The sequence below is a fragment of the Pinus tabuliformis genome, chromosome 9, assembly GCF_031772625.1.
Source record: "Pinus tabuliformis cultivar Carrire ecotype Pingquan chromosome 9, CPIR1, whole genome shotgun sequence".
In the NCBI taxonomy this organism is placed as follows: domain Eukaryota; kingdom Viridiplantae; phylum Streptophyta; class Pinopsida; order Pinales; family Pinaceae; genus Pinus; species Pinus tabuliformis.
The window spans coordinates 1,207,414,995-1,207,487,083 of NC_142307.1; the positions used below are offsets into that span (position 1 = coordinate 1,207,414,995).

Genomic DNA, 72,089 nt, shown 5'->3' on the forward strand with positions numbered 1-72,089 from the left:
AAGCTCCTATCTCGTTATTGGGCTCAAGAAGGGGTGGTGAGACTGTCAAATATTATATTTATACACACTATCGATCTTGTTACCAACCAACAAAAGATGGGAATATATAGATTAAGGATGTGGTCCAAATGCCTCTTAGGAAAATCCTTTTCATCATATCTAGCTTGTTTGGTAGTGCTACTCTGCATTTAGCTAATAGGTCCAAAATGAAATATGCATTAGAATGCATAGAACCAACTGTGTTCAATTAGAGTGAGGGGGTGTTAGCGAACTTGAAGGAACAATTCAATAGAGAAAAAGATGGGAAATTGAAGAATTTTGGATATAGTTCCATCTTGATATCATTTTCCCTAGAGAGGATTCCACTACTTCATCCTCAACATATTGCACTTGAGCTTCTGGATCCCAGGGCTCCATGGATGAGGTGATTGGTAGACCTCATGTCTCGTCATGTAGGTCCTTCTTCCATGAGTTTCACACCTGCTTTCTTTCGATGGTTGCGAATGCAGTTCATCATGATTGATGACTACCTATATGTTGGAGTGGACTTTCAAGGAGACCCAGAGCTCATTTTACCTGAAGGTGAGAAATGGGGTGACATAGGTAAAACAAAATCATTTTGAAAGTCTTTCTATTTTTGGATTTTATGATCTTCTTGTTGTCTTTAATGCATCAAAGAATAACTATTAATTCCACATGCATATATTGGACCTGTTCGACTAGTGGGCGCATCCTATCTTCAATGATGAGGAGAGATGCTACTTGCACAAATTGGAGCATAGGTAGTTGTAGGAGAAACAAAGGAGATGCAATATCTCAATGTAAATGAGACTCTTGTGGAGTTTGAGCATCACATTGAGGGATTGACCCATAGCATACCAGATACCAGGGTCAATCCGATCTCGATGAGAATGCAACGCTACACCATTGGAGTGTCAGACCGTATTAGTCAGTTGTTATGCAAGGTTTCCCACATGGTTGTTTGTTACCATGATCACCATCGGGACTATTCTACTAGTAGGCCTTAGAGCCATATTTTGACTACATATATTTTTTGATGTGATAGGTCATGTGGCCATTTGTGTCTCGGACACAAGATTTTTTAAAACCAAACTTTATATACAGTTATCTATCTATCAATGTTTCTTATTTTCTCTATTATCTTGTTCAATATGTGATGTGGATTGAATTTTATTTACATGTGTCATAAATTTTTGTCTAAAACATGATTCACTAATGCATTAGTTAATGTGTTTAAACTTCTAGGAATGTGTTGATATTGGATGTAATCAAAATGTCTTTCCAGAAGGAAAACCCTTAAAAAGATATGTATCATAGTTGGACTTTGTACTAAATAGATGTTTTTTAAGTGCAGTACTACAAGTTGTGAGTCAAACCTGATTACTATATGGTGGATGTCATGAACAATGGCATTAGACTAAAGTTCGATCATTTTGCTATATTCAGTTATACTATTGGTTGAGCAACTGATACAGATCCCTTGTAAACTCACTAACTGGCCATTAGGATTATAAATATCCCTTACCGCGGAGGAAATATTCTGAGTACTATGACTAGCACCATCATCATAACCAATATATAGTTGAAAGAATGTTGAAATCTTTAAACCAAATGTAAAGCAAGATTAACAGAGCCGGTAGAAAACTCCGAAGGGAACACACAAAAAACACACTTAAAAAACCTATATATAGTATGTATAAAATTACCATGCAAATATGACCTAAGCATAGTATTTTTTGAGGTATGACCCATTTCTAGGTTGCATCAAAGGGATTCCATCAAAATTAATGATCTCATAAGTCCCCTTCACAAGAAAACATTTAACTATATAGGGCCTAGCCACATCGGCTTGAGCTTCCTAGCCCCTAACGTATTGGCTTCCTAATCATATAACAGGACTAGGTCACCTTCCAAAAAGGCATGGGTTTTAACATTCTTGTCATATTGTGATTTGATGTGTTTCTTGTGGGCCTCATTGGTTGTTACGAAATCACGTAAGGTTTCATGTAAGCATTCTAGATGCAAAAGATGCTCTTATTCTATGGAAATGGTAGGGATAAGCTCGACGGAAAGCTTCAAAGATGGAAGCTTGCATTCACTCGAAAGGATTGCCTCTAGACCATACACTAATTGAAAAGTTTTTAATCTAGTCACAGTCCAGACAAATGTTCAATATGCCCACAAATATGCATAAAGGATGAATTTCCAGTTAGTTTTGTGAATCCCTATCATGTGTTGTAGTATCATTTTCAAAACTTTGTTAATAAATTCTACTTTCCCATTCACCTGTGGGTAATAGGGAGTTGAGCTATCATGTTTAAGGCCCAACTTGATAGTAAGCTCAGCTATCATGTGTTCTGATGCCAAATGTTATGAACCATTTTCCTTAAAAATGATAAGAATTCAATAATTGTAGTCCACTTTAAGGGGGAACCTCCTTTTATAATGAATACGATGTATAAGACAAGACATGATGATCCTAATACTAAGTATCCTTTGTGTGTATGTGTGTGTGTGTGTGTAGAAGAGAAATAGTACAATTATAATAAAATGGGACCATGAAATGTTCTAGAAAACATAACAATATAATAATATAAATTTAATCACTCAATATCTAGGTCTAAATAAGGGGTTTTACGATTAACATGTGGCTTATATAGTGCTTAACATATTTGGAAATATGGTTTCAAGAATATAATAACTTGCATATTTTGCATATTCTCAAATGAAACTATTCTTCATATACCTTCTCCCTAGACTCTATCTATTGCACCTTGGATTTAGAACCTTTAGCCCCAATGTTCAAGGAATAGTCTTCCTCTCTTTCGACAAGGAAATAACTTTTATTGAGGAAAGAATTGTACACTTAGAGATTAGGGTTCTTAAAAATTTATGTATTAAGTTTGGATGATGGAATATCACCAATATTCTCATGTATAATCGAGTGTCATGATTCCATGGATTTTAGGAACATTTGAAGGATTCATGAGCAGATGGGCCAGTGAAAGAATTATTCATTTTATAATTTTAACAAGTTTGAGCAGTAATTCATGACACAATTTATAGATATCATGAATATTCTTCTACAAATCCAAGAATAGTTAGCTTTTTTGGAAACATAATGTAACCTTATAAATCATATGATTGAATCGGTTAACAAATAATTTCTATCAATGAAAACAAATCAACATGTCCTAGTGGAATAGAATCATGAAGATGAGAAAACAATATCATAGATGATCAAAGCCATGAACTGACTTGCATGCAATAACACTAGACTTCATGAAGAAGAAAGTCATCAATCCTTTCTTTAGTTAATGTATTTTAAATTCATGATTATTTTAGGAGTCTTTTTCAACAACTATACTTGTAAATACTTTTTGAAAATTTCATATAAAGATATTAAGAAATTATGTGTAATCCTTTGGATGGACTTGTTGATTATGAACCATGAAGCTACTAAATATGTACTTATAGTTTTCTCAATTATATTGCAACCATTTTTATCATACAATTTTTTTAGTTATTTTGAACTAAAATACACAACGATAAATATAGAACCTTTAATTATAGGGCCATAATTATTACCCCTCTTTTAGTCAAGTTATATGGATTTTGGAAGACACAAGTGTATGGATAGAAATCATATTGGGGTACATCCATGTTAGGATTTCTTTTACCACTTTTCATAACCTACTATTCATTCCCTACCATTTAGGTTTCCCTTCTAATTTTATTATTTTTCTATTTTTACTCACCCTATATTTAGTAGGGGTTGCCACTTAGGATGACATTTGTTAGTGACTAGGCATGGACTAGGTACTGACATAGATATTTCCTATCCATTACTATGCATTCCCCATTCTCTAACAATTTTATACTTAAATGGATACATTCTCTCTTATTTTTATGAATTTCCTTATCTACAAACTCATCCTCTCACCTTATCATTTGACTTTTACTGTTATTTGTAGGGTTTTCTTGCTTGTTTGAGGAGTTGCATGTGTGAATTATTTATTCACTTATTACTTATTTTTTACTCATTTTATCCTCACTCAACTCTATTATTGGCTTCTACCTTATTTTATGGATTACAACCATATTCTTGGACTCATTTACTAAACAAGGTAACATGATCTTCTAGTTTCTATGTGCATGCACTATGGAACCAAAACCTAGTATGCATTGGTTCCCTCTAAAGGGAGTGTTGTAAATGTTTGTTCATTTCAACCAATTACACACACAATATTCATGAATTAATTTGAAATATTTTTTTAAGCTACTTAGTCTATTTGAGTTCAATTTCATTCTCTCTTATTTGCTTTCCAACATGTTAACAGATTTGATTGTATTGTTGTTGAGGAATAATAACATTTATTATAGGTCATACATGATTGAATAGTCTAATAAGGATGGATTATCTTGTTATTAGTGTGATTATTACTCCATTCAACTATTTTTTAGTGGAATCCTACATTCCTACTTCTCTAGGAAGGGGATTTATAGGATCACTATCGAGATTGAAGTTAAACTCAATTCATCTAAAGATAAAGCAATGTATTTCAAGAAAATGGGAGAAACCTATAGTATTATATGCTTGTCTGTTTCTCTAGACTTGCTCTTTCATGTTGAAGCTTTCTCAACTCCCAATGAGGTATGGACCAAGTTGGATGGTTTATTTGGCAAGTTGGATGAGCTGAGAAGAAATTAACTAGACAGTGGAATTATATTTTTAAATCTAAGAAATTTCGAGACCCTAAGATAATCCTTTGCTCATTACAAGAATTTTATTTAGTAGGTAAAATCTTGTGGCATTTCTAGAGAGGAAGAGAAGTTAATTCTTTTAGTTCCTCCAAACTTAGAACCCAAGTACTCAATATTTTTTTCTCCATTCGACACTACATAACTCTCGATGGGTGAAGATTAGAATATTCCTTCTTTGAATAGCTTTATTGAATCATTAATTCAAGAGAAAAACAACCTAATTCATATGTGGTCTCTAAAGTCCTGTAATGTCCATGTGCTTATAGTGAATGAGGATAACAATAAGAGAAAGAAGGAAGCAAGGGATCTTGATCACATAGATGGGCTAAACATTGAATCTAGTAAGGATAATCCAAACCCCAAGGGAGAAAATAAGGAGAGAAAAAAGTGTAGCGATTGTAATAGAGGATTTCATCTAAAGAGTTATTATATGGTGAAAATTGTTGACCTTATTGTAAAAGTACTTTAGTAATTCAACCTAGTAGATTTCATATCATAAAATATCAAAAATAATATTGAAGAAAATACATCAAATGATTAAGTTATGGGTCATGTATTGAGTACTATTATTACACCATAATATATATGGGTCTTAGACTCAAGTTCCTCTAATCATATGACAATATCAAAACATTATTGTTCTTCCTTGGTATGTTGATTTAGACTACCTATGATCTTTGGATATTAAACACCTATGAGAGTGTATGGAGAAGGGTGTGTGGACCTTTATTATGGAAAATTTTAGAATATGTTACATGTTATAAGTATCTCAACGAATCTCCTCTCTATCTTCCAAAAAACATACTAAGTTATAGGAAAGTGAGTTGAGTTCACTTTGGATTTAGTAATAATTTTAGAGATGGTAGATGTTTCTAGAGTTGCAATTTAGGAGATGGATCATTATTACAGGTTGCATAATTTCTATTATTTCATTCCAAAATAACATTACTTTTCACTTTTAACCCATGTACATGAATATAGTAGAGAAAAATTAGATGGAATTATGAGAAAGACCCTTACATGCGTAAAAGAGGAATCAATGGCATTGTTTTTGGCACTTTGTGAGGAGAATGTTTGAGATCATTTTACAAACTATTCAAATTAAAATTCATATATTACTTTTAATTCCATGATCATCCGATTGTAGATCCATATTACAAGTGAAAATGGGTACAGCATACTTCATAGATAGCTATTAATCTAGTGATTGAATATGTTAAGATACAAAGAACTAGTTTTCATATTTTTGGTACTCCACAAGCAATCATCGCTATTTAAGAAAGTACCAAGATCAACTACTAGCAAAGGGCTTGTCACATGATAGGCCAGGAAATATATACAGAAAAATACATGATGTATTTATTGATTAGCAACACCATCCTTCTTCATAGCAACTACATAGTACACATAGTGTACATTTTGAGGGGGGTTGTTTCCTCATACTAGGTTTTCTCTATTTACCTCGTCATTGTGATATTACGTTTTTCATAAGTTATTTTGTACATGAGTACCTAACATGATTGTAAACTACTAGGACTCATATAGTTGTTTTTACAATATTACCTAACATAGCTAAAAACTATTGGAACTCAGTCATTATGCACACTCCATAATTGTGCTTTAGAGGGGTTTTGACCACATTTAATCACCTATTAGAGATTTCCTACCATTTAGGGTCACTTTCTATTATTATCATTTTTCTATTTTTACCATGTGCATTCTTAATGAGGTTGACACCTAGGATGACATTTGATAATGACTAGATATTGATACAACTATTTTCTACCCATTAGCATGCATTACATATTCTCTAAAAACCTTATCGATGAATATGCACCTCCTCTCTTAATTTGGGAACTACCTTAGCCGCAACCTTATCCACTCATCTTATCACCTTATTCTTTAACTTTTAGTCCTATTTGGGTTTTCATGCTATTTTGGAGTTAGGAGTTGCATGTGTTAGTTATTTCTTCAGTTATTGCTTATTTTGGGTCATATTTTCCTTAGTCAACTTTATCATTGACTTCTACTCTATTCTTAGACTAATTTACTAAGTAGGATAAGGTATTTCTCTAGTTTCTATGTGCATGCACTATGGAACCCCAACCTATTGTGCATTTGTCCTCTCTCAAGAGAGTGTTATAAATTTGTATTAATTTCAAGCAATAATAAACAAAACATATGAAGTAATTCAATTTTTTTCTTTAAGATTCTTATGCTATTTGAATTTAATTTCATTATTTTTCTTTCTTGTCTTGCGATTGCTAATGCAGTATCTTTTACACAAATAGACCTTTTGATTGTGCTTAAAAAAAATACAAGGAAGAATAGCTAAATTCCAAGCTATATATAACAAATATCATTCAACTATGGATGATCTTGTTATGCTTAGGATCATTGTGAAGGAGTGCTTTGCAATAATAATATAATCCGTTGAGAATTTTTGCTATAGGCTCATATGCGAATGTTATTTGCAAGTTTAGAAACTTTTATGGTTGATTGGAAGAAATTAATTGTAATAGTTGCATCATGTTCCCCACCATTTTTTGCATATACATTGAAAAATTGAAAAATTGTTTGGAAGAAATACGTTATGTTCTAGCCAAAATAGTCATAATCCTTCCTCATTATGTCAACAATATTATTATTTTTGTGGAATGTTCCTATAATTTTAATAAGCAACAAAAAGTTATCAAGGATTTATTCCCTATTCTTTAGTGCATGCATGACTTCTAATACTGATAAAACAGTTATTATAGTCCAATATCAAAATATTATTTATACTAATTTGTATACGAAAACAAGATTTTGGAGAAAGTGATTCTATACCAATATCTCTCAATTGATCTTTATCACAAGTTTAATTCGAACTATAGAGGTGGAAAAATTATAGAAATGAATCTTTTATTATGAGATAAGAATAATCACTCATACTAACAAACAATATTGAATAATTCATGATGGCCATCGTTCCAATTTCTGTTGGTATCGTCATGGAATGAGCCTCCTATCCCTCATCTTGTCAATCCAGTAACCAAGAGACCTTTCAGTATCCTTCGTAATGCAAACTCCATGATCGCTGCACTTCTCAGTGCTCACCAGAATCTTGAATGGATACCTCAAAATGGCATCCAAAAACCACCAATTTGCCAGATCCTGAATTCTTGTCGGGCACAGAAAATTAAGGCGACCAATCTCATCCCACACAGGCCCTTTATCACACATAATCTCCACAAGACTCACAGATTCGTCCACCATGTCCGGAACAGGGGGCAATTGCAGCGCAAACTTGGAAGCCAAAACAGGCCAGAGCTGCTTCCACGTGAAGGCATCTCCATTAACAGTATTAAACGCCTGATTCCAAGCTCTAGCATTAGTAGCAGACCAGACTTCCTGCTCGGCAACAAGCTCAGCATCGGAGGCATCCATGTACGCCTCTTCCCAGCAGGCCCGGCTTCCCGGGAACACGAAGGGCAACGCAAGAAACTTGCAGATTGTGGCATAAACCACCAAGCTCCCGATCGCATTTATGAAAGATCTGGCAGATTGGCCGAAAATGATGCCCGGGCGGTGCATGGACCAGGTGAGGCGGCCCTCTTTCTTCTTGGCACATTGTAAGAGCACATCCTCGAGGGCATAATAGAAATTATAAGACTTTGGCAGGCGAGGGGTATCTTCTCTCAGAGGAAGCTCGTGTAGCCCGGGCGGCGGGAAGCCGAGGGCATGATAATGCTTTGGTCCCGTCTGGCTGCCAGGCTATAAGTCGATTGCAGATTCTCGGAATATTTGGAAACAGATTCTCGGAATATTTGGAAATTGGGTCTGGTCATATTTTTCATCGCATCCATGTCCATCAAATTATCGAATATTTGAGGAATCTGCAATCGAGAACATGCCATCCATGTCCATCAAATTATCGAATATTTCAGGAATCTGCAATCGAGAACATGCCGCGATTTTCTTGATAATGCTCCATTGAATCTTCTGCGAAATGGGCAGCCCAGACAGCCCAGAAGCGAAATGGGCAGCCCAGGTAGCCCAGAAGACATGGGTCACGTTTGAAAGAAAGGAGATCTTGGCAATCGTCTGATCTCTGTACACCAAATCACAAGCTATGAATTGGATTTTGTGAGGGACTTTTTCATCAAAGCAGTGATGTTGCAGAGGAAGCCGTGCAATTCCATATACTTTCCCTCCGGCCTTGACCAGAATCTCTGCAAGAGCAGTCCCCACTAGGCCTGTTACTCCAGCTACCAGGGCCACCTGCAGCGACTTCTCGTGGACATCTGCGTGATCATCAACTTGCTCTTTGCTCCTTCCGCTCAACACCATATCCATTTCTTCCATATTCAAGAAAATCTGCGCCTGATATATTATACAGTGCACTGAATTTATATTTATATATATTGAGAGCAAGGTGGCAGGCAGCGTGCTTCGCTGGAGGCTACTATAATCCAGTCCCAGGGCCATCCCATCCATCGTTATCGATTTAGTCAATGCTCTATTCCGCAAGCTTTCCCTCTGCTTATGCAACTTGTCATGAAACTCGGAGTTTATATTGAAGAACTTGACACACAGGACTGAGCATCCCGAGTTTTCCTCTCGTGGTAATGGTTGGGTCCGGAATATGTTATATTGGAAAAAATCTTGCAGTAATTATATAGGTTGTTACTACCCATTTTCACAATGTAATATTTCTATAGACTTGTGGAGAAAGATATGGTAAATTCCAAAAAATTATATGGAATTATAATTAAAATTAAGTAGGTAATGTATAAGAAAAGTTAAGCAATATAAAACACGAGAAACATTTTAAAATTGCTTTAAATTTCAGTTATAATTATCTTCATACATGCTCTTGGATTAAATCAATGTGAAATAACTATTTATAAAATAAGTGCTATGAAACAGGTGTTATGTAGTAGTCAATTTTTTACGCTTAGTTTAAATATAATTAATTGGACTTTGGAGTGCTTACAATTTGTGAGTTGATCAATTAAAGCCTTTGTAAAAAAATAGAAATGAAAGTGAAAATATTGTAATAAAATGGTGTTTTTTTTGTGTGAATATCTTATCTAATAGGTTGTAATGAAGTTTTATAACTTTATTTCTTTGGCGTTCAAATTGATATGGAGAAACATAGTTTCAACTAAATGAGATGTCAATTCCAAAAATTTGTTTTGCACAACCATTTGTCTCCTACAAAATTTATGGACATTGTACATGATGAATATAGAGTTGAATGCAATTGTGTTTGCAGCAGTGAAAGATAGGGAATGTGAAAAAAAACATTTATTGTTATTTCTCAAATGGTGTATGCTTTTTTTTTGCTGAACAAAAATGCACTTGGGATGATCTATAATTTGTGATTTAGTATTAAATTGGTTTTTAAACTAAATTGTAAAGACAAGTTAATTAATATTTATGAAGTGATTGGTTTACTATTAATTTAACAACTAAATTATAACTAGCACACTTATATAACTTAAATAGCTAGTAAATAGATAGTTTCCATTTCATATAGTAAAAAAAAAGTCATTAAAAAAATTAATATTAAAATAAATAAGATATATCATTGGTCCTTTTCAAATATTTTCCAAAAATTATACTTTTATCTATGATTTGTGATTTATGATTTAATATTAAATTAGTTGAATTTGACACATTCACTTTGAATAAAACCAGGAATAACAAAAATCAGACATTAACTTTTTGCATGGTAGGTGAGACCAATCACCTATGTTTTGTTTGAGGAAAGAAAGTATAATAGCTTTAATAAACCAATTGAAACAAATGAGAAATTGAAGACTAACCTCCCAATAAATGTCAACCAATGTCTCTTCATCCTACAACTACTTGAAGACGAATATGGAAATAGAATTACTTTTGATCTCATACCCGCACCTTAGAATTTGGATCCCCTAAAATGAAATGAAGAGCTCTAGTGCATTGGATATGTCGTCATCCAAGTGTCCACCTCGAATGGAGTTTCAATAAAACAAATTCAACAACGTTGGGAAAGAAATGCTCACTAGATCTTCAAAATTAGTAATTATATATCAATAAAACATTATTAATAAAATTAGTAAAAAAATGCTCACAAGATTCTAAAAAAGTAAGTATGATGAGTGATGGTGATGATGAGTAATTTATTGGAAATCAAACCTTGCAAAAATTAATAATTAATCCTCATGATATCTATAGTGAAACTGGGCATAGGTCAATTCCCAAAACACCTTCAAATGAAAAAGTCTATAGTCTTGGTGACATTAAGTGGTTGAAGATGAAAACATTTTTTCTTAGAATACCCTTCATATACTGAGATTAGATCTTGGTTTCAAAATATTTGTCACATGATTGTCCTTCATAACCTTTTAGCTTAACAAAAATATGGTGATCATGGAATGATTCTCGTAATGCTTTTTGAGCACAAAAGTAAAATTCTAAAAACCTCCAAGTAATCCTTCACCTTCTCAAGGTTTGATAGACCAATTTGTTCGTGGTCACTTTCATCATCCTCATTATCGCTAACATCATCATTACCATTGTTCCCACTATTATTCATGTCATCATCATTGTGGTCAACATTTTCATCATCATGATCATATACTAAGATTAAATCTTAGTTTCAAAAGATTCATGATAGCACCAAGTTCCAACCTTCATAAATTTATAACTCAAAAAAATTATGGTGATCTTGAAATGATTTTCATAATGGTTCTCAAGCATAAAAACAATACTATAAAATCTATTTTCAAGCATAAAAGCAATACTATAAAATATCTAAGTGTTCATATACCCTTTTAAGCTCTAATAAAGAAATTTGGTCATGGTTGTGGCCGGCATCACCACCATCACTTCCATTACCATAACCACCATCATCATCATCATTGTTATTATCATCATCAACATCGTTTTCCTTGTTGTCATAGTCATCATCAACATTGTCATGTTCCTCGTCCTCCTCATGAGAATCATCACCATTGTTGTTATCATTTCCATAGTCATCATCATTATCATCCTCATCATCATCATCACTTTCATCCTCATCATTATCCTCATCACCCTTTCCATCATCATCATTTTCATCTTCATCAGCATTATCAGTGTTATATTCATCGTCGTCATCATTATCATCATCATCATTGTCACCATCATCATTTCCATCATCGTCATTGTCATTGTCATCATCATCATTGTCGTGATGTTCATCATCATCGCCATTAACTCCACCACCACCATTATTGCCATCATCGTCATTGTTGTTGTCATCATCATCAACATTATTTTAATAGTCATAATTGTCATTGTCATCATCATCCCAATCGTCAACTTTGTCAGTATCATCTGAAACTAATTGTAAAACTCTAATATTATATTTGATGATAATGATGAATAACATCCACTAAGATCTACATGGTCTATTAGACCCTAAGAATATAAGATATTAAATAAATCTCTTTAATGTTTTATTTCTATGCTTGAAAGGAAGTGAGAGAAGCATTTTTGGATCATTATATTTTTGTTGACTTAAAAGGTCAAGAATATTGTTAGTGTGATATATATTTTGAAAATTAGATCAAATGTGAGCATAAGATGGACAATCTAAGATAAAGTGTTTTTCATCTTCAACCCTCTTAGTATAAAAAATGTGAAAGACTTTTTATTTTTGTGACTCAGAGGAACCCAGCAACCCGCCTGACATATAACTACTAGTATAATTCTAGGGGTCTTCATTCTGACCTCCTCTCCATAAACTAGGTCGCAAACAGGGGGATTTGAACCTTGGATCTCTCAGTTTACACAGATTTCACATTACTTTGATCACCAATTGAGCTACCCTCCTAGGACAATGTGATAGACTCTTTCATTTGAAGTCATTTTGGGAATTGACTAATGCTCAGTCTCACAATGAAGCTCATGAGAATTAGCTATTATCTTATGAATGCTCATTTTCTTCTTAGTACTAGTCAAAACATATAGATAATTCTCTTTTTCAAGATTGATGTTTATCACCTCTTTAAAATGTCATAGTTGAATTTTTTTCTCTCTAACTCTTTATTGCCCCATAATTTCTCCTTAAATTTTGACATAATAATATTTTCAATAATATCTTTATACTACAAAATGATCTCCTCCTTTATCTTTAATAGTTTAACCAAAATTAAACATCTTTATACTCCACTCACTTAATAAAAAGAAGAATTTTAACCAAAATTTAAAAAAAAAAAAAATAAGTTATATGAAACCTTTTGATTTATATAACTCTTAATAATTATGAATATGAGTGAGCTGTAAAAATTTCGAAAGAAAATATGCTACAAGTTGGGAAGTCGTTGTTTTCATCATCGTCACTACCACTATTATGATCAGAATTTAATTATAAAATTGCTATATTGTATTTTATATAACTCTTAACCAATATGAATACAACTTAGTTGTGAAATTTGTGAAAAAAAAAATATGCTACAAGTTAGCAAGTAGTAGGATTTTCGAAAAGATATATGTTACAACTTGGTAAGTCGGATTCTTTTGAATAATTAAATAGAATAATGAAAAAAAAAAAAAAAAAACTTATCATATATTTTTTAAAAAGAATGTTTATTTTATATTTGGTTTTAATAATTAATTAATAATCGAAACTTGAGCATTTAGTTTTCATCATCGTCACTACCACTATTATGATTAGAATTTAATTATAAAATTGCCATATTGTATTTTATATAACTCTTAACCAATATGAATACCACTTAGTTGTGAAATTTGTGAAAAAAAAAAATATGCTACAAGTTAGCAAGTAGTAGGATTTTCGAAAAGATATATGTTACAACTTGGTAAGTCGGATTCTTTTGAATAATTAAATAGAATAATGAAAAAAAAAAAAAAAAACTTATCATATATTTTTTAAAAAGAATGTTTATTTTATATTTGGTTTTAATAATTAATTAATAATCGAAACTTGAGCATTTTAATGTAATTAAATGTATAGTATAATTTTCAATAATACTCTCTAATCAATTTAAACAATATATCTTGATGCTCAATTATCACTCATACTTGTTTACTACCTCAAGGTCAACAATTTTGAATAGGTGTAATTTCATTATTGCAATATAATCAGCGTGAAAATATATTTGCATGCTCTTCCTTGAGTTTATGATACATTTTAACTCTTACTACCTCAAGGCCAACGATTTTGAATAGGTGTAATTTCATTATTGCAATATAATCAGCGTTGAAAATATATTTACATGCTCTTCCCTTAGTTTATTGTTGAGATTTTTTGTTTATTAATTTGGCAAAAATCTCATGTAGGTGACAACAATAGGATTTGTTGCTATATTAGCTCCGTTATTCTTGAGGAGGAGTTAATGCATCCTAAATTTGTTGTGAGAGAATTTATAATTCAGTTTTATACTCCAGCTATAAGAAATGTAAGCCTGTAGAGGATATGTGTGTAGAAAATAGGGTGAGTTGAGAGTATGTGTGAAGAATTAAATTGTTGTAATCTCCTGTTGAATAATAAGATTGTCGATGCCTCTGTTTGGTGGGTGTAGCCCAGATTGGTTGGGTGAACCACATTAAATCTTTATGTTATTTCTATGACTTTGTATGTGCTGTGTATGCCTTTTAAATTTCCACTGCTTATTGTTGGCGTGGTTTTGGCACAAATAGTCGTGCCAATTTTGAGCTAAAGAAGGGCTAGCGCAGTTTATTCAGTAACAGTCGCGCCCATTGGCGCGGAAGATTCAGGAACAATCGTGCCAGCACACCAGAAAGGGCTATTGGCGCGGAAACGAAAGGGTTAATCGTGCCAATTTCATGCCTCGCGTGGATTTTGTTTCAGGCGCGGGTATTCCGCAGTCGAGGAGCGCCAGGCATTTTTCCCTCTGGTAAAACTGCAATTTTTTGTTTTTTTGAAATTATAATGACATGGTACGGCAGAGGCATTATAGTATAAGGTAAAGGCATTTGTTAAATAAGAACTTCATTTATTAAAAGTTGGAATTGGAGATTTTGTTTGTAACAACATGGCAAAAACTCAAAGTGCTCGTTTTGAGATCGAGAAGTTCAATGGCAAAAACAACTTCGAGATCTGGAAAGTGAAGATGCATGATCTACTTGTGCAACAAGGCGTGGCGAAGGCTTTGTTGGGAAAATCCAAACAGCCTTACACCATGACAGATGATGAATGGAGCGAATTGGATGGAAGAGCATTGAGTGGTATTCGACTGTGTTTGGCGGATGATGTTTTGTTTAACATCGTGTCAGAGAAAACTGCTGCTGGTTTGTGGACAAAGCTTGAGAAGCTGTACATGACAAAATCCTTAACCAATAGGATTCTTCTGAAGCGACAATTGTACAGTTTGTGCATGAAGGAAGGTACAGCTATTACTAATCATTTGAATGTCTTTAATACTCTCCTAGTGCAATAAGAAAGTATAGAAGTAACATTTGAATCAGAAGATAAAGCTATAACTTTATTATGCTCGTTGCCCGAGTCATGGGATCATTTTGTTACTTCTATAAGTCTTAGTATATCAGAACCCCTTGAATTTGATGATGTTGTTGGAGCTTTGTTGTCCGAAGAGACAAGAAAGAGGTCAAATTCATAAACCTCTACATCAGAAGCTATGATAGTCAGAGGTCATTCTAACGAAAGACGCTTGAGTAAGCACAACGACTCGCGTTCACAATCGAAAGGGAAGAAGAGTAAGGTAAAGTGCTGGTTTTGTGGCAAATCGGGACATTTGAAGAAGGACTGTTGGAAGAGACAACAAACATCCAAAGAAGACTCTTCAACAGAGAAGAAAGAAGCAAACACGACAGATACAGGTTCGGCATCCAAGACAGGTATGAGTGATGAAGTGTTATCAGTTGATTTTTCTAATCATGATCAACATTGGCTGTTAGATTCTGGTGCATCAAATCACATGTGCATTCATAGAGAATGGTTTAAAACTTATAAACCAATCAATGATGGAGTAGTTTACATGGGAAATGATGTCACATGTAACATTGTGGGAATTGGAAGCATCCAGCTTAAAATGTTTGATGGGACAAATAAAATTCTAACTGATGTAAGACATGTACCTGAACTAAGGAAAAATCTCATTTCACTAGGAGTACTAGACACTAATGGATATAAAACTTTTATTCAAGGTGGAGTAATGAAAGTTTATAAAGGAATTTTACTAGTAATGAAAGCAAAGAAGGTTGGAAATCTTTTTCAGTTAGAAGGAAGAACAGAGTCAGATCATGTTTCTATAGTGTCTGAAAACGACAGTAATTCTATTCGTTTATGGCATCAAAGGTTGGGCCATATGAGCGAAAGAGGTTTAAAGATTTTATCTGTTTGTAAGTTACTTCCTAATTTAAAGTCTGATAAGTTAGATTTCTACAAACATTGTCTGTTTCAGAAACAAAGTAAGCAGAAGTTTAAAACTGGAAAACATACTAGTAAGGGAATCCTTGATTATATCCATTCTGATGTTTGGGGTCCATCTCCTACAACCTCATATGGAGGTTCGTCATATTTTGTATCTTTTATTGATGATTTCTCTAGAAACGTGTGGGTCTACATGTTAAAGAAGAAGTCTGATGTGTTTACAGTTTTCAAACAGTTCAGAGCATTAGTTGAAAACATCACTGGAAGAACCATTAAATGTTTAAGAATTGACAATGGAGGTGAGTTTACTTCAAAGGAATTTGATAGTTATTGCAAGAACGCTGGGATCGAAAGACATAAAACCACTGTATATACTCCTCAGCAAAATGGAGTTGCTGAACGCATGAACAGGACTCTTTTAGAGAGAGCAAGAAGTATGCTGAGTAATGCCAATTTGCAGAAGGAATTATGGACAGAAGCGGTTTCTACAGCTTGCTATTTGATAAATCGATCACCATCAACTGCAATAGGATGCAAAATTCCTCAAGAGGTATGGAAAGGTCATCCTTGTGATTATTCTAAACTGAAAGTTTTTGGTTGTGATGCATATGCTCTAGTTCTGAAACATCAGCGTTCTAAATTAGATCCTAAATCAAAAAGATATATCTTTGTTGGATATGGTGATGGGACTAAGGGATACAGATTGTGGGATCCTACTACTCACAAGATCATCATTAACAGAGATGTTAAATTTAATGAATCCTCACTTGAAAATCCAGATGTAGATGATAAATTGAAACAGGATAATGTATCTAAGCTTCAACACATTCAGTTTGAAACTAGTTCAAATACTGATGATAGTCAAGATGAACATGGTTCAGATGTAAGTCATGAACAGGTTTCAGATGCAGATCATGAACAAGTTTCAGATGTAGATCATGAACATGTTTCAGATGCAGATCATGAAGAAGTTCCTACAGATAATAATCAGCAAATTGTGGAAGTACCAGAAACATCTTTAAGGAGGTCCACGAGAATCAAACGTCCTCCTAAAAGGTATGATGATTATGTTACTTCAGTTGCTTTAACCACTAACGATGATGAACCTTTGTGCTATCAGGAAGCTGTAGAAGGTTCTAAAAGTGAAAAGTGGAAAAAAGCTATGAAGGACGAGATGATGGCATTAAACAAGAGTGGCACATGGGATCTGGTAGAACTTCCTAAAGACAGAAAAACTATGGGATGTAAATGGGTTTACAAATTGAAAAGGGGTGTTGATGATACAGAGGACAGGTACAAAGCAAGGCTGGTCGCAAAAGGTTTTTCTCAGAAAGCAGGCATTGATTTTCATGAGATATTTTCACCAGTTGTAAAAATTGTTTCAATTCGAATTGTATTAGAATTAGTTGCTTTACTTGATTTATAATTACAACGACTAGATGTTAAAACTGCATTTTTACATGGAGATTTAGATGAGGAGATTTACATGGAACAACCGGAAGGGTTTGTTAAAAATCGCAACAAGAAATTTGTCTGCAGGCTCAAGAAATCATTGTATGGTTTGAAGCAGTCGCCTCGACAATGGTACAAGAAATTTGATTCTTTCATGATGAGTCAAAATTATATAAGAAGTGAATATGATCATTGTGTTTACTTTAAGAAATTAAGTAATGGCATGTTCATTATCTTAGTGTTGTATGTTGATGATATGCTTTTAGCAAGCAAAAGCATAATAGAGATCAACAGGTTAAAGACTCAGATGGCTAGGACATTTGATATGAAAGATCTAGGAGCAGCAAGACAAATTTTGGGCATGGAGATTTTCAGAGACAGGAGCAATGGTAAGCTGTGGCTATCACAACAGAAGTATATCGAGAAAATACTCTTGAGGTTTGGTATGAACAATGTGAAGCCTGTTTCAGTCCCTTTAGCTTCCCATTTTAAGCTTTCTTCTAGTTTATGTCCTAATACAAATGAAGAAAAGGAATATATGTCTCGAATTCCATATGCCAATGTAGTAGGTTGTTTGATGTATGCGATGGTTTGTACTCGACCAGATATTTCACATGCAATTGGAGTTGTCAGCAGGTATATGGCAAATCCAGGAAAAGAACACTGGTCAGCAGTGAAATGGGTGCTTCGGTATTTGAGAGGCACAAGTGATTATTGTATCACTTATAATAGGAGTAGTGAATTTTTTTGCGGATATGTTGATTCTGATTTTGCAGGTGATTTGGATAAGAGAAGGTCAACTTCAGGATATGTCTTTACTCTTGCAGGTGGAGCTATTAGCTGGATGTCAAAGCTACAGAACATTGTTGCTTTATCCACTACTGAAGCAGAATACATAGCTGCTTCACATGCTTGCAAAGAAGCGGTTTGGTTGAAAGGTTTGTTTGGTGAGTTTGGTAGGTTGCAGGACAACATCAAGTTATTTTGTGATAGTCAAAGTGCAATTCATTTGGCTAAGAATCTGGCCTATCATAGTAAATCAAAGCATATACCTATCAAGTACCATTTTGTAAGACAGGTTATCACTGAAAGGGGAGTCTCTCTTGAAAAAGTGCATACGAAGGAAAACTGTGCAGACATGTTCACGAAACCAGTTTTGTTAGAGAAGCTATGTTGGTGTTTGGCTTCTCTTGGCTTGCAGAAAAGATAAAATAATAAATGAACAGGGTATCAGGCTAATTGTTGTCAAGGTGGAGATTGTTGAGATTTTCTGTTTATTAAATTTGGCAAAAATCTCATGTAGGTGACAACAATAGGATTTGTTGCTATATTAGCTCCATTATTCTTGAGGAGGAGTTAATGCATCCTAAATTTGTTGTGAGAGAATTTATGATTCAGTTTTATACTCCAGCTATAAGAAATGTAAGCCCGTAGAGGATATGTGTGTAGAAAATAGGGTGAGCTGAGAGTATGTGTGAAGAATTAAATTGTTGTAATCTCTTGTTGAATAATAAGATTGTCAATGCCTCTGTTTGGTGGATGTAGCCTAGATTGGTTGGGTGAACCACATTACATCTTTGTGTTACTTTTATGATTTTGTATGTGCTGTGTATGCCTTTTAAATTTCCGTTGCGCATTGTTTGCTCCAACATTTATGATACATTTAAACTCTTCGAATCATGATGTGGAAAACCAATTGTAAAATTCAATATTAATAATTTGACAACATAACATAATTCAATTATTAATACTTCAATAAGGTATGCCACTCACAATAATTAATATTAATAATTCAATAAGGTAGAGCATTAACAGTACTATTGGATACCTCTAATCACATTGCTGTCAAACCACATGGTTATGTTAAACAAATTATTTAATTTACCAAATAATCTATAATAAAATTCAATATTAATAATAGATTAGAAAAAATCCATTTAAATAAAACAAATAATCAAATCAATGTTTTAAGATTATTTTTAATTATGATAATTATCTCCATCTCCTAAAATCATATATATAATTTTTAAATATATTTTATTTTATAATATGGTATTTTAAAATTTATGAGATGGGTAAAAAAAAACAAAAAGATCCATAAATTTTTATGAATATTTTTTTATAATATTTTATCACAATAAATTTTATGGAATTATTAAAATTTTTACTATTTAGGTTATTTTATCTATTAGGTTTTATATTTTGTTAGTTAATTAATTTTCTATTTAATTAAATGAAATTGATGAAATATGAGAAAATATAATATAAAATGAAATATATACACCATCCACAATAAACACAATTTTTTGTTCTAGGAAACTTTTATAGAATAAAACTTACATAGAAGGTGATGCTACTTTACTCTCTTTTATATGGTATGGAAAATGTGCAAGTAGAATGAAATAGGCACTCTTTATGGAGTTTTTTGATACTTATGGTCTGCAGCAACTATAAAATCTTAATCCGCTCTATTTTTCTCTCTAACTTCTAGTTTATCTTCTTAACTATGAAACAAATTATAGAATGGAACCTCCAGTCCTCCTAGTGGCTTAACATTTAACATAGCTCGATAGCTTACTTGGGGTAAGATTTGACTCCCTCAACCCTCAACTATAGTCATTGTTTTAGACCTGTAGAGTCATCTTAAAAGTCAAGACATGACTAGCCCCATATGCATGAGTAGTGGGGGCTACCTTGGCATCATCTTGTACCATTATGGTTAACATGGTAGATCAAATTGTAATAGGCATATCATTTGCATACAAACTTAGATTGATATGATTCTTACATTGTTAGAAAGGTCTCTAGGCGTGTATTAGCCTCTTTGGATTTTGCACTATATTGAGAAATATTTGACCTTGAAAAGCATCATTTAATCCCTCAAAATGGGTCCTAAAGGTATCAAACCCTATTTTTCAAATTAGGACCCATTTTTATAATGAGTTTGCAAGATGAGTCCTCTGTTTTATTTTTTCAATGAAAGTAATATTAATATCAAGGAAAAAAATATAAGGATTCAACCTAGATCATACCTCCCAATATAAGGAGGATTTTGGCCCACGAAATCTTTATTGAATGAGGTGAGGAAAATATTCCTTTACCCTATCCTGAGAGTACCACATTGTTTTTCCTAGAAGCTTTCCTTTTAATCTAGTATACCAAAGATCATGATACCACTTTCTTGTAGTTATGGACCTCTTCTAAAAATATATATCCTATACCAACTCCATCTAAGCATTTGATGCTAAATCCTACTTGGAAGGTAGGACCCACCCTTCCTCTTAATCAAACATGGAAGGCTCAAAGAGTTTGAGATTATCCATATTCATTACCGAGTAAATACACATGTATGTGGGTTTATTGGTATTGTAGAAATTATCTCCCACCCTTTCCAATATCTTGAAAGGACCATGCTACAAAGCCTTTATCCTCTTACCTTGACCCTGTAGTCTTTCCTTGCTTAACTATAACCATACACTATCTCCCACTTTAAATGGCTTGTTTGTTTTTTGTTGATCATTCCTAGCCTTATATTTTTGTTATGGATTCCTTAGTGTCTCTTGTACTTGAAAATGAATCTTCCTAGTCTTCTCAACATTTTTTTTCTACTCTTAACGCATCTCCTTTGAGATCTTCCCTTGGCCCTTCTTATTATCCATATGAAACATCCAAAGGTGAACATGGAAAATATTCAAAAGAAGCTTCAAAAGGAAACTTGCTAGTAGAAGTGTCAAATATTGCATTATAAGAGTCTTGTATATTGTTAAGGTTTTCATCCCAAGTCTTCAAATGCTTCAAATTGTAACCTTTCAAAAGCTAGACCAAGTCTTGTTGACTTCTTCTACATGCTCATTTGTTCATGGATGGATTGTTGTATACCTCTTCAACCTTGTGGCCACTTTGGGGGAATTTTGAGGTAAAGAATGGTCCTAAAAAATGTACCAACAAAATACACTTTAAAGGAGGATTGAATATGATGATATCATCCCCAATGGTAAATATTTTTTGAGGGAAAAGAAGAAAACTACTTTTTTAATTGTATTTTCATCTTCTCCCCTTATAATTTTACTCAAATGTCAATTGTGGACATTCTTTTGATAAAGAATAAATTCCATAACAAACAAGTACCCAATATGCATATTTTTAATAGACCTACAAAAAAATTTGAAAATACATGTAAAAATAAGTTTTTATCAAGAAACACGATTTTTCCATGTATTTTCAAATTTTTTTCAATGTGGATCTACCCAAAAGTATGTAGAGTGGGTATTGTTTAGATGCATAATTTAATTCCACATCCAATAGGTGGCTACACTTAATATTTGAGTAAATATATAAGGAAATAAGTGAAAGATACAATAAAAAAGGTACTTATCTTTCTTTTCTTTTAGAAATTCATAGCTCTTATTGTATTATTTTAAATATTGTTTTAACATTTGTCTTAGGAGGCTCATATTAGACCTCAAAATCCCCATAATGTAGTCTAAATTTCATTGAGTAATTTGGTGTCCCTGTTTGAAATGATGCTCCTCTGGGTATCCCAAAGTGCATTGAGTCTTATAAAAAGAAAAAAATCTACTTCTTTCCGTTTGATGGTCTTTCTTCAATGCATGAGAATGCACATCTTGTTGAACCTTACAACTAAAGAAAAAATGTGGCCCAAAGTTCACACTGAGAGGGGGGGTGAACTAGTGTGAGATCAATTTTACCATTTTACAACCTTTATTGATCATACAACCATATAGGAATGAACCATAAGCATTATATCATCAACTATAATAATGCATAATCATTTCAATAACATATCAAGAAGTTGCCAACAACACAAGTAGACACCACATCACAAAGAGAAGGTTGTTTAGGCAAAAAACCATACGGGTAAAAGCACCAATCTTCCTCTTCTTTATCTTCAATTATTTTCATAGATTTGCAGGCTACAACCTGTTGGAGGCAACTACCCCCAAGATATACAAATTTCCACTTGTGGTAGGATACAACCTTAATGAGGCACCAACTTCGAAAGATGCAAGCAACTGCTCATTGTAGGCTACAACCTAATTGAGGCTCTGACCTCTAAATGAGTAGGCTCCAACTTGATTTATGCTCCAACCTTAGTGGAGGAATCAACCTTCTTCAACTTCCTTATGGACCTCTTTTTCATCTCATTTAAAAGTGTATCCACTGTCATTATATGTCACAGAATTCGTTATCAAAAGAACTATCACAAACTGCAAACACAAGCTCTAAGTATTGTCACTATAAAACTTGCAATCACTTTTCTCTCACACAACCTACAACCATTATACTACAACAAAATTCATATCAATCACTAATACTAGCTCTCATATTGCTAGTCATATTCTGCTTCACCTAGTTCTTCAATATGGTCATTCAAACCAGTTCTTGGAACCCATTTACATAATATATCCAAAACAACTGCATGTTCATAGACCCTCAACATGAACGAGAAGACTCTAGCCATGAAATAAATGTTAAAAAGCATCATACCCCTTTGGTTACATTCATCACTGATACCTGATCCAAGCTTATTTCAGAACTTAATTTTGAAAAATAATGCTCACAAAAATCCAAAATAACCATATAAAACTTTACATTATATTAAATGTTATATAATTTCTCCTTTTCTAGGAACACTTGACAGAATGACACAATCCAACATTGGTGCTACAATTTGTACATCATTGTTGAGTTAATTATTTGATAGAATTATGGTGGTAAATTAAAAATAAAAAAAAATATAAACCAACCTCTTACCTTGCAAGGGTCAAACCTTTGACCTCATGTTTAAAGTGCACAGACCTTACCAACTCAACTCCACGGTGTCACTTGTGATACAGTGTTGCACCAATTGTTTTATAATAATAGTACTACAACCAACTTAGGTAAAGCCATCCATCTATCGTGGCCTTATTTACACTCATCAATCCTTTGTTTCTCAATGCTCTCAGATGATGATACCCTCGTGGTTGATTGCTACACGTTCAACACTGGACATACACATATATAACTCCATCGTCACTCACCTACATGAATCAAAATGAATCAATCCTTCATGGCTTAACGTTTCCACATAACCATACCCTTATGGATTATCACAACAGGGTCAACAATAGACACACACACACACACACACACACACATGCATGCACACACACACACACACAAACATGCACAAACACACACACACACACACACACACACACACACACACACACACACACACACACACACACACAAACACACACAAACACACACATACACACACAAACACACACAAACACACACACACACACACACACACACATGGATCATCACAATAGGGTCAAAACTGCACACACGCACACACAAATATATAGAACTCCATCATGGCTTGCCTACGTGAATTAATCCTTTATGACATGATCATACCTCTGTGGCTCATTACACTAGAATCAAGATTATATATATGAATAGAGATAGGGCCACTGTGACCTTGATACCAAACACCACTTGCACAAATAAGACTCAGAATTTTAATATTGATATTGATCCAATGTGGCTATGCTATCCATCACCCACACAAAAAGACCTTATATAGAACCATAACCAGAACCAACACACCTCCGTAACGAACTCATAAACTCCTTCATGGGTCTGTTTTCTTCACATAATTTGCTGTATCAATTCATGTATAATGGAACAATGGGCATGCCCTTATATATATGATGTAAGTGGACCTAAAGGTGTTAAATATGACCACATGCTTGTGTGTGAACCAAAATTAACTGACCATGTGACCCTTCTCAAACTATCAATATGAACAAGATTTTGGGCTGACCCTTAGCACCTTTGATTTTACCTCTCATGACCATGTGATCATCCCATATGACCTGGGGTAATTGGTAATTCACATGATGTTTTTAGCATGACATCAACATGCCACGTGGGTGCCTATGAGGGGAGTCACAAGGCACTTATTTTCATGGTTTTGATCAATCCAAATTGTTTGTCCTTTCCAAACGACAACTTATGGTGGCACAACATCAACTTGTTAAAGTTAGCTTATTGAGGTGTCATGTTGACTATGCAACTATGCCACGTGTCATTCATTAGTAGGTCTATCTCATCATCAAATATAATTTTTCCATGTGTTGTCATCTGCTTGGCCCCATAGGGGTCATCAAACTTCTTAGATCTATGACCTCATTCATTCGTTGAATTGTTAAGAATTCCATTGATTGGTTTGAGATATGCACAGTAATTAATGATGTTAAATAGTGCACAACTTTATGTGCCCAAGGCCATTGATGCCTCTGATTAATGGTGGATTCACTTCAACCTTGCCCACTAGTTAATAGATATAATATTTGGCTTTTCCATAAACTTTATTCCCTTAATTAATGCTAAAAATTCAACTAGCCATAACTTCTCATTTAGGAGGAGAATTTTTTAGCACAATATTTTGATGGAAAGGTATCGATGAGACCTACATAACCATGCTATTTGTAGGATCTTTTTGAGAATGTTTAATTTTTCAAAAACTCAAAAAAATTCAAAGACATTGAACTCTTCTTAATGAGAAGTTGTAAGAGATTCAACTGTCATATTGCTTTATAGAGAGTCATTTTTCTTTGGTCATGATGGGGGTTACTTCTATTGTCTCATACATCCTCTTTGACATCAATGACATCCTCTTTTCATCAATGAGAACACTATGTACAATAATCTCCCCCTTTGTCATTGATGACAACACCATCAAATATTGATAGTCATTGATGTCATCCAAGCACAAACTCCCCCTATGCAATTGCCTTACTTAGTCAATGTCAATGTCTACAATTTGGTCTTCCTTCCTCTATCAAATTTTACATCAATCTCTGCAATCAGACCCCTTTGGCATCGATGGAAAAGGGTCATGAATATCTATTGAAAATTTCCATGTTGGTTATCATGCATTAGTATCTTCCCGTAACTCCTTCCTAGATTATCATGTGGACCTAAATAAACCATGTTTTTGTTATTATTTCTATATTATCTGACATAATATCCCCCTAAGGCTATGATTCCAATGCTTCTTATAATTGTTCTTGTACTCCCCCTAATACCATGCATCCATTTTTTTATGCTAGAGTCTCCCCATGAGAACATTCTTCCTTTATCCATAATACTCATCATCACTGCATCCTCTGATTGACTGTGAGAAATTATGGATTCACTTATCCTTTCCTTACATCTTAGATATTATTTATCCTTTCCTTACATTTGAGATATTATTAGAAAATTACTGAACATGTCAGCTACCAACTTTACTTATCATCTTTATGTCATGTTAATCAATGTAAGAATTAGTGCCCTCATACAATAACTACTTCTTCATGTTTTTCTTTGACAAATGATGGTATTGAAGAAGATTTATCTAAGGATTATATCTAAGGAATCAAACCTAATAAAGGTCCTCTTTGACCTTTTCTCCATTTAACAACATTGATAGGAAATCCTTATATGTTATACCATCTAGAGTTTAGTCAACAATCTCATGCTATATGACCTTCGTTGCGCATATGTGATATTCAACATTGAGCTTGAACATTTGCAGAAATGGCTTTGGAATTCTCTTGATATGGTCCACATGTATCCATCTACGTACCTAATCATATCATCTATACCTAACCACATCATAGGTTCTATAATCATGTGCTTTGTGTCCAAATTTTGTGCATGAGAAACAATAGCCAAATAATTTATTTTGATACTTGGAGATAGAAGGCGATCTGTACCTTATTAAGTTGCTTCTTTCCATGTGTCCTTGTTGATCAATACTTGCATGAGACATAATACCTACTTTGTTGTTTCTTTTGAATGTTTTATGAGGAGCCATATTCATTTTCTCATTTCCAACATCTGCTTCGTAGTTGCTTGTGGTTTCCTTTTTAGGAGACGTATTGATTGACTTCCCCAATTTGTTTATGCTTTTGGATCATTTTCCTTCATTTTTATTCTTCTCCTTTCTTAGTTCTATTTAGGTTCATTGAAATGTGCATGCTTTTCTTGGTACACCATCTTCTTTGAATCTTCAAGAGAGTTGTTGTTGGATGCTATGAATGTATGATCAAGCTTCTTGGGATGATCTCCATTTGATGATATTGAGGGTCCATTATTCTTTGGTTCCTTGCAATTTTCTTGATAACTAAGACCTCTTTTAATAAGAAGTGACCTCTGCATGCTGAGAATGTAATAGAGGGACTCAGTTCCTTTGTGGAGCTTAGAGTTGAGCTACTCCAATTCTTCTCTCAAGAGTATTACTTTCTCTTTGAGTCTTTCACATGTTTGTTCCTTTTCATTTATTTTTTTAGATAATAACTCCTTTATCCTTTTTTCTTTGTCTAGTTAAAACTTGAGAACGAAAATGATGTCTTCATTTAGAATCTTTTCTTAAAGTTGATGCATCAATTGAATTTCTTTCTTTCTAAAAATCCTTATTTCCTTCAATTCACTTTTAATTTCTCCCTCATAGTCAACTTTTGCTTTGGGTTCTTTAGCCTCAATGATGAATAGCGTTTCACACCTTTATTCATTAGTCACACTTTCAATGGTCTAAATGTAACTTTGTTCTTTTGAGTAAGAAATATTTTTCTTAATGACTTGCTTCTTCTTTTGATACTTAGATTTCAATATTGACTCATAATCACTCTCATTCATCTTAGCATAAGAGAATTAAGATATAAAATGACCAATTCTTCCACAGTCAAAACATTTGAAATCAAGCTTACCTTTGAACTTGTTGGTTCCTCTTTTCAACTTTCAGGTAAACTTGGCTTATTCTTCATCGTAGTTAGAGTATTCTTGATATTTTTTCTTCTTTTATTTTTTTGTATTGAAATTTTTTTCCTTGACTCCTGACTTGTATTCTTTAATTCTTATCTCATATTCAAAGGGGATTCCATGAAGTTGACCCATGAATATCTTGTCTACTTCTGATAATTCTTCAAGTGTTGATACTTTGGGATTGAATCTTGATGGAAGTAATCATAATACTTTTTGAATAACGTAGCTATCCTTGACTTATTCAACAAGATATGCAAGGGAGTTGACTATATTTTCTACTTGAAGAAAGCATGAAACAATTTCTTCATATTTTTCCATCTTTAAACTTCAAATTGGCCCCTAAGATCTCGCAACCTAACTTCTTTAACTGTTTCCTCCTCTTCATACTAAATTTGGAGCTTATTCCATACCTAATGAATAGACTTTCACTTCATTACTTTGACGAATTTTGACTCTGCCAAACAACTTAAGATAGCATGCTTATCTTGTGCATTATATGTGTACATTTTCTTCTCTATTGCATGTGTCAGTATATAATTAGGGACTTTATATTCGATTTTCATAATTTCCCACACTTTTGCTCCAACAAAGATTATATATATCTCCATCCTTATCTTCCAAATTGCATAGTTGGTGAATCCATCAAATATATGTGGTTTCCCATTTTCTTTGGTCATGGCCATTTCTCATTGATCTTTGACCTTCCAATAGTTATATGTTCTCAAGATAACCTGCTTTGATTCCACTTGTTGGCCCAAAGGTCACATCATGTGGTGGGGGGTGAATCAGTGTGAGATCAATTTTACCATTCCACAACCTTTCTTAATCATACAACCTATTTTCATTTCTACAACACCCTCTAAATTGTTCCTACATTCAAATTTTGGAGCACCCTTATGAACATGCCATCCTTCCTTTCAAGCCATTAATTTCATGCTTAGTCATGTTGCTCAAGTTTTCAAGTCTTCCTTTGAGAATTCTAATTGTTGTAGCGACTTGCTTTTATATGCGTATGTTTTGATGCCTACATATCAAGCTTCTTATGAGCAAGCCTAGCAGTCGATGTGTATCCTTCTAGTTCAAGCATTGCATATACCTTGATAACAACAACTGAGTAGTTTGTAATCACAACAAATACGAGTTCCTAATGACAGTGACTGTGCAATCTCTAGAAATAGCGACTGCATAATCATTGATGACAGTGCTTGCGTAATCCTTGTGGATAATGCTTGCATAATCCTTGATTGCAGTGTTTTCATAGTTCCTAGATATAGAGACTACACAATCCTTACAGAAAATGATAGTGTGAGGGCATCATTTGCAATTAGTTATTTCACACTCTTTATGAACAGTGAGAATGTACTTCTTCAAGTCAGTCAATTCACTTTTGGCTCTAACATGTACTAAGTGCAGTCACCAAGATTAACTCTAATTGCATGTCTGCTCTCCTTATATAAAGAGCCTAGTCCAAAGCTCATCCTTATATTCATCTTTCTCTTTTGAGTTTTATGTACTATCAGAGTAAAAGGATCATTCCCTCACCCATGGTTGCAAATGCCCCATCATCTGGGTGAGTTACTCAATTGCCATTTTTTTCTTTCACAAGTGTCACTTTTGCTTCTTCTTTTCTTACGTGTCATTTTTGCTTGCTTTATATTTTACAAGTGTTTATTCTCCATACTTTCATTCTTGCATGTGTTTCTTATGTTTTATTTGTGCTTGCAAGTGTCATTTTCACTCTTACATTTGTCGCTTTCACTTGTTTTCACACAACTTAAGAGCACCATGGAACACCTCCTATAGGTAGCTCTAGCACACTCTTTTGCACTATTTAATGCTACTTATCATTAGAACATGTGTTGGACACATTATTACCACATAATACACCTTTTTTTCTCATTGTGACACTTGCGTTGTAAAGGTACATCTTAAGAGTCACACTTGGAGATAAGTTTCGTTTTACCGTCATTTGACTATACGCTTGTTCGTTTAAGGTATTATGTCTTCTTATCATGTGCTTGAATTTATATGTGTGTGTGATCAAGTTCGGGACCTGTTATATGATTTTACTCTCATGCCCCATTGATCTCACACTTAGTCAATTTTGGAGTCCTTCTCTGTCATCACATCTTGCACAACTCATGAACACATTTAAACTTCAGAAAAGTGATGAGAACATTATGCACATCCAAGCCTTAGTCATGAGATTTTTGTTTCTTACACTTTCCCTCTGTGCAATCCTAGAGGACAGCCTCCTCAATTGATCATTGAGCAACCTTAGAGCATAGTGACCTAACTCTTATTGCTTAATACATCTTCCTTTTGCACATTAATATAATCAAATATGCCTCCCTTGTGAATTGTGAAATTGGAGTGGATAGAGGGGCCATCTCAAGACTCCTGAAATTCTCAACTACATAGTCCCCTTAGCCTCCTCTTCAATTACTATGGACTGTGTTGTTACAATGCCTTAACCTACCTTCCTTATCTCCTTCACTTGCTCAACTACGCAATGCATTGTCTTACCTTGACTAAATTTTGCATTGAGCACTTCTATTGGATAGTAGGTCCATCTCTAAGTCACTGTAGTGCTAAACTGCATAATCTCAAGAGTCTTCTTCTCAATCACTGTGCATTACATAGTTACAATTCCTAGCCCTAAGACTCTTTCTAATTGAACTTTCCCACTATGAAAAACCTTAATGTGCCTTACCTTATTACACATTGTGAAGTTCTAGTGGACAACATGGTCATCCCTTGATCCATGTAATTCTCAAATTCACAATTCCTAGACCCTTTCCTTCAAGTCCTTATGTAGTGTCCCATCACAGTCAGCATGTTACTTGAGAAAACATAGATAAAGTAGGTGATTATGGGACTTTTGTTGTCTTTTCATAAATGAACTTCATTTGTAGGTGATTGCATCCTATCATGGCAATATGATGCTTAAGGAGGTTAGCAAGAAGAGGTTACAAGAAGGACACTAATGGAGACAAGTCATAAAGATGTTATCATGTGAGAATAAAGGAATTCTAGACCATGATGGAGAAATGGAAACTTGTGTTGACTTAGAATGTTTCGAACATCATTTAGACCCTTTAGAGGTTGAAGATGAAGCATATCATATATCTATCATGAATAAGTTGAATTCATATGTTGTTAATGTATTTTTCCACAATTTATGGAATGTAATATTGTATTTAAAAAGAAATGAGAAAATTTAAAATGTGATAAATCCCAAGTGTCACACATAGAACATGAAGAGGCACTAGAAATTTATAGAGTCATGTAGAAACTCAAAGGTCACATGTTGGGATGGGGTCCATGGGGTCAATTTTTGTAATAGTTTTTGTTAAAGAATGTAAAGTCTCTGCAAAATGTTGAAGCAGAGCACGAAACTAAGAGTCAAAGGGGCATTAGTCCCTTATATGGGTAGGTGATAGGATGGTTTTGAGACCCGCCCATGGTATTGTAATGAAAAGGTTATATATAGATGAGTCATAATGAATCTTAAAGAATAGCTTGAAGTGAAGAATCATTGTAAGGGTAAGGTGCTAAGGCAAGAAATGTATGTTTCTTGTACTTAAGTGAAAGGGGAAGGCTCCTGCAGCTGAGTGAGAGGAGACCTTGGTAAGTCTGCAAGTTAAGTGTGCGGGCACCTGCAACTAAGTGTGCAAGGAGGAGAATACTTTAATTGAACGCTTATTCATAATAAATATTGTTTGGGAAGCAATTTTGATGCATCTGTGCCTTGTTATTTACTTATGTTTAAGCTTATGTATCTTCGCTCTATGATCTGTTTTATGTGAAATAATGCTTATTTTCTGCACAAACAGATAGATCTATAATATTTATGCATAATAAGTATAATTAACCACCTTCGCAAAGATCGGGAAGTCGTTAGATAGATCTGTTGTAGTTAGCTATTCGGAAAGGGTAGATCTATGCGACGACAGATCTAGGCCATAAGGGCTTTAGAATACACATTTACTACGCGGAACTGGTAGATCTGTAATCTTTTTGCATGATAAGTACTATTAAGTACCTTCGTGAAGATCTGAAGGTCATTTTGATAGAGTTGCAGTAGTTGACAGTCGGAAGGAATAGATATGTGCGAAGGTAGATCTAAGCTATAAGAAACTTAGGAAACCATCACACAGTTCTCTGGATGCAGAAAATTGGTTCTATCACCCCCCAATACTTCTTCGGGTGAGATTGTCGCCTGCGCTATGCAGGTTGTTGCCGAAAGGGCCAACAATTAGGGTTTTGTTTCTTAGCGTGAATAACTCTAAACCTCAGTCAAGACTCATCAAGCCAACAAATGGTTCCGTTTCCAGGACTGGGATCAATCTAAGGAATGTGTGATGTCCAATAAGTGGTTCCCTACTAAGAAATAAATTGAGAAGTGGCTCGATCGAAAGGAACACGTTCACAACTCATGAGAATAGAAATCCATGGTTATCCAAGGAACAATGGTTCAATAGATACTTATACTTAGACGAAACCAATTTTTTTTTATCATTCTTCCCTTGCGAATTGCACAAGTGGCTGTCTAGATTGGCGGACAGTCATGGTACATGGAGACTTGATGGTTCTATTGTGTGGATTTCGTAGTTGGTCAGGCACTTGGAAGATTCAGAAAATAACATCGCGTGGTTTTTTGATCATTGGATTGATCGTATCATAGGAGGATTCGTCACCAAGCTCACGATTGATACGACCATCAGTTATAGAGAAGCAGAGCACAAGCTCTTCAAGGGGTCACGAGGTAGTACTTAAAATCTCTGAAAACTTGTATTAAGATGTCGTTGTGTGGAAAACTAGTTAGGCCTTTACCTTGATGTTCGGGACTGCACGAAGTGGAAAATCCTTCAGAAGGAATGGAGAAATGGGCTTTGAATATAGTCCACTATTGGGATCCTCTTCAAGCGACGATGAAGGAACTATTTTGAATACACCATGAAGTGCGTTGCGGTTGGTAAGTCAGGGTATCTCGCAGATACCTCCACTGCATACACCTACACCTTCACCTCCACCTCCACCTCCACCTCCACCATTCAACATGGCAAACGCAATGAAGATGTTGATCTTTAAAGGGGTAGGGAGAGAAGACCCCGAGCAATTCTGGTTTGTTGAAAATGTTGTGTGGACAGCATAGAAGATCACTGATGATAATCTAAAGAAGGCACAGCTGGTCATAGCACTGTAGGATAGCGCGTTGACTTGGAATATCAAGTACTATCAAGACAAACCTGGTGTGACATTGGCAGAGATTCAGCAAGCATTGAACAATGGGTTTAAGAATCCTAAGTCTCAAGCGCAATCTGTCACCGAATTTAAGGAGATATAAAAAATGGTAAATGAATCCTCGTGGGATTTCAATTAGAGGCTAAAATTCCTGATCCGATAGGATAATATGAACATTACAGATGAGCAACACAAAGACTGGTACATTGCTTCATTGTTGCCTCACCTAAGATTACCATTATCACAGCAGAATTTGTGGAGATCGCAATGAGGTTGGAAGCCTCGCTAGTACAATATACGAACATTGGAGTACAACATATTCACTTATAGCTGGCAAGTCTGTGCCTAAAGTTGTAGAGCTTGAAGAAGGGAAATGAAGCCCAACCTAAAGTTCGCGTAGAAGTTTGGTGCTTGAAATGCAACGACCATAGTCACGATAAGGACCATTTTTTGGTTTATCGAAATTATCTTATTGCAGCGGGGGTTGTCCCCCTAAAGCCAAAAAATACCGCTGGGCTAAGCACAGGATTCACGCTATGATGTGCTATTTGTCAGGTTACAGGAAAACATGTGACAGACAATTGTCATCTACTACAAAAATTTGTACAAACCCCCTGCAATTGTTTTGCAATTTCTGCAAATCTATCTGTCATGATGAGAACCATTGTCGAAGTTATGAATTAATGATGGATAGAACCCCTACCTATTGAATGCAAGTAGAAACTTGGCCTCAGGATCACGGTGAAGGTGCAACACACCGACGATTCCAAGGTCGTGGAAGAGGAAGAGGAGGAGGGGCTAGCAAAAGTTGCAAACAAGTTATTTTCTATAACTGTGCCAAAGATGGACATTTTGTGCACAACTGTTCGCACCCAACACATCCATCTTCTCAATATTATAGATAATTCGACCATGTGATAGAATATTTGCCAATACTTATAGAAAAGATGCAAGAAAAGAAGCCGCAGACCCAACAACCTACGTATAATATCCAGATGATGAGGGTGTAGCCTTGCGAAGAGGATCATAACATCAATATCATAATGTGAAGTGGTATGGCCACAGGTGAAGATAAGGGAAAGCATATATAAACTAAGGGATGGGTGTGCAAGGCTTTTGAAAAGAACATCTGGTTTAACCTCAAACAGGCTAAAGAAACTTTCATGGAAGCTAAGAAGAACTTTGTTGAGGCTTCTACATCGAGAAGTTAGGAAAAACCGAGTGGAAATAGTGAAGTGTAAGATGTGGATCCTTCGTTGTTATCCACTTTTCTCAAAAAATTTATGAAACTACTAAGAAATCAAAAGGCAGTAGAAGGGATGAAAGAATTGATAGACAATTGTATGGGTAATCTTAAGATTCCTTCATAATGGTGCGACGTGAGGAAACTAGGTAAGCATAAGAAGGGAATAGGGCGAGAGATCAGGTTGATCGCGTAGATAGGAGAGTATGAAATGGACCAGGTCATCTTGGATTTGGGTTCTAATGAAAACATGCTGCCTAAGAAGGAATGGGAAAGGATGAGGAGACATGCACTGCAATGGTCTCCTATACAGCTACGCATGGCCAATCAGCAGAAGATCATTCCTATGGGGCGCCTGTATGGGGTAACTATGGAAATTGAAGGAGTGAGTGCGTTGGCTGACTTTGAGGTAATTGAAATAGTGGATGATAGAAATCCTTACCCTACGCTACTAGGAATTGATTGGACCTTTGACATGGATGTAGTGATTAATCTAAAGAAGTAGAAGATGATGTTTGAGAGGAAGGCACTCAGGGTTATTATGCCACTGGACCCTATTGAGGGAGTGCGCTATACTGAACATGTTCATGACTTTGTGGAGGATGATGATGATCTAGACCAGATATGCAAGATCACGACGCGAGATGAAGATTGGATCAATCCTATAGCCAATGGACAAATTACCTGGGATAGGGATATTTATTGTACCTCAAACTCAGATGAAGAACTCAAGCACTTGTAGAATCGATTGCATGAAGTCTCTACGCTACGTTGCAATATGATGACAAAATTGTCGTGGTGCGTATCTATAGAGGTAAGGAAACTTCCACATTACTATGGCTTAAATGATGTTAATCTCTTTTTGGATGAGTTTGAAAGGGAGGTGCCCAAGGAACATCGATTCTAGGCACTTGAATTAGCACTGCATGCCACACCTGCCCATTGGTGGGGTGCGCATAAGGAAAGATTCGTTGACTGGAAGGAATATAAGTAGATGATGAAGTTTAGGTTTGGGTATGTTAACACATGGATGATTGAGAAGTACAGTGGGAAGGATGACCCATGCGAAAACTTGGCACGGTGGACTGAAGCTTGGGGTGAAGAACCGCAACAAGAGTTGATACATGTTTTTTGCCATACCTTAGACATTATCCCTATGAATTGGTACCTGGAAAGAGAGTTGCACCACAAAACGAATGAATGGGACATTCTGCAGGAGAGATTCTTATTAACTTTCATCTTTGACGATGGGTTTGAATGCATTGATGAAGCACTACAAGAGATTAAGGCTGCTATTTTTAGAATGCCTGAAGAGACGGTGGGATGGGTATAGCTAGACTGGAGTACATAGTTGCGCCACACGCTGGAATGCTACAATGTGACTCTTGAAGAAGAAGACGATGATCCAAGAAAAATCAACATTCCAAAGTCTGGGGGACAGCTTGAGGTTGAAGGACTTGAGACAGAGGACCCTAATGTAACAGAGCCACTGAAAACTGTAGAATTTCTTGCAAATTCTCTACAAATCTACCTTTAAGATTTATGTAGAAAATCTGACTATAGATTAACTTGATAATGCAATATACTAAAGCAAAATACTTTAATCTACTTCTACTATAAAACTTGTGAAAGCTTAAAGGATTTGAGAAAGATCAAGTTGAACACATATAACAGAGAAGAAGAATCAATACACATGAAACACAGAAGAATACTCTCGGAAAAGCCTCAGCTAAAAACCCCACTATATGTATTATCATACAAGTGGAAATATCTCAGGATTACACAAAGATTTAGCTCTCAAAGCTATCCAACTCTCAGTACAATCCCTCACTACTGCTCATAGACAGAATAGACAACACATATACCTTCCTTCAGTCCTCCAAGCCTCCTATTTCCTTGCGCAGTTTCTCCTGGGTCCTCAAGTTGTATCCTAAGTGATTCTCACCTCACACACTGCTCTGACCTCTGAAATAATTGCGCAATCCTGAAGCAGTTGATTCCTTCTGCATGGATGAGTTTCCTTTATAGGAAAATTCCTCCAACTAATAGTACAATGTCCCTGTCTTTAATCTCAACTGGGTCTTTCTCTGGACTGACATGCATTGGTTATTTATGAGAGAATATTCAGTTATCTGGAGAACACTAGTTGCATGCATGCATGTATTAATTGACTGAACTCACAATTAGTTCCTCCAACTATTTGGAACTAATCTAACTAAAATTAAATCAGTTAACTGAGCTAACTAATGACAACTCAAATACAACTCATCCTTGTCTCCTTAATTAAGGGATAACTTCCTCAATCAAAGGAATAATTGTTGCTTATCTTCACAAAGACTTCATGTATGATTTTCAACAACTAATTAACTCAAGATGAATTAATTAATTATTTTTCGAACTGCTGGTGAGACTAAATTCGAATTTTAATTTAGGGACGAACTAAAATTGGAATCTATCCTGAAATGCTATTTATAGTAATTCTATTTTTAGCATTCCTATTTTTTGCTATTTCCAACAGAGTTGGAGCATATCTTGAAATGCTATTTATAGCAATGCTATTTTTAGCATTTCTTGTTGCTATTTTCAACACTCCCTCTCAACAAGAAAGGCATTAAACTCAAAATCGATCCTGAACCTTTGGAATGTTCTGCATGCAACCCTTCTCTCAAGTGTTGTTACTCCAGTAACTCTAGAAACACAAAAAATATCCATCCTAAATCAGAATGATGCCTCTATATCAAAGCCTTTGTCTGCTATTGCCTCTATCGACTGAAAACTCTGCACCTCTGTTCTCTTCAGTATCTGACTGCTCTAGCTTTTGTGACTTTGATCTCTGACTACATCAATCACACTAATTCCTCCTGCCACATCCGTGCTAATGTTGTTCCTATCTCCCAGCACTGCATCTACACTGCACCTCCTCTCATCATGTTGCATTGTGCTACCCAATGTTGCACTGCAACTCAGTTACTGATAAGTAAGTAACTGATCTCCCAACGGATCTCCCTATTGGGCTAGAAACACCCTCTGATGCTGAAGCTCCCTCTGCCGCTCCATCTGCATCTGTCTATACCCACTTAGCCAGTTCTGTTACTCCTCATCGGGGCTCCCGTAGTAAGGTCTAATCAAAGAGGCTAGGTACCTCAAGGATCCTACCCCTATTTCAGCCTTCTTGGGACTATCACTCCACATCACCCCACCTCCCATCTAGAGGTATGGCTGCATGCGATCCCTCTACCCAATTGGCTCGAAATTTCCCCCTACTCAAGGTCTCTGTATGAGTGGATGCCTCCACTCAATCTCCTCTTAGCTTCTCTAGTTGTGGCTACTCCTCAACCTCCTAAAGCTGCTTCACTAATTGTGGCTCCTCCACAATTGTCTGAGACTTCTTATGGTGCTGCATGTTGAGAGGTAATGTACTCTCCCTCTCAACCACCAAGTCTCTAACAGTTGCCTTGCTCCTAAAGGCTTTGCATGCATCCTGAACCTCAAGAGCATACAGGTTGTTGACTCATGAACCAATCTGCTTCACTTGCCTCGTGGTAATGTGTCTAAGGAAAAAATTTCCCTTACTAAAGACTACATGATAGCCTTTGTCCTCCAACATCGCGATTGATACCAAGTTCTTCTTTAGTCCAGGCACATACTTCACATCTATTAAGGTGATAGAAGCTCCATGCTCCCTCTGAAAAGAAACTGTGCCCACTGCTAAAACACTATACCTTTCATCGTCACCCATCTCTATGAGTATCTTGAGGTCTTTCTCCTCCAAGGTACTGAATAAACTTTTATCGCTGATCATGTGGAATGAGGCTCCACTGTCAAGAAACCAACCACAACCCATCATCGATGAAACCATGCATGCGATGAGGGTAAAATCCAATTCGAACTGAGAGGCTAATGCCTCACCTTCAGATCCTTCCGAGGATCCCTTCTTGGATTTCTTCAATGGACAATTAGTTGCATAATGGCCCACCTCATGACAATTAAAGCATCTCACTTTAGATTTATCAATCTTCTTCCCTCCATGAGAATAACTCGATTTGGGATGAGAATCCTTCTCCTTCCCTTTCCTTGCCTTACTTGCTAAGGCAAAATTTTCTTCATCCTCCTTGGATGAAGAACCATCTCTGGTGCTCCTCCTGATCTCCTCCTACATCAGATCCGACCACAGTCGTTCCCAATCTGGCAGTTTCTCTCTTCCATTCACTGAGTCCTGGTAGCTATGCCAGCTCTTAGGAAGACCGAGGAGAGCAAGACTCACCATTTCTCTAATACCTTGTAGAACTTTTTCTACAAAACCTCGCTCTAATACCATGTAGAAGTTTCACCATAGATTAACTCGATAATGCAATATACCAAAGCAAAATACTTTAATCTACTTCTACTATCAAACTTGCAAAAGCTTAAAGGATTTGAGAAAGATCAAGCTGAACACATATAACAGAGAAGAAGAATCAATACACATGAAACACAGAAGAATACTCTGGGGAAAGCCTCAGCTAAAAACCCAACTATTTGTATTATCATACAAGCGGAAATATCTTAGGATTACACAAAGCTTTAGCTCTCACAGCTATCCAGCTCTCAATACAATCCCTCACTGCTGCTCATTGATAGAATAGACAACACATATGCCTTCCTTTAGTCCTCCAAGCCTCCTATTTCCTTCCGTAGTTTCTCCTCGTTCCTCAAGTTGTATCTTGTGTGGTTCTCACCTCACACACTGCTTTGACCTCTGAAATAACTGTGCAATCCTGAAGGAGTTGATTCCTTCTGCATGGATGAGTTTTCTTTATAGGAAACTTCCTCCAATTGGTAGTACAATGTCCCTATCTTTAATCTCAACTGGGTCTTTCTCTGAACTGACATGCAGTGGTTATTTATGAGAGAATATTCAGTTATCTGGAGAACACTAGTTGCATGCATGCATGCATTAACTTACTAAACTCACAATTAGTTCCTCCAATTGTTTCGAACTAATGTAACTTATCTTAACTCAGTTAACTAAGCTAACTAATTACAAAGCAAATACAACTCATCCTTATCTCCTTAATCAAGGGATAACTTCCTCAATCAAAGGAATAACTATTGCATGTCTTCACAAACACTTCATGTTGGATTTTCACCAACTAATTAACTCAAGATGAATTAATTAATTATTTTTCAAACTTCTGGTGAGACTAAATTCGAATTTTAATTCTCAATTTTAATTTAGGGACTAATTAAATTGGAATCTATCCTGAAATGCTATTTATAGCAATGCTATTTTTAGCATTTCTTGTTGCTATTTTCAACAAAAACCCGGCAAGTAAATATAGGATCTGATGCGGAGCCTAAGTTCGAGAAGATAGAAGACTATTGGGATGAAGATATAGTAGATAAGGTGGTCGAACTATTGCGTGAATACCAGGATCTATTCCTAATGAATTTCTTAGATCCAAAGGGTATTGTAGGAGATTTGGGCGTAATTAAAATTACTTTGAAACCTGATGCAAAGCTCGTAAAGCAGAGACCTTATCGGCTTAATCCGAAGTATAAAGAAAAGGTGTGTGAATAACTGGACAAAATGTTGGAGGTCGGAATTATTGAGCTAGTAGAAGAATCTGATTGGGTGAGCCCAATGGTTGTCCAAGAAAAGAAACAACAAGGTGAAATTAGGATATGCGTAGATCTCAAAAAGCTTAATGATGCATGCATTCATGATCTATTTCCAACACCATTTACAGATGAAGTCTTGGAGAATGTTGGAGGCCAAGAGGCATATTCGTTCACTGATGGATTCTTAGGATACCATCAAATAGATATCGTTCCAGAGGATCGTAGCAAGAAAACCTTTGCAACATAGTGGGGTTTCTTTTAGTATACAATAATGCCATTCGCACTGAAGAATGCACCCGCAAATTTTTCCAAGGTAGTAATCAAGACATTTAAGGAGTTTATTCACAAATTCCTGGAGGTATATTTTGATGACTAGATTGTCCTCGGATTGGTGCAGCACCATGTTGCAAGTCTGCACCTCATGATGGATACATGTTGCAGATACCAAATCGTGTTGAAATTGAAGAAATGTATATTATGTGTGCCTTTTGGAATAATGCTAGGCCATGTAGTATGTAAGTAGGGATTGATGGTGTACCCTACGAAGATAGAAGTGATTGTAAATTTAGAATCTCCCAAGAATGTTAAGAAGTTGCATGCAATGCTGGGCCACATAGGCTACTATAGGAAGTTTATCAAGTCTTATGCCCAGATAACCACGCTGATGGAGAAACTATTAAAGAAGGATGTGACTTTTTGTTGGGATGAGGAGTGTCAAAAAAGTCTTGATGTGTTAAAGGAAAAGATGGTGACTGCACCCATCTTAGTATTTCTAGACCGGAAGAAAGAGTATGTGAATGTAGATGCCTCATGTATTGTACTGGGTGTGGTATTGACCCAGCCTGGCGAAGGTGATATTGATCATCCAATAGCCTTTGCAAGTAGGAAACTATCAAAAGATGAAAAGAACTATTCCACTACAGAGCGCAAAGGGTTGGCGATGGTCTACGCATTGCAAAAGTTTCGACATTATTTGTTGGCTGAACATTTCAAAATGTACACATATCACTCCGCTCTCAAGTACCTGGTCAACAAGCTTGTCTTGGGGGGGACTATCTGTAGGTGGTTGTTGTTGTTCTAGGAGTATTAATTTTAAGTAAGTGAAGTCTGGATGGCTAAATGTAGGACCGGATCACCTAAGATGAATCAAGACAGGTGAAGAACCAACCAATTTGGAAGAAGGATTGACAGATGCACAGCTCTTTTCTGTGCGCATTGCGGATGACCACTTTGCTGATATCATTTAGTTTTTGACCACAGGTACAGCCCTAGAAGGTTATTCTACTCAACAGAAAAATGAATTAGTGGTCCGTGCAGCTAATTTTTCTGTTATAGTGGGACATTTGTATAAGATGGGAACAGATGAAATATTTCGCTGATATGTTCCAGAGTTTGAGCGCGCTAGTATCCTCGTTGAAGCACATGGAGGAGTGGCAGGAGGACACTATGCAGGTAGAGCCACCACGCAGAAGATTTTACATGTAGGGTTATGGTGGTCGATAGTGCATAAAGATTCTAAGGCATTTTGTAAAGCATGTGATGCTTGTCAAAGGACAGGAAAGCCTTCACGAAGAGATGAATTTCCCTTAAACCCTCAGGTTTTGTTACAAGTATTTGACAAATGGGAAATTGACTTTATAGGTCTGATACAACCACCAGGAAGGAAGACATGCACGTGGTACATCATTACTGCGATGGAGTACTTAACTAGATGGGCAGAAGCACAACTGGTGAAGGATTGTATTGTTGCTACAGTTGTGAAGTTCCTATTTGAATATGTCTTAACGTGGTTTGGGTGCCCTAAGGTATTGATGAGTGATAGGGGTACACATTTCCTGAATGAAACAATTAGTGTGATGCTTGAAGAATTCCAGGTTTACCATCAAAAGAGTACACCCTATCATCCCCAAGCCAATGGTATAGTGGAAGCATTCAATAAGATTCTAGAGAATGTGTTGACAAAGGTTTGTAACACGAAGATAAACAACTGGGATATACACATCCCGGCGTTCCTATGGGCATATAGGATAACGTTCAAGAAGTTTATAGGCCAAACTCTATTTAGGTTGGTCTATGGGATTGAGGCGGTGATGCCCATGGAATATATTTTTCCAAGCCCGCGCATTGTGGCTTTGAAAGAAATGGTGGATTACAAGACCTTGGAGGCACAACTCGTGCAATTGATGGAGTTGGAAGAAGACCGGTTTCTTATAGGATTTCACCAGCAAGTGCAAAAGGAATGTGAGAAGGCCTGGCATGATAGGAATATTAAGTTGTGCACTTTCAAGGTGAATGATTTAGTTTTTCTCTATGATAGTAAGTTCACAAAGTTTCTTGGAAAATTTCAAATGCATTGGTTGGGCCCATATATTATCAAGGAAATTAAAGATGCTGGCGCAGTTCAGCTCGCGAAGCTGAATGGTGAATTGTTCCTTAGAAGGGTGAATGGAAGTCGGTTGAAGTTGTATACAGGGGATCCTACCCCTGCGCAATGACTACATGGTAGCAGGACAATCTTAGTGCTCCAGGAAGCTGCAAGGGAGAGCGGGAATATAAACTACACTACCCAAATAAAAGGAAAACATAGTAAGGGGGTTGTGTGATGAACGTAAGGGGTACAACAGAAGAAGTTGCAACAGAAGAAGCTACGACAAAAGAAGTTGTGATGGACAAGCTACGCCATGGGGGTTGGTGCCACGCATCCAAGTCCCAAAGTAGCCGTTAAAGACATTGTTCATGATTAGATAGCAAAAATCCCATTAGAAAGAGTGGGTAGATGACATTTATGGTGAAAATATTTGGATATCTGCCGCCAAAGATGCATTTATGATCAAAAAATGGAGGGAACAATTGGATTTGAATTCGAAATCGCCTATAAATCTGGCATGTTGGTCTGTCGTAGAACACTTTTCCTTCTGAAATTCACGTATGAGCCCTCTTATTTCAACTCTATGAATCGACATATTTGGGAGGATTTGGTTTCAAGCCCGACATTTGTGAGATTGCCTGAGTGGAACTAGAAGATTATCCTTGAATAGATGTCCATCAAACCTGTAAGTTCCGAAGCCGTTGTCTCTCAAGAAAAAGCCCTGAAAGTTGCGTCAATGGAAGTTATGCCATCTATGCCTACGGCACCAAGGTCACCTACGTTGACGCCATCTACTACGAAGGAAAAGTAGAAGAAACCCCAAGTTGTACCGGTGAGGCAGTCACTGAGGAAGATTCTGATGGAGGTTAGGTAGAATGGAAAATTGGATAAGTCCAAGCAGTCCCATGAACCTTTAGATTTAGATGAAGAAGAACTTCGCAAAGGAGTTTAAGTGCTAGATGTTGATGAGTGAGAGCCTCTCACTAGGCTCTCAGAGTATATCCCTCTGCGAAAACGGAAAGTGAAGGTTCCAAAGGATCCTAATTACGTGAAATTCATGATCTCTACACTACTACTGTCGGAAGAAGTGGTATTTGAAGGCACGCACTTAGTGCATATCCCTATGTTAAAAATGGAGGATTGGGATCTAGTCGATCACGAGAAATTTCCGCATTTGGCCACCAATCATTACATGAACAAGATTTACTATGAAGAGATTGGGGTCACAAAGCTAGAACCAATGAAATGGATAAAAGGGGTCGAGCAAGCCGGATTGCTACATATGATGTGTGTGCCACACTTTAAGAGGTTGGTTATCAATATTGTATGTGTGCACTAATTTCTCGTGTTGGTGCACAATGGGTGTTTGTGGTTAGGCAAACCCATCCCCATAACAGACATGTTGATCCACAGAATTACAAAATTTCCCTATAAAGGGGCGGATCCAACTAAGGAGTTTGGAGGCAAAAGCAAGGAGAAGGAGCTTGCAGATAAAATGAAAACTGATTTTGGATTAGTCAAGAAGTCGCATAAATACACTATCCACTCTATTACAGACTAAGTGGTGTAGTTTTTCACTCGGATTTTGGTCGGGAAGATCATGCGAAAATGTCACGTGGATGAGGTTCCAACACCAGTAATTCAATTGGCTGCACAGTGTGCAAAGGGGGTGCAGTACAACTAAGTGCATTACCTCTGCAAGGAGTTCTTAGCAAATTGTCGTGAAGCACAAGATGATGGCAAGGAATTTCACTATGCCTGGCTCTTGTTGTTGATTATAATCATTACATGGTGACTTCCAAAGGATAGTTAGCTCCCTCCATAAGATGAGGATTTACCGTAGGTAGCGAAGTTCACTTCACTGTGGGTGATGAATGATCCAAGATATTTTGCTCATAGATGTATTAAAGAATTACATGGATAAATTGTAGCTTAGTCATGAAAAGAAATTAATGTGCACATGAGAGAAGAGGAGAAACACATAAAAACATGAAAAGAAGACAAGAGGCTTGATAACGAAGTTCGTCCACTTTGGACTACGTCTTCGGGCCCTGCTCGATCAATGGGGAGGCCTTCATTCATTAAGTGGCATGAGAAAGAAGAAGTACAATCAACATTTACAAAAGGAGTCTTATACCTCCAATCTAGAAAATGGCCGAGAAATGGAGAGCTATGTTACAGAAATGGGCATCACCATTGATTTCCTGTCGCGGAGAGGTGCAAAATTGATATAAAACTTGCCCAATTCTGACTCTGGACCAAAACTGCCCCTTTGGAAAATTTTGCTTAGGCAAGGATCCACCCCCTGCCACAGGCTTGCTCAAAGTTTCACCTCCTCTGTGTCGAAATCCATGTTGTGCTCTACCTCCCCGGGCGCACTGTGCAGAAAGGTTTATAATTTTTTTCCAGGCAGATATCCCATGAGGAACTGATGGCATGCTAGTTAATAAAAGAAAATCGTTGAGGAGGTCCAGGGATCAAATCCCACCCCTCCCATTTTATTACATAACTGTTGGGTTGTTATACCGGGTGGTGGTTCCGCCGGAGCAGTGGCCCGTCCCCATCCTTCCATCGTCGTTTATATATAAATATACATATATATATATATATATATATATATATATATATATATATATATATATATATATATAGTTTTCTGGTTGTAACGGTCCCGGGGGTGGCGAGGTCATGGCCACCCGCCCCATTTTTGTATATTTTTTTTTTAATTTTAAAATAATATATGGTTCCACCAGGGGTGGTGGGGGTTGTGGCTTGCCATCCCATTTGAAAAATTTCTCAAACCTTAGAGAATATTAGGCAAATTAACGGACCCACAATTTCGCACAGAAAAATGGTTGGATTCTGGTGCCAGATTCTTTCCAAAATGCACCGTCCTTAAGCCTGCCACATGGGTAAGTCAACCCAGAACTTTGAATTCTTCTATCTTCTTCAAATGGACTAATATTGGAGTGTTGTTCACACCATTGGAATTAGAGAAATGAGCACTTCGATTTTATGTCAAGTTAATCGACTTTCTGCCACTTTGAATTTTGAGCCTTTTTCATGCCACTAGTGTCTAGAGATCCACCTGGATCAATCCTCCCCATTGAGAGCTTTTGGACCACCAAAAGCATTAACACTATTCAACATATGACCTGTGTCCTTGCCAAACCACACTTTCAATCATTTGCACACAAAACTAGTACATCTTCTGCACTCACTCATGACTCAACAATCCCTCACTTGCCAAGAGTTTATAGCACACACTCTTTGGTCAAGGATTACACAATAACAATCAATACTTCAACTACTCATAAGAAGGCCTAAAAACATCATCGTTGCATTTTGAAGTGATGGCAACACATCATCACTTTTACATTTACTTGCAACACATGATTTACAAACTGAGGCCATACAAACTACTATTAAAAAAAACGTCCTTTCCTTAATAAAGCGGACCACCATGAATGTGTTTGAGTGTTGTCACCGGTTGGATTCTCTATTGTTGTTTTCTGGCTATGGAGCATTTCACAAGTACTTTCTTGATGTCCCTCTTTGTTGCAGTGACTACAACAATTTTTCTTTCTCCAAACCTTCCAGGTCCTCTTGAAGCACTTCCCTTTGGTATTCCTCTGATAAGGGTTCGTGGAGCCCTTACTATCACTGGAATAGGAGGAGGAAGTCTCATCATCCATTGTTGACTAATCACTAATTTCTTTGGAGCTTTCCCTAATGTCCTTTCTCACATACCCGAGTCTTGTATGACGATGCATTTCCTCTACCTTGATGGGGTTCATGATGCCTTGGAAATTAATGTCGAGGCCCTCTCCATGATTGCCCATCTTCTTCAACAACTTGGACTTGATACCTATAGTATATTTTTCAAAAGCAGTGAAATCATCATCAGGAAAAGTACATGGAATCAAAGAACTACATTTATCTTAAGGAGGTTAGTCTACAATCTTCGTAAGGTCTCGTTCTTAGCTTGAAACTGGCGTAGCAACCTCTGTTTCTCCTCCTCTGCTTTCCGTAGGAGCCTCCTTAACTTAGCATTTTCTGCTTGAAGGTCTTGGTTGGTATCCTTAAATTCCTGGAGCCCTACCACATTGGGTGCCCTTTCCATATTTGGTACAGTATTTATTGAAATTTTTGCTTCATCACCTGAATGAGAACCTAGATCGATGAGTCTGTCTGTTGCTATTCCAAGATCTGCAATCCTCCATTCATCACCAGAATCTGATCCCAAGTCAATGGGTCTACTTCGTGCAAAATCCGTAGTCATGACCTTCTCATCTTCCTCTGGCTTAGATGTTTGATCTTGTCACATGGTGGCGGTGGTTTTCTGTTTCTCCATTCTGTCATTTCTCTTAGGTCTTAACTCAGGTTGAAGTTTCCAACAATTCTCTTCATCGTGCCCCTCTTTCTCACAATGTGCACAAGAGGGTTTTGTTCCTTTCCTTTTGGTTGTTGCAGCTCCTTTTTGGTGGTCATTTTGCACATGAATCCCACTGATTTCAAGATGCATGGCTTTCACACTGGCCTCATCAATAGTAGCAGGTTCAAATAATAATAATGAATGCCTTATGTAACTATGTAAAGAACCAATATACTTAGTTACAATCTCTAGTGAATCTAAGGAAATGCTTAAATTCAATGCTTGTCTTCTAAAGTCTTCAGTAAAGTTTTTCACATTTTGACCTTTTCTTTGCCTTAGGTGTTGCCATTCTATTAATGCCTTCTGCCTATAGCCCAAAGGGTAAAATTGTTTTTTCAATGCAGACACAAAATTTGACCATGAGGAGAGAAGGTTACCCAGATTCGTGTTGCCCTGCAATTTTCTCTCCCACCAAACGAGAGCGGTGCCACTTAGTCGAAGGGATGCCAATTGGATCTTTGCCTCGTCCTCTTCGATCCATTGAATTCTGTAGTGGACTTCAATATGCCTAATCCAATTGTTAATATTTTTGGCATTACTTTCACTGTTATACATGGGAAGATCAAATTTGACATCTAATTTAAGGAAATGTTTCTTAGATGCATTTCTTGAATTCCTATGATGATGGTGAGAAAAAGAAGAGAAAATTTCACTTGCGGAAAGATAAGGAGGGGTTCTTCTCCACCATTTCCATGCACCGAACCTTGTTCTTCTGGCTTTCTCTCTTTTTCTTTCTCCAGCCTGGAAAGCAATTGATCAACCTTTTCTGCCATTGTATAGAAGGTTTTGTAGTAATTGCGCTCCTCTTCATAACAAACCTCTTCATATGCCATGCTTCTCCTTCGATGTGCACGCCCTGCCTCGAGATCAAAAGACTTTAGTTTCCATTTGCCTCTTTGGATCCTGTTTCTTATTAGCATACAAACGTGCAATTCACATATACAAAGACCTGCTCTGATACCACTTGATCCAAGATCTTTTTCTTATAGGTGTATTAAAGAATTACATGGATAAATTGCAGCTTAACAATAAAAAAAAATTAATGTGCACATGAGAGAAGAGGAGGAACACATGAAAATAAGACAAAAGGCTTGATAACGAAGTTTGTCCACTTTGGAATACGTCTCTGGGCCTTGCTCGATCAATGGGGAGGCCTTCATTCATTAAGTGGCATGAGAAAGAAGAAGTACAATCAACATTTACAAAAGGAGTCTTATACCTCCAATCTAGAAAATGGCCGAGAAATGGAGAGCTCTGTTGCAGAAACTGGCATCACCATTGAGTTCCTATCGCTGAGAGGTGAAAAATCGATATAAAACTTGCCCAATTCTGACTCTGGACCAAAACTACCCCTTTGGAAAATTTTGCTTAGGCAAGGTTCCGCCCCCTACCACAGGCCTGCTCAAGGTTCCACCTCCTCTGTCTCGAAATCCATGCCACGCTCTGTCACCCCAGGCGCACTGTGCAAAAATATTTATATATTTTTTTTCTTGCGAATACCCCAAGAGGAACCGATGGCGTGTTGGTTAATAAAATAAAATCATTGATGAGGGGTTGAGGGATCAAATCCTACCCTCCCATTTTATTACATAACTGTTGGGTTGTTATACCGGGCAGCGGGTCCGCTGGAGCGGTGGCCCGTCCCCATCCTTCCATCGTATTTTATATATATATATATATATATATATATATATATATATATATATCTATATATATATATATATATATATATATATACATATATATATATATATATATATATGTATACATATATATATATATATATAAATATGTATACATATATATATACATATATATATATATATGTATGTATATATATATATATGTATATATATATATATATGTATACATATATGTATACATATATATATATATACATATATATATACATATATATCTATATATATATATATATATAGATATAGTGTGGAGTCGAGGGGCGGTACGGTCATGGCCGCCCACCCCATATATATATAGTTTTTTTGTTGTAATGGTCCCAGGGGCGGTGGGGTCATGGACGCCCACTCTATTTTTGTATATTTGTTTTTAATTTTAAATTAATATATGTTTCCACTGGGGACAACAGGGGTTGTGGCCTGATACTCCATTTGAAAATTTTCTCGAACCTTAGGGAAGGTAGACACTCCATAAAAGCAATCTAAGGGAAATGAAGATGAGCTCATCCCCTAGGTAGGCCAATCACTAGCACCCCACACCCAATAAATACTTAAGAGTAGTACTGTAGTATTCCTAGCTTGGAAGGAAAGCGTAATGGGATTGGGATTGACGAATGTCGAGAAGCTTTTTCCAAATACATGGATGGCTCTCACTCATCTCATGGGGAGATAGCTATGTTCAACAAAGGTGTGTGGCGATGCTGAATGTCCATTTGTTTTGCATCCCAGGTGTTTCATACTACATTGATAGCTGGCCCCAAGGAGACACTTGAAACCATGAATTAGGGTTCCCCACCCATACCTGAATTTAGACCCACAATTTCACCCAGAAAACTAGCCAAATTCTGGTGCCGGATTCTTGCCAAATTGTGCCCTCCTTAAGCCTACCACATGGGTAAGTCAACCTCAAACTTTGACTACTTATATCTTCTTCATATGGACTCAGATTGGAGTGCTATTCACACCTTTGGAATCAGGACAATGAGAACTTCGATCTGATGTCAAGTTAATCGACTTTCTACCACTTTGAATTTTGAGCCTTTTTCATGCCACTGGTGTCTGGAGATCCACTTGGACCAATAAAGGACCTAGAGAGGGTCACAGAAACAAAAGTCTTATGGAAACTGGTCATGACGGACCTCAGCGTGGTGATTAGTTAGAGGCCATGGTTATCTCCAACCTTGTTTGAATAGTTGCGGGCCTACGCAAAATTTAAGGATGATTTCAGAATATATACATCCGCGCAAGGCGAGATCCTAAGAAGATATGGCACAAGTTTCCATACCTAGTTACGAAGGCCAATGTACAAGATATTGTCGGGACATGGCTAGGGGAGTGGCGATAACCCACAGATCTTGGACCAGGTACCAGTAAAGGTGGAGATAGCTCCTCCACGCAGACGACAGCTGCACAGAAATGGAAAGAATCAGCACAAGCAATAGCGTGGGAATTGGCTGATCAGAAGAAGAAAGAAATTGTTGCTAACGAAATTGTCGCTAAGGCAGCTGCCAAAAAATCACGCGCTGCAAAGGAGTCCACAATAGAAGTAGAGGCATCTGCTTCTTAGCAAACTATGGACAAGGAAGGTTCCAGGGAGGAGGAAGGAGGTGGTGAGGAGGAGTAGAGCACCCCCTTTAAATTGCAGAAGCAAACCAAGGAGACAACTTCCAAAACCAGGAAAAGCACAAATCAGATAAGAAAAAGCACATTGACCCAATGGTCCTCATAGAGGGGGACCTTAATGAAATTGGGGATAAGGTTAGAGATACAACAATGGAACTGTGGCAACAGTTTGAACAACAGTTTCAAAAATCACTCGGAAGCATGCAGAAAGATCTGCACGAGCTGCAAATTTAGACAAGTCAGCTGCAAGCGAGCACGGTTCAGGTGAGCCTACAACAAGCAAGCGATAGCGTAATGAAAATAGAATGGACTCTGGATGTCAGATTCATTCCCTTGTAGAAGGAACATTACATGCAGAGTCAAAGGAAGATAATGCCTAGCTCAGAAAGATCAAAGGCATGGGTGTGAATTTGGCCACGCTGCCACTTCAGACCCTCCACGCACTTCATCAGGGGGTCTCAGATGAGCTTTAGATCAGAGAGCAGTGCGCATTATCGGTAATTAGTGAAGTCAAAATGAACAATGAGAAGATCTTCACCGAAAAGGCTCAGGCTCTTAAGGAAAAACAATAGCTAGCAATGAGAATCCAAAGCCTCAAAGTAGCAATTACAAAAGCATGTAATTCAGTACCAAAACTACACATTCCAGAGGATGCGTCAACTCCAGCAAAGATTCAGAAATTGGCTACTATAATACAACAATCTAAGGATGAGGTAGGTGGTGGGCTCCAGTATTGTAGCAATAATGCTACAACTCCTGGAGCTTCCTTCTCTAATTTTATCAACCCGGTAGTTCGTAACAAACTTGGAAGCGACAGTGCTATATGCACAAGTACTAGCTCTTGTCACAGCTGTCACTTGGTCAGCTGGCACAAGTCCGCTAGGGCTCTAGCCAACTTCTATGAGCTCTTAGAAGAAGCTTTTTAACCGATGAACGAAAGCTATCTCAAAGGAAATTAACCTACTGTAGGAAGGAACTGAAAGCCAACAAGAATCACAAACCCTAGCAAACCCTAATTCTACCAGCTAGTCTTACTGATGCAAAGGTGGGGATGAAAACTACTGAAAGAGATGCCATTACTTCTAGGAAGGTGAGATGCATGTGTCTAGACTACTTTGATCTGAAGAAAACATATTTTTGTATTTTTGTTCAAGTTGTTGGAATTATTATGCATGTGCTTCTAACTGGGTCTTGACTGTGCAGGGATAGATCAAGGGGAGGAATGCTTGGAAGAGGTCGGGAAGGCTCAGAGAGGGTCTAAGGAGTCCCTAACATCCTTTCAGAGAGTTTCACAAAGTTGGATTCCAAGAAACCGTGTTTATGAGCTTCTACAGGAAGTCTGCAGGGGTTCTACAGGATGTTCATAATTTCTACAGGAAGTTCAGTAATTCCTACAGGATGTTCTACAATCGGATTTTTGGGTGATGGATGAGTGGAAGAGGCTGCATGGATGGATAGGGAGGTAGGAGAGGGGTTTGTAATGACTTAGGGACGGAGAGATGAGATGAAGAGGGGGTGTGCAAAGCTGGTTGGTCTAAAGGAGGATAGAGGGAGTGGAAGGCCGAAAAGGTAGAATAACGTGGGTAATAGAAGAGTTGGGAGGCAAGTGGTCTAACTGGGAGATGAGTAGATGGCCTAGGCACGGCTTAGAAGGATAAGGGAGTGAGGGAGTAGTACTGCACAGTGTAAACGAAACAAATCTTCCACGTCCTGCACATAACCGAAATTTCATCAACCTATTCTAGCTGTTTTAATAAAACCAAAGAACAACAATGTTATTTCTGAGGAAAATCATGCATGGTGCTGAAGAAAAGAATCATTCCACAAGATCTGAATGGATGGACACTTCTACAAATGAAAATATTGCATCAAAGATTGCATGAACATGTAAAATAATGTTTTTGGTGGGTGGCACTGTCTGCAATTCCAGTCCCTAAACAGAGGTGAAAGTGAGTGTGCAGTCAACCCTTTTGGAACTCTTATTAACTCCAATCTCCTTACTCTATTCTAAACTACTGAAGCAACTCTGTTCATAAAACTAACCTACTTAACCACACCAAGAAATTCAACTCAACAAACTGCGTTTCCAAATGCATGTAAAGGAAAAGAAATGCAATGCTGAAAGAAAGATAAAAATACAAAGGAAGGAGGCCTTAGGCTCTCAGGTTGGGCCCAACCCCGAGAGCTATGGCTCCTTTAAGAACTCAGAAATGAACTCAAATCTTCCTGCTTTCCATTAAAAGATAACAATCATAAGTCAAATAACATGCCACTAATGGCTTACAAAAGAGCAAAACAGAGCTATCAGCTTGTAGTTCAGAATGTGCAACAAGGTTTCAAAAGTCCTCTTCGAAGGCTACAGCCCTATCATTTATACATCTTGAGGCCCCAAGCTGGCCTCCTAAATCAGTGGGGCTTGGCTGACCAAACTAAGAGTGATCTGTTGCTTCCTCAAAATCCGTTTGGCTGCCTTCTAACTCAGTGGTGGTGGCTGTTGGAGCTCGGAGTTGGGGGTGAAGATCACGAGGAAGGCCATTCAATGCTGTGGACAACTTTCCTACAAAATCTCAATCCCATCTTGGCTGTCTCCTAGCCCTCATCTGCGTGGTTTTGCTCCATTAAATGTCAAAAAACCTGAAATAAGCATGTGTTAGTGACCTAGGAATAGTGACTGCCCTCATTTGTACAAATGACATAAATATACTAAAAAATGATGCATAAGTTATGAAAAATGAAGGGTTGAGCAAGGGTAGTTAGGCCAAATGAGCCCAAAATGTTACCAAATTTTGGGCTCATCATCACCCCCCAGCTAAAATGATTGCTCATCCTTGAGCAACTAATCCAGCTCCTCATCCTTCATTGCCTTTACTGCCACCCTCACATCCCAGGCTTTTGTAGTAGTGTCCTCCTTACTGACATGGAACCCAGCCTTTCTTTCCACCTCTTCCCACTGTTCATGCTCATCTTTCTCTGTGCTGCCTTCCATCAATCCTAACAGCAAAGGTGGGCTTAGCTTGAGGCCAATCCAGCTGGCCTGGAGGTTCTGCATGGATTTCTTATAGAGGGGTACCCGTACTAGAGCTTCCCTCATTCGAGTTGGAGTGTGATATTCCCTGATTTTTAGACTGTGGGCCAATGTGTTCCATCGGCGGGTGCAAGCTTGAGTACAGTTGTCCCCTAACAGTCTCTCCATATCCTCGAAATGCGCTATGGCCTGGGCCTGCTGATCCATATATTTCAATAAAGCTTGAGGGTTGGTGGATAAGTGTTGGTGTGCCGATATTAATGCAGTTGGATCCCCTGGTTCTGCTCTAATTAGTAGTGGCTCATGCAGCTCTCGGTTCATGACCTCCTTGACTTCTGCTGCTCTCTTGTCTTCATGGTTCAACCATGAGGCAAATGCCATCAACTGCATATCCCCTAAGACTGTGTTCGGATCCCATGAAGTCACATTAGGAAGGGCCAAATTATGGATATAAAACTCGGATAGTTTGGACTTATCCTCTGAGGAACTGGTATTGCATAATTCTGTGAATTGTTGCGGGTCTTGGAGTTGGGAGATACCCCTTTGCGCTAATGCATTGATTTGAAATTGTAGCCACTGGTCTCTCAGGTACAAGCCATAGGATTTGGCCGGCTGTCTGCATTGTATAGCATCCATGGCCCAACTGGCCATGCAGGCCAATTGTGCCTCTTTCTGCTACAACTGCTGTTTGAGAGCTTGTATCTCAATTTGTGCTTGCAGTTCTTTTTCCTGTAGACGTGAGGTTGGATCCCCAAGACCAACTTGCAGTCCTTCTCTGCCTTGTTTTTCTGCTGTGATGTCCCCTGAGGATGTGCCTTTTTCCTTCTTCAGCTCTTGTAGTTGCAGTCTAAGTTTTTCGTTCTCTTCCTGTAGGAACACCCGCTGGCAATTTGCCACGTGTTTAGCCATAGCTAATTCCTTCCTTGCCTCCTTGAGTTGTTCCTCCAAGGGGCCTATGTCTGCCACACCTTTTGATTTGGCTATTTTCATCCACGTGTGGGTTCGTACTCTCTCTTCCTCCAATGCAAAGAAAAGTGGCACAATGAATTTCTGTGGTATAATTTTTCCAGCTTTTAAGAAATTATAATATGAGCTCAAACTTGGCTGAGGACTAGGCTCCGGAATATGCTCTTTCTCTTCTTCTCTTGGTGGCTCTACTTTGTCTTCCCTCGGTGGTGATGAGGGTTCCTCTCCTTCCATCCTCTCTGTCTCCTTAAGCCGGGCCAAGGTTTCCTGTAGAGTGGCCTCAGCAACCTGTAGCCAGGCTTTTGAAGCCAACTGGTCCAACCTCTCTTTCCAAGTAGTTGTTTTCGGGCTCCCCCTCTCATAGGTGACTGATATCTTTGAGGGGGACCTCTCCCTGGGCGAAGTAGGGGTATCCTCTATAGTAATTGGGCTGCTGGACGGAGGTTGTGGCTTGCCCGTTTTGATTCTCACACTTCTCCTAGCTTTGAAATATAGAGGGGCCTCCCTCTTTCTCTTTTCCTTTGGCTTAGGAGGTGTACTGAGGGCGGCCAGCACGGCTGCTGCCTCCCTTGCAAGAATGTCAGCTCTCTTTTCCTTGGGTTTTCCTTTCTCAGGGCTTCCTGTAGAAGGCCCTTTATCAGCTGATTTCTGGCTTCCTGTAGAAGCCGGTTTTGGTTTTCCTGTAGAAACAGGTGGCACCGTTTTCGTTTGTTTTGCTGAGTGTGTTTTGCTTTTTGACTTGGTCGAGGCTGCTGTCGAGGTGCCTTTACTGACATGGACCTTCTCAGTCTTGTCCACCCTACTTTGTAACCTTTTCTCTCTGGGCGTCAACATGGGTGTGTCATCCTTCTCTTTGGCAACCTTTTTCTCTTGTTTCTCCTTTTGCTCTTTCTTCAGTGCTTTGGCCGTGGGTCTTTGGCCTTTTTCTTTCTTCTCTGTGGGTAATGACTCCTTCTCCTCGCTGCTGGAGGAACCAAGCTCTTCGGTCAACATTTTTATATCACCATCCTTAGTCAGATTTCGGAAGGCTTCCCACGAGAGAGGGACTTTGTATGTGTGAAGTGCATCCTCCGCGAGGAGCTTAATGAGCCCATGGTGGGCTACCTGGTCTGGCGTGCCTTCTTTTAACTTGGTGGCACATTCTGTCATAGACTGCAGTAGAAAGTAGGGAATACTTAGTTTGTTTTCTGCAGGTAGGTCCATCTGATGCCTTAATTCTGTGAGTAGCCGGAAATGGTACCCATACACAATGCTGAACCGTCCTTCGCATGTGATGTATTTCATAATTTGGAGGCTGACTTCGCTCCAAAGTCGCAGTAAGCTAGTTCTGCGAACCCCGTTCTTATCCTCTGAGAATTGCTCCTCTGGTGGGAAGAACTCCTTTTTAGCCTTTTGGCCTAATTTCCTCTCCTCCTTGTCCCACGGTACCCCCATTGGGAGCTCAGTGACTCGGCTGATGAACTGTGGGGTGAGTCTGAGACTCAAACCCCTGAAATTGACGGTGGCCAGCGTTTTTGATTTTGGCTTCAGAGCTCGCAAGAACTCCTCTGCCACCTCATCATCATATCCTTGCAATTTGTCGCAGAACGACATCCATTGCGCACGAGTGAACAGCTCTACCACCTCAGGGTTCTCCCTTAGTTTCTTTGAGTCGGTCGGTTCCTTTCTGATGAATCCACCCGGCATGGTGAAAACCTGCTATGTAGCTGGAGGTGGCGGGTGAGTATCAAAAACTATCCTTTTGGGACAGAGCGTAGAACTACGCCTCTGCCACGCACACAATTCGCGAAGACTATCTCCAGATGAGCCTTAACAGGGCTTAATTACAAATCACATCCTGTAGAAAACCTTACATACACTTCGACGACAATTCATGCAAATGGAAGACAACACTTGCAATTTTTATGATCAGACTGTAGAACATCGACTCTGCCACCCTCGAAACCAATTGCATGGGAGGCACAAGTTCAGGCTTACCTTTTCAATTCGCCACCTTTGACGTGAAGAGACCAATTTTCCTCATGGCAGTGAGCTTCCTGTAGCATAGTTTTCCTGTAGAAGCAGCGCACGGGTTCTGGAGAGCACTGTAGTGGTTTTGCGCCTTCTGTGCCGCTATCAGACGTTTGAACAAGCCGAAGACTTGGAGTAACAAGCTTCAGAGAAATTCGGACACTCACTCGACTTCTAAACGGCTGATGATAAACGCGTGGGGTGGCAATCTAGCCGATAGATTTGAATCCGGCGGAATTCGTGGCGCGGGGGTGAGCTATCCCTGCCGGACCGTTGGACGACTTCACCTACTCATTCCACTGCAAGTTCCCTGACTGTTGCATCATTCTCTGCAGATCCTCCGTCGTCATTTCTGTTAAAACGCGCTTCTCCCCGACTGGACGGTTCTCACGTGTCCACTACCCGTTCTTCTTGCCACGACCACCACTTTACACATCCGACTAGACCATCTGAATGGTCATCGTGGCTAGTTGAATGGCCATACGACTGCTCAACCCGTTCATTTCATAGTTGCAAACATTTCAAAGTTTTATTCATGTAATTCGACGAAAGAAAGGGCGAGGCACTTACCTGTGCGGTCGCGACATGATTTTCCAGGTTTCAGGACGATGATGATTAGATTTGCTTGCTGCTGCTATTTGCACAGGCCTGGAGGTCCTTCCTTTTCGCAGGCTGCTGATGGTTACGATGCTTATTACCTGGCTATGAGTGGTGCATGTGCCTGCTCTATTATTGCATGTTGCAGGCGATTTAATGGTGTACACTCTAGCAGGCTGAATTGCTACGGGATTCCTGTAGGATGTCCTGTAGCAATTTTTCCTCCTCGGGTGCATGCTGAACGATGAAAACAGTGGCATCACGATCACGCTCGCAGGGCCCTTGGATAAGTATTGCATGGTATCTCTGCATCTTTTTTCCATTTATTTGAGAAGCGCTTCCTCTGATAATTCAGTGTTCTGTTTTAACTGTGCAAGTTCCTTCATTGCATGGCAACTGGGGTGGTAGAAGGAGGTGACAACAGTGTGTGATGGAGAAAATAGTAGCTTGCATGCCTCCATGCCGGACCTCAGTCATTAGATCTCCCCACATAATTAGTTCTGGGCTGTCCAAAACTTCTACAGGAAGTTTCCTGTAGAAATACAGAACTTCCTGTAGGAAGTCTGTAGCTTCCTGTAGAAGACTAAACTATGATCAAATCGTGCCCATACCTTGGAGAAGATGAGTGTTTTCGGAGGGGGTGCTGGTGAGGTCACCTGGTAGCATAATAAGGACCCTTGTCTTTGAGTTGAGGTACCTCTCTTCCTTCATAGAATACCTGCAACCTGCATGCATTGCCACATTGTGAACTTGCTGTCCCTGTTTTTTTTTTTTTTTTTTTTTTTTTTGAAAGACAGCAGGGGTGCCTCCATGAGGTTTTCACCCTTACTATCTGCCTTGAGCGCCTCAGAGAGGTTTTCACTCAAGGGTCTTTTTCAAACCCCTTTTTTTGAAAGACAGCAGGGGCGCCTCAATGAGGTTTTCACCCCTACCATCTGCCTTGGGAGCCTCAGAAAGGTTTTCACCCAAGGATCTTTATTTTTTTTATTTTTATTTTTTTTCCTCTTTTTTTTTTTTTTTTAAGATCTTCAGGGTGTGCCCAAAATAGAGGCAGAACCCTTCTCTATGACCAGCACTGATTTTTCCACAGTTTTGATGAATTCTTGTCTTGAGAGAGGTTTCCTGTAGATCTTCAGTCGATGCCCATTGACAAGCATAGGGATGGCCTCCTCATCAATGGTCCGAATAAGAACAGATCCATTGTCATTACACTTTTCCACCGCATATGGTCCTAGCCATCTGGTTCTCAGCTTTCCCTTGAAATCTTTATGCCTGGAATCATACAACAGCGCCCAATCTCCCGGCTGAAATTGCTTGTCATTGAGGTGTTGGTCATGCCACACCTTCCTCTGAAGTTGAACCACTTCTGAGTGAAGAAGGGCCTGCATTCGGTGCTCGTCCAATCCATTCAGCTGCAATAACCTTTCTTGTTGGGCATGGCTGAGATCTAGGTCCAGCTGAGCTGCCATCCTCAAAGTGTTGTACTCGAATTCAATTGACAGCAAAGCTCTCTTCCCATAGACCAGCTCATAAGGTGTGAAGCCAGTTGTGGTCTTCCAAGTGGTGTTGTAAGCCCATGTAGCCTCAACCAGGTGATCTGCCCAATCTTTCCTGCTGCTGCTCACCACCTTAGTCAAGATCCCTTCCAATGCTCTATTGGTGACTTCCACCTGCCCATTTGCTTGAGGATGATAGGGGGTGGAAGTCCTATGCTTGATTTTGTGATGAGCTAGTAGGTCTTCAATTAAGTTGGAGGTGAACTGGCTTCCTTGATTAGTGACTAGCTCTCTTGGGTAGCCAAATTTGTAGAATATGTTTTCTCTTAAGAACTCAGCCACCTTTTCTTCTATCGCTGCTTTGATTGCCTTGGTTTCTGCCCACTTTGTCAGGTAGTCTGTGCACACAATGATGTAAGACCTTTGCCTCGAAGGAGGGTTGATTGGACCCACAAAATCCATACCCCACTTCTCAAATGGCTCAAGAGTCACTTGAGGTTGGAGAGGCATCTCATCCCTTTGAGTCGGTTTCCCCATCCTTTGGCATCGGTCACACTGGCTGATATACCTTCTGACATCTTGATGAAGCGTGGGCCAATAGTAGCCTGCCTGCAGGATTTTGAAGGCAGTCCTCTTTGCTGCAAAATGTCCTCCACAAGGCCCATCATGACAGGTGAGGAGGATATCAAAGACTTCCTCCTCCCTTACACAACGCCTTAAGATCTGATCAGGGCCAAGCTTGAACAGGTTACCCCCGATCCAAGTGAATGAGACACCTTTTTCTGACGATTCTGCTCTTCTCTCTTGAGGATAGGTGCGGAGGGAACTGTGCTGAAACAAGGTAGTTTGCTATATCAGCAAACCATGGAGAGAGTACTGAAATAGCAAACAGATGTTCATCAGGCATCTGGTCATCCACTGTTCCATCCTTATCTGCAGATAAATCCAATCTAGACAAAAAGTCAGCAACAACATTTTCTTTACCTGGTTTTTCAACGATAGTCAAATCAAACTGCTGCAACAAAAGTAACCATCTAATAATACGAGCATTCACATCTGGTTTATTCATTAAATATCTAATTGCAGCATGATCAGTATGTACAAATGTTTGATAGCCAGTGATATAATGTCGGAACTTGTTCAGTGCATGGACCACGGCCAAGAATTCTTTCTCAGTTACAGTGTAGTTCAGTTCTGCCTTGGATAAGCTTTTGCTAACAAAGTAAATGGCATATGGAAGTTTTTGTTCAACTTGTCCTAAGGCTGCCCCTATGGCTTTGTTCGAGGCATCAGTGTGGATGTGGAAAGGTAAGGCCCAGTTTGGACCTCTCAAGATTGGGGCAGACACCAACTTGTCCTTTAATTCATTCAGAGCCTTCTGACAATCGTCAGTCCATTTAAACTCAACATCTTTTGCCAAGAGGCTAAACAATGGCGAGGCTAGCTTGCTGAAGTCTTTAATGAATCTCCTATAATACCCTGCTAATCCTAAGAAACTTCGGACATCTCTTACCTTCTGAGGAGGTGGAACCTTCTTGATGAGAGCAATTTTGTTAGGATCCACCTGTAACCCTTGGCAAGAAATGGTATGGCCCAGCACGGTCCCTTCAGTCATCAAGAATTCACATTTTTCAGGACTAAGGGACAGGTTCATCTCAATGCATTTGGTTAGGACTTTTCCCAGATTGGACAATGCTTCCTAGAAGTTGGACCCATAAGGAGTGAAGTCATCCATATAGATTTCCACCGCATCATGGACCGGCTCAGAAAAGATGCTCAAGACAGCTCTCTGGAAGGTGGCAGGAGCATTGCATAGTCCAAAGGGAAGAACTCGGTAAGCAAAGGTACCCCAAGGACAAGTGAAGGTGGTCTTATCTTGGTCTTCCGGGCTGATTTGGATCTGGTTGTACCCGCTAAACCCATCTAGGAAAGAAAAAGACTTCTTTCCTGCCAGTCCATCCAACACTTGATCTATGAAAGGTAGAGGAAAATGGTCTTTCTTGGTAGCTTTGTTCAGTTCACGGTAGTCCACACAGATTCTCCACTTCCCATTTTTCTTGGGAACCAACACCAGAGGGGACACCCACTCGCTATCCGAGATGGGGTAAATGAATCTGGCATCCAACAGTTTTTGCAATTCTTCCTTGACGATGTCCTTAAGGGTTGGATTCATTCTCCTCTGGGGTTGCCTAACTGGTTTGCAATCCTCTTTGACGTAGATGTGATGGGTACAGACCGAAGGATGGACTCCTTTCATCTCCTTATAGCTCCAAGCAAAAGCATCTAGATGACTGGCCAACAGACTACACAGCTCCTTTTCCTGGGAAGGAGATAGGGAGGAGCTGATCTTTAACATTCTCTCAGGGCCGAACTCCACATTTTTGACTCTGGGAGTGACAGGGTTGGTCGCACAAAGGTCCACTAAGGTGTTGGCTTGGGCATCCTCCACCAATTCCTCTAAGGACAGTGCAATGGGAGGTGGATTCTGGATCAAGGTCTCAATCAAATCATCCTCGGTTGGGGGATCTCCCCTAGTGGTGTCTAGGGTGCACAAAGGTGCTGAGTACACCTCATCCTCTTCTCCTTCCTCCAACCAAAGTGGTAAGTCATGCTCTAATGGGGGTTGGGCAAGAGGGTATAGGACTAGCTGCTTGGACATAGGACCATTTTTGATGGTCATGTTTCATGCACGAAAACTTATGTAAGCATCTGCAATGGCTAACCAAGGCCTTCCCAAAATAAGAGGGTATCCAGTAAGCTTTGCCTTTGGTTGCAGAACCAAGAAATCTGCAGGGTATTCCCAAGAGTCAACAGAGACCAAGACATCCTCTACAATCCCTTCGGGAGTCACGGTGGAGCGATCTGCTAGTTGTAGGACTATCGAGGTCTTTCTCAAGGAACCCTGAAGGTTGAGTTTGAGCATGGTATCTCTGGTCATCACATTAATGGAAGCCCCCAGATCAATCAAGGTGTGAGGTATGATGGTGCCATTGATGTGGACATCTACTACAGGACTCCCAGGATCTAGATACTTTGGGCAGATGGCCTACCCTAACATGAGATCAGACAGTTGTCCTATGACATTGATAGTTGAAGCATCTCTCTTTCGCCTGCCTGGGTGTCTGAAACACTTTTCCTTAACCAGTTTGTTGTATATCGGTACATCTTTAATGGCTTGGAGAAGTGGTATTTTCACACACAACTGTTTGAGCTCTCCCAGAAGCTCATCCTCCTCTGGGTTGGGTTGTGTGGTGGCTGTTAGTCTCCCAGGAAAGGGTGGAATAGCCTTTGGTTCACTTTCCTGTTTATCTTCCTCGTCCTCTGGGGGAGGAGGTTGGCGATCCGGAAGAGTCTTTCCAGATCGCAGATTGATCTCCTGGATCTCCACAACATAGGTAGGGCATGATGTTTCCCCAATATATACCTGCTCGGCCTGTCTGTTGTTGGGGTTCGGGTCCGGTTGAGCAGGCATTTGAGGTTGCCTTGGAGGAGAAGGAGGTAATGGTTGTGGTTGAGCTGGTGGTGGAGGCAAAATGGCGGGAGGAGTATTGTACTGGGGCCTCCACCCCGATTGAGGTGCATTCCACTGAGGCTGTGGCTGGGCATGTGAGTGATATGAATGAGTAGTAGGCTGAGTATGGTATTGAGGTGGGTAAGACCATCGAGGCGGTATAGACCAGGAAGAATGAGTAGGGGGACCCCAGGAAGGCATAGGAGTAGATTGGTTGGGGCTGTAATAAGCTTGGGGTGTCCCTTGCATCCCCTGCTGGTAAGGTCTAGGTCCTTGTGGCCTCCGTTGGTTGAGGAAATAGAGAGGTTCAGTGGGTGCTTCTGTCCCTTGATACATGGCTTTAAGCCCAGGTAAGGTTGGACATTGGTTTGTGGGGTGGTCCTCCTCACAAATAAAACATACTTCAACTGAATGTAAGGGGCATTCGTTCTTACGGTGTTTCCTTGTACACCTAGGGCAGAAGATAGCCAAGGCCCTCTCAGCTTCTTCTTTCTTTTGCTGGATTCAGAATGTATCAAGTTGCATGGCAATGGTCTATCTCACCTCACTCTTGAGATCCTCTAATTGATTTGCAAACTCATGTTTGGAGAAAGGAATACCAGCTGAGAAGAGGTTTCCTCTACCTCTTTTCTGGGCTACCCTAGAGTGGTTTCTAAACATAGTCTTTATGTCCTCATAAGACAGTTGGTAAATATCTCCTCCAGCTAGCATGTGAAGGGTATCTAAGATGTCTTCAGGGACTCCTCGAAGTAGAACCAACTTGAGGGATTCAGGGTCAAGTGTGCACCTAGCCCATTTATAACTAAGTTGGAACCTTTCCTCATAATCCTCTAAGGACTCATCATTTCCCATGGTCATCCGAAAGATTTCTCCCTTGGTTTCCTTGGACCTACAGTAGTCCCGGTATTTGGTATTGAAAGCTTGCTGCATCTGAGCCCAAGTGGTGATACTATTCCCAGGTAAGCCTATGAACCAGCGTAATGCTGCATCCTTAAGGGTTGAGGGGAAGAGTTTTAGCTTCTGCTCATCTTCAGTATAGTCATAGGTTCGACAAAGGACAGCAAACTCAAATAGGAAGGTATCAGGATCTTTAGTAGTCAGTCCATGGAAGTGAGGTAAAGCAGAAGGGCTTATGTTCTTCATTTTCATGTCTCCATTGGTCTCTCGGATGGGGAAGGCACCTTCTATTCTCTCATCTTCTCCCCTATTGTCAGCCATAGCTTCAGATGGAATGGTCTCTAACTCTTCTTCTGCTATAGGATCTTCATATATCTCAGGAGGTTCGCCTATAGGTTCTTCTGGATCACTGTCACCAAAGAAGAGAGAAGGGTGACTCAGTGATGTGGTGGGGGTGTTGGGTAAGAATTTGCCTGTTTTATCTCGATTCCTACAAGGCATGAAATGGAAAGACTTTTGATTGCTTTTGTTTTTTTTCTCTGGTACCTGCAAAAACTGAAACATATTGATCTACAACTAACTATCTTGCTGAAATGAAAATGCAGAATTGAAATGAAAGCAGGAAAGAACTAATCTACTTTGCTCAAATGAAATTGCAGGAATTGAAATGCTAGTCTACGCTTGCAGAATTGAAATGCTAATCTATGCTTGCAAAAATGAAATTGCGGAATTGAAATGTTAATCTATGAAAGCAGGAAATGTCTATGCTACTTTTACAGAATGGAAATGAAATAAACTACTTAGCAGAAGGCGAGAGTAGGAAAATAGAAGAAAAGCAACAATCACTAATACTCTGACGCTTCCCCGGCAACGGCGCCAAAAATATGGTGGGCTCCAGTATTGTAGCAATAATGCTACAACTCCTGGAGCTTCCTTCTCTAATTTTATCAACCCGGTAGTTCGTAACAAACTTGGAAGCGATGGTGCTGTATGCACAAGTACTAGCTCTTGTCGCAGCTGTCACTTGGTCAGCTGGCACAAGTCCGCTAGGGCTCAAGCCAACTTCTATGAGCTCTCAGAAGAAGCTTTTTAACCGATGAACGAAAGCTATCTCAAAGGAAATTAACCTACTGTAGGAAGGAACTGAAAGCCAACAAGAATCACAAACCCTAGCAAACTCTAATTCTACCAGCTAGTCTTACTAATGCAAAGGTGGGGATGCAAACTACTGAAAGAGATGCCATTACTTCTAGGAAGGTGAGATGCATGTGTCTAGACTACTTTGATCTGAAGAAAACATATTTTTTTATTTTTGTTCAAGTTGTTGGAATTATTATGCATGTGCTTCTAAATGGGTCTTGACTGTGCAGGGATAGATCAAGGGGAGGAATGCTTGGAAGAGGTCAGGAAGGCTCAGAGAGGGTCTAAGGAGTCCCTAACATCCTTTCAGAGAGTTTCACAAAGTTGGATGCCATGCAACCGTGTTTATGAGCTTCTACAGGAAGTCTGCAGGGGTTCTACAGGATGTTCAGAATTTCTACAGGAAGTTCAGTAATTCCTACAGGATGTTCTACAATCGGATTTTTGGGTGATGGATGAGTGGAAGAGGCTGCATGGATGGATAGGGAGGTAGGAGAGGGGTTTGTAATGACTTAGGGATGGAGAGATGAGATGAAGAGGGGGTGTGCAAAGCTGGTTGGTCTAAAGGAGGGTAGAGGGAGTGGAAGGCCGAAAAGGTAGATAACGTGGGTAATAGAAGAGTTGGGAGGCAAGTGGTCTAACTGGGAGATGAGTAGATGGCCTAGGCATGGCTTAGAAGGATAAGGGAGTGAGGGAGTAGTACTGCACAGTGTAAACGAAACAAATCTTCCACGTCCTACACATAACCGAAATTTCATCAACCTATTCTAACTGTTTTAATAAAACCAAAGAACAACAACGTTATTTCTGAGGAAAATCATGCATGGTGCTGAAGCAAAGAATCATTCCACAAGATCTGAATGCATGGACACTTCTACAAACAAAAATATTGCATCAAAGATTGCATGAACATGTAAATTTTGGTGGGTGGCACTATCTGCAATTCCAGTCCCTAAACAGAGGTGAAAGTGAGTGTGCAGTCAACCCTTTTGGAACTCTTATTAACTCCAATCTCCTTACTCTATTCTAAACTACTGAAGCAACTCTATTCATAAAACTAACCTACTTAACCACACCAAGAAATTCAACTCAGCAAACTGCGTTTCCAAATGCATGTAAAGGAAAAGAAATACAATGTTGAAAGAAAGATAACAATACAAAGGAAGGAGGCCTTAGGCTCTCAGGTTGGGCCCAACCCCGAGAGCTATGGCTCCTTTAAGAACTCAGAACTGAACTCAAATCTACCTGCTTTCCATTAAAAGATAACAATCATAAGTCAAATAACATGCCACTAATGGCTTACAAAAGAGCAAAACAGAGCTATCAGCTCGTAGTTCAGAATGTGCAACAAGGTTTCAAAAGTCCTCTTCGAAGGCTACAACCCTATCATTTATACATCTTGAGGCCCCAAGCTGGCCTCCTAAATCAGTGGGGCTTGGCTGACCAAACTAAGAGTGATCTGCTGCTTCCTCAAAATCCGTTTGGCTGCCTTCTAACTCGGTGGTGGTGGCTGTTGGAGCTCGGAGTTGGGGGTGAAGATCACGAGGAAGGCCATTCAATGCTGTGGACAACCTTCCTACAAAATCTCAATCCCATCTTGGCTGTCTCCTAGCCCTCATCTGCGTGGTTTTGCTCCATTAAATGTCAAAAAACCTGAAATAAGCACGTGTTAGCCACCTAGGAATAGTGACTGCCCTCATTCGTACAAATGACATAAATATACTAAAAAATGATGCATAAGTTATGAAAAATGAAGGGTTGAGCAAGGGTAGTTAGGCCAAATGAGCCCAAAATGTTACCAAATTTGGGGCTCATCAGTAGGATGAGTTACTTTTGACTTTCAGATGAAGATCTCGGAATTGCAATTGAAACTGTAGCCGACTACTCCACCAGAGGTCAGGGAGGAGCACGACGCAGCCATCAAAGAACACATGTCTAATTTGGATAATGCAGTATCGGGTTGTAATGGTCTTTTTGAAAATGCAATGGAGCTATGGACCACAATGCAGGATGACTTAAACCTACAATGAATGGGTACAAAGATCAGAGAGGCACAACAGAAATTTGATGAGATCAGGGCAACTATGTGCACTTTGGTGCCAGTTTCGCATGCTTACAAGAAGGGAAGCTGCTACAGGCACATGTTGAGGAGCTATAGTGCAAAGAAGTAGTTTTGAAGGCTTGGATTCAACCATGGACAAAGGAAGCGAGCTAGATTACTCTGGCTATCCAAGAGAAGCTGAATACTTTCTAGTAGACACAAAGGACCATGCGCCTCACGATGGAGGGGCCAACTATAGAGAAGTTGGTTGAATAAGTGCAACAGGCCATAGTATAGAGCACAGTGGACCTTGAAGTATTGAAGTTGGAGTTCAGTGACCTCCGCAATAAAGTGGAGAAGCCATCTGAGTGACTCGAGGGCGAGTCACCATATTTTTGTTGGGGGGCTGTTGGGATGGGGTCCCTGTGGTCAATTTTTGTCAGTTAAGTCAATTTTTGTAATATTTTTTGTTAAAGAATGTAAAGTCTCCACGAAATGTGGAAGTGGAGTGGAGATAAGTAAGAGTAAAAGGGACATTATTCCCTTTTATGGGTAGGAGATAAGATGGTTTTGAGACCCACCCATGGTCTGCGGACCATGGTATTGTAATGAAAAGGCTATATATAGATGAGTCATAGCGATTCTTAGAGAGTAACTTGAAGTGAAGAATCATTGTAAGGGAAAGGTGCTAGGGCAGGAAAGGATTGTTTCTTGTACTTAGGAGAAAGGGGAAGGCTCCTGCAGCTGAGTGCACGAAGTCCTTAGTAAGTCTGCAAGCTAAGTGCGTGGGACCCTTCAGCTAAGTGCCCAGGGAGGAGAAGTCTGTAATTGAATGCTTATTCATAATAAAGACTGTTTGGGAAGCAATTCTGATGCATTTGTGCCTTGTTATTTACTTCTTTTTAAGCTTATGTATCTTCGCTCTGTGATCTATTTTATGTGAATTAATGCTTATTTTCTACGTGAAATAGATAGATTTGTAATATCTATGCATAATAAATATAATTAACCACCTTTGTAAAGATTAGGAAGTCGTTAGATAGATCTATTATAGTTAGTTGTTCGGAAAGGGTAGATTTGTGTGACGGAAGATCTAGGCCATAAGGGCTTCAAAATACACATTTACTATGTGGAACTGGTAGTTCGGTAATCTGTCTGCATGATAAGTACTATTAAGTACCTTCGTGAAGATTTGTAGGTCATTTTGATAGAGTTGGAGTAGTTGACAATCAGAAGGAATAACTTTGGACGAAGGTAGATCTAAGCTATAAGAACCTTAGGAAACCATCACACAGGCCTCTGGATGCAGAAACTTGGTTCTAGCATCCCCCAATACTGCTTTGGGTGAGACTGTAGCTTGCGCTATGCAGGTTGTTGCCAAAAGGGCTAGCAGTTAGGGTTTTTTTGCTTAGCGCAAATAACTCCAAACCTGGGTCAGGCCCCATCAAGCCAACATCACATATGAATTTGAAAAGTCACATGGGACCGAAAGAGTCATGAGGGAGGTGAAGAATCATAAGGGAGGTAAAGAGTCACCTCATTTTTTTATATGTACACCTCATGACTAAAGAAAATGACTTTCCACCTTGGCTTATCTAGCTTGGCATAGGAGAGAAGATCATTCCTTGGAGGAGCAAGTGGAGACTTAATGTTCCATTATTGGGGCTAGTGTTACATCATTGCAATCATGTATCTTGGGTATTTCACTTAATATATGTAGCTCTTGGAGCTAACACACAAGTTCATGCATATATCATGAATGTTGTAAGACTATTCTTTCATTGTTTTCCATGTATGTTTATGTTTATACATAATAATAAAAATGAATTATTTCATTGGTATGCATCTTGTTGAATGTGCATTGTTAATTTCTTTTATGATCATTGCTATCTTGTGAACTATTTTGCAAGTTAATCAATGATTATTTTCATGCTCTTGTGTGTTTCTTTTAGGATAATACTATTACTTTTCTTCTAGAGGCTCACTCTTTCTTTTCTGTCTATGAAAGAACCTTATATACATTGCAATTGTATGCCTTAGTACTGTGTCAACTTTCTTACTTGTTTCAAAGGTTGTTTTCATAATCTCTTATGTTGATAATTGTAGCCGAGACGAATATCTAAGAATAATGTTGGCCAGGCCTATTATCCAGATGGGGATCCTACTCCAAATGGTGTGAGGTCTAGTTGGGACGTCATACCAACAAGATCCCCTTTGTTGGAAGATTTCTAGCATCATCAACAAGGAGTGCTAGAAGGAGGGCTAGATGACAAGTTTATCGCATGAAGTTTGTTTTGAATCTCTCATCTTAAATGGATTATTCCCAAACCATAATCCCATGATGTTTTTATAATAAAGATAATCTTAAAATCCTCACAGAACTAATTTATAAATTGTCTCAAAGTTTGACGGTGAGGATGGGACAACCATATCTGAGCACACGCTTCAATTTATTAGTTTTGTGCTTTTTATGAAGTGAACTATGAATATTTTTCTTGTAAATTATTTACCCTCCCACTTGATAGTCAAGTTAAGCAATGGTTTCATACCTTACCATCTTCTTCTATTCATTCATTTAAACATATCTTCAAGGAGCTTCATCAAGCCTTTGACATGTATGATTATCAAAATGTATATATGAGTATTAATCAGCTAAGAATGAAACCTAATTAATCATTAGAGGATTTTATGGATCAGTTTCTTCACCTTTGCTATGAATTTTCCAAGGAATATGTGGATTCTCATTTTATGAATGAAAATTTGCAATACTTAGTTCAAATTTGTTTAGAAACATATAAATATGAATCTTTTACAAGTCTCCCAGATTTTCTTGGTCATGGGGCACTTAAAATTTCAAAGGAGGAACCTACTCTCCCTTGTGTTACTTCTCCCCCTCCTTTTCAATCACCAAAAAAAGTAGTCTCGTGTATTGATGTTAAAGTTTGAAAACTTGAGAATCGAATCGTTGATCCACTAATCCCATCTTCATCTCCTCCCCATGGACAAAATTTTATATAGGAAAAATTTGAATGTTCTAATAAATCCATGGAGCCCGAGGTGAAGATTATCTCCTTGATTTCTCTAGATGACATTGATGTGCATAATTCAAATCTTGAATCTGATTTGATTGGAGGTATTTCTTCTTCGAGGAATACCTTTCATCCTTTATCATTTACATCTCATGACCTTTTGTACCTTGATTTGGTTAATCAATATGCTCCATTAATAATTTCTCTAGATACTTTTGACTCTCAATTTGTTGATTCACATGGTAATCAGGTACAAGGTGGTCACATTTCATAGGTAGAGGAGCAAAAGGATGAAGACACTTTTAATATAGCTTCTCTTTCGCAAATTCCTCTATGTCAAAATGATGTTTCTACATTATTTGTTGATCAATAAACTCAAGATCTCGATAACCAATCAAGTGAAATTGAATTCCTCAACCCAAATGAACTCTTGGGAAATCATCACCCTGAAGAAAATGACTCCACTAATATACTTAATGATGAGTGCTCAAATACATTCAATAATTTCTTGTTCTCACAAGAAGACATGGATTTGCAAATCTTTGACTTGGAATCTAATTTGATCATAGAATAGTTTCTCAGAGGAATTTCTTCCTAAGCTCACCAGATCTTGTCTCAAAATGTGTATAATGAGTCAACTAATACATCATGTTTTTCCAATCCATATTCTAATGAATTAGACCTCAAGTCCACACAAGGAGTTAAAGTTTCCCATGATGAATAAGATGATGTGATTGAACATATTTCTTACAATTTGGGTAATCTATTTATTGATGTTGACACATCTGATGAAATTGTTGATTCCAACAACTAACATCTAATTCATACTGATCTTAGTGAAATAATTCGTGACAATTGTCTTCACACAAATTTTGATCTGATTATACCCTCAAATTGTTATCATTAAACATTTGAAAGATCTGGGACTCGTCAAGAAGTTGAGGCACTTCATCTCTTGCTAATGGTTTTGTCAGGTCCTCGCGATCTTGATGAGGTCCTCAAACTAGGCCAGATATGGATAATCTCGCACAATTTTTTTCTCAACATTTTTCACTGGATGTAAGCTCACTCTTGATTGATTTTTAGCATTTTCAAGTTCATTTTCTTAATCCTCAAGATAAAGTTTCTAATCAAGTGAAATATTCCTATTTGGATCATTCTTCTTCATGAAAATCTCTTGTATCTAACCCACAGTTGGAATGCATATGTTTCACAGATGTACATAGCTTTGAGGGCTATCATATTAATTATCATGAAAAAGATCATCACGAGCTGAAATATTTCTTTCCATCAAATTCTTCCATGAATAATTAGTTTCTTATCTCTCCAGTGTATGTTATGCAGTTAATTATTTTTCTAGAACAATCAATCCTTTTGAGTATCACTCAATGCTTGAAACATTCAGTGGATCAAAACCCTCATGCTGATATCAATACTGGATTTGATTTAACATATGTTTCTAATCTTTTTTCAACCTGGTATCCTAATTGGATTATTGTATTTATGATGCTAGCAATAGTTTTTTATTCCCAAAGCTCTCATACTATTGATCTAGTATTTAATCAGGTACAAAGGGAACCAATGGAAAATTGAGAATATTATATGTCAATTAATCAATATGATCATAATACCAGTTTTAACAACTATCACTCAATTAATAATTTTCCCACTAGCACAGTTGATGATAATTGTTTTACATCAGTTGATCTTTATGATTCATCATTTCACTATTCATATACTTGTCAGATAGTTGATGCAATTCAAAATTTGTTGATGTTTATGTCAGGTCCTCATGATCTTGACAAGGTTTATGAATGAGATTAGGTCATATTTTCTTTGCAAGTCTCTCAACTTTATTCAATGGCAATGATTGAAAGTTCATTCTCCCAAGGGTTGTTTCAGATACCATGATCGAATCTATGAATGGCTATAGGAATCTTATTAGGCAAGTTTTGTTGCTAATAATAAGTTTTGATATTTATCTATGATTTCTAAGATTGAAAATATCGTTGAATGTATATTCACAAGAAACCTTCAAGGTTTGTATGATCGTTATTCTAATCAACAAGGTAAATTTATAGATTGGTTAAAGCTAGCTATTATGCCATATATTTAAGACCTTCAAATTATTTTGCAAAGTATTCATGTTGACATCTTTATTTCTACACATTGTTTTGTACTTTTGCTAATCATTTATATCTTCCTGCTTGCAGGTTGAGAACAACTTGAATGGCTACATTTAAAATTTGTCTTCATAATCTTGAACCTTTAGTTTAGATAGATTAGGACTTAGATTTAGTTCCATTATTTTTCTTGGTTTCATCGCTATTATGTTTTCATTTGTATTACAACACTTTTCTTGAATTTTCTTTCTCATTTGAGTTTTTTTTCTGCATGCTCTTTACCAACTTTTATATTGCTTTCATATGATTTATCTTTTATCTAGTGTCATGTTTTATTTTGTGTCTTGCATGCATTTTTTTTATAAGGCCATGTATGAAATTTGTACTATTGAGCTCTTTGCTAATGTGGCGAAATTCGAAACGGAAACTTTGATAACTAGAAACACTTAGCTTATCTTTATTCTACTTATTTGTTTGGGCCTAAACATAATTTAAGGTGAATGATGCACGTATGAAAAATACATTTCATCTCAAATGAAAGAATTAGCAGATATATGATGTTCGTATTTATAATGGGATATTCTTTCCTTGAATCGACTTTTATATTGATTGGTTTTAACGTGTCAACTCAATCGAGTAGAGAAGGTAAGGGGGAAAAACTTAACCAAGCATACTAATTTTGGAGATGTATAGAAAAGAGTCCCTACAAAGAAAGGAACAACCTCTCTTAGAATTAAATAAGTAAGGATCCCTCTTCTTCCCTTGGTGAAATAAATGTTTATAAAATGCTAATGTGCATAAAGTAATAAAATAAACGAAGTGTCAAAGAAGAGAAAGGCTTCCTGCACAGAGAGGTGAAGCAAGCAACTTCGTCGAGGTATTGAAAAGGCTCACTCGCAGTGAAGCAATGTTTGTGTTACCTTGAAACTAACTTCGTCAGGGTCTAGAACATGCCTGCTAGCAGTGGAGCAACAAAAGAGACAATAATAAAACTTTGACATCTTAAGCTCATAGAATTTTTACATACTCCTACTCCCTAATCGAAACCACTAAAGTTTGACTAGTCATGTGAAATGTGTTAAGCCAAGAAGGGGAATAAAAGAGACTACATCAATAACCATGCTAAGTAGAGAAGCTAGAGTGATCAATAGGATGAGACAACAATTCTTGAAGGATAGACCTTGTGCTTAATGTTAGACCTTGTTGTAACATAATTTGGTTTTGATAAGTTAGTATACTAGTCAAAAAATCATTTTAAAATGATAAGTTAGGATATGGATGCAAAAGAAAGAAAAATTAAAATGTTAGGACAAAGTGATATTTTATAGGCATCCATATCAATAAAATGATAGGAGTTAGCTACCCTAAATAAAGAAGGAAAAAGAAAAATAAAATGTTAGGGAAGCAAAAGAAAACAAAGGCTTCATTTTCATACAAAAATAAATGCAAAGGCTGCAAGTCCAAATGCGCCACATCAGAAAAATGTCAAAATTGTGTTAATATATGATTAATTACTTAATTAGGATTAATTATTTGATTATAAACTTTGGCATTTCAATTATATTATAATGCACAATCTTTATTTGACC

The 72,089-nt window shown here is 38.0% G+C and overlaps 1 protein-coding gene across 1 annotated transcript; it reads right to left on the bottom strand.

The window, feature by feature from the left end:
* Window positions 1–7,776: 7,776 nt before the first annotated feature.
* Window positions 7,777–44,482, bottom strand: LOC149152883 ((S)-8-oxocitronellyl enol synthase CYC1-like). The gene is made up of 4 exons (XM_089443630.1): window positions 44,437–44,482; window positions 11,585–11,874; window positions 8,678–9,150; window positions 7,777–8,533 (listed from the first exon to the last, which is right to left on the bottom strand). The coding sequence occupies exons 1-4, from the start codon at window positions 44,480–44,482 to the stop codon at window positions 7,777–7,779; spliced, it is 1,566 nt and encodes a 521-aa protein (XP_089299756.1).
* Window positions 44,483–72,089: the final 27,607 nt, after the last annotated feature.

Coding starts and splice junctions, on each gene's coding strand:
- LOC149152883 (XM_089443630.1), bottom strand. CDS start 44,482: ATGGAAGGATGGGGACGGGCCACTGCTCCGGCGGAACCACCACCCG. Junction 11,875..44,436: donor TCCGGCGGAACCACCACCCG/GTATAACAACCC, acceptor ATGCTGATGAAG/ATGAAAATGATGATGATGGA. Junction 8,534..8,677: donor TTGATGGACATGGATGGCAT/GTTCTCGATTGC, acceptor ATAGCCTGGCAG/CCAGACGGGACCAAAGCATT.